The sequence below is a fragment of the Zea mays genome, chromosome 8, assembly GCF_902167145.1.
Source record: "Zea mays cultivar B73 chromosome 8, Zm-B73-REFERENCE-NAM-5.0, whole genome shotgun sequence".
Lineage (NCBI taxonomy): Eukaryota > Viridiplantae > Streptophyta > Magnoliopsida > Poales > Poaceae > Zea > Zea mays.
This window is the reverse complement of record NC_050103.1, coordinates 25136417-25208198: the sequence shown is the minus strand read 5'-3', so window position 1 is coordinate 25208198 and position 71782 is coordinate 25136417. Positions and strand designations below refer to the sequence as shown.

The 71782-nt window shown below is 47.2% G+C and overlaps 2 protein-coding genes and 1 non-coding gene across 7 annotated transcripts; 1 reads left to right on the top strand and 2 right to left on the bottom strand.

The window, feature by feature from the left end:
• Nucleotides 1-32450: 32450 nt before the first annotated feature.
• On the bottom strand, nucleotides 32451-33530 carry LOC100277379 (uncharacterized). The gene is made up of 2 exons (XM_008657550.4): nucleotides 32879-33530; nucleotides 32451-32763 (listed from the first exon to the last, which is right to left on the bottom strand). The coding sequence occupies exons 1-2, from the start codon at nucleotides 32989-32991 to the stop codon at nucleotides 32526-32528; spliced, it is 351 nt and encodes a 116-aa protein (XP_008655772.1). The 5' UTR covers nucleotides 32992-33530; the 3' UTR covers nucleotides 32451-32525.
• Nucleotides 33531-34793: 1263 nt separating this feature from the next.
• Nucleotides 34794-40596, bottom strand: LOC100274451 (uncharacterized). 5 transcript variants are annotated; one of them, XR_002263928.3, is made up of 7 exons: nucleotides 39177-40596; nucleotides 39036-39087; nucleotides 38761-38883; nucleotides 38580-38655; nucleotides 38317-38402; nucleotides 35322-37281; nucleotides 34794-35227 (listed from the first exon to the last, which is right to left on the bottom strand). XR_002263928.3 is itself a non-coding variant. In NM_001148810.1 (5 exons), the coding sequence occupies exons 1-4, from the start codon at nucleotides 39990-39992 to the stop codon at nucleotides 38594-38596; spliced, it is 1053 nt and encodes a 350-aa protein (NP_001142282.1). In that variant the 5' UTR covers nucleotides 39993-40410; the 3' UTR covers nucleotides 34801-35227; nucleotides 38580-38593. The 5 variants fall into 5 exon arrangements, 1 of the variants encoding a protein (NP_001142282.1); XR_556716.4 differs by lacking the exon at nucleotides 35322-37281; XR_002263929.3 differs by lacking the exon at nucleotides 35322-37281 and having other exon boundaries at nucleotides 38317-38399.
• Nucleotides 40597-42879: 2283 nt separating this feature from the next.
• TRNAK-CUU (transfer RNA lysine (anticodon CUU)) lies at nucleotides 42880-42952 on the top strand. Its single transcript has one exon. It is a non-coding gene; the product is annotated as a tRNA-Lys (tRNA).
• Nucleotides 42953-71782: the final 28830 nt, after the last annotated feature.

The following is a 71782-nucleotide window of genomic DNA, read 5'->3' as shown; positions in this document are numbered from 1 at the left end:
AGTATAAACACCTGGGGTGTTACAGCCCTCCCCCCTTAAAAGAATCTCGTCCCGAGATTCGGAACGAAAGACTTCTAAGAGTAGAGAAGCATGTAACCCACATCCATATCAGCGATAATCGTGAGACAGTTCTGAGCGAAGGCGAGTGCCTCAGGATGTCGTTTCTCTAGTGGACATAGCATGTATCGCCACAAGCTAATTTAAAGATGTCCATCAATAGAGACGATGTCTGCCATGAGAACACATAAGGTTCCATGTGTGCAGTTTACTTTCTTTGATGACACTGTACTATCTGAGTCTGTTGAGCGAGCGGTGAATACGCGATTTTACCCAACCAGAATCAGAGGCACCATCTTGGGTAAAAACACAGAGAAAGAGGTTTACCAACAAGTGGTTACAGTAAGTTCGTAGCACACGAGACGAGGTGGATGTCAAATAACATCACAGTTGGCCTGTGGCTAGCTAGAGAATCCAAGTCCACGAAAAATGATAGACTCAGAAAATATCAATGAAAAGATCTGTTGATGTTGACTTCGCAACCAATCCATTTTATCAAGCACTATGCATGGCTTGACTTGATCACACATGCTGGAAAAGCACACGCGAGGTGATCAAGGCATGACTAGAGCGATAATTAGGCGGTTACTAGCCGACTTAATCTCGATTCTTGTAAGTACTTCCTTAGGATGGGCTAAACCAAAGTGAGTTCAGGCAAATCGATAAAACGATCTCTAAACTCAACCTTCATTCACAAAGCAGTTACAAGTTAGTAAAACCAACTTGTTAAACTACTTTTGACATTGAGCAAGTCCTCTCAGTACCATTGGTAATCCAAGGGTTGAGAGTTCACTCATACTAACAGTTGATCATGCATTTGAGCAGAAATCCATTTGGTCTGGTCATTCATCCGTTTCTTCATGCGAGATGAACTGACTTGGTTTGGGAATGCATGGATTAAATAAGGGAGCGAATGAACAAACTCCTGCATTCCAGCAGCAGGGGAAAATCAATCTCCATTTTGAGAGCTAATCAACTATCTCCCAACACTAAAAAGCTTCAAGGCTTCACCTTTACACAAGGGACGTAAAGGGAACTTGTATGAGTAGTCACTACCAAGATCAAAAGAAAAGAGACCACATAAAAAAATGGTATGTCCTTTTTACCCAATAGAGATGATAGATGTTGCTTGGTCACTTCGACAAACAACACCGAAATCGTTTCAAGGAAGAGATCTACGGAAGGTAATATATTAGTGTAGTTCCATAATGGATCATGACCAGAGACCTTGATACCAGCATCCGACGAGTAGCACAATCCTGTGTGCGCATTCACAGGAGGCTCTCAGTTTCGCTGCGGCACCATAAGTCATTAATCGTGACACCATTACCGAACAACACCAATAATGAATATCACGTAGTAAAAATAGATTGTGCCAAGATAACACATTGATATAGTCTCATAATGGATTACAACTACTAACCATGATACCAGCGCGTGCCGAGCAGCACAACCGTGTCTGCGCACACACAGAAGGCCCTCGGTTTCGTCGCAGCATCGTTAGTTTTAGTCATAACACCATTACCAGACGTAACCAATAAGAAATCTCGCGCATCACAAATAGACTGAGCAAGGGTGACAATATACAAGAGACTCTACCTGTCAAAATGGTTATAAGTAGAGGGCCAAATAGACCATGGCCCAATGAAATGAATGACACATGGCCATAACCTAAATTTGTTGGTGAGCGAGTACGATGGGAGACTGTTAATTCAGCCCCAAACATATTTCTATGCCCATCATAGGGATTACAAGGTCAAGGATTAGTATCTGACTAGATGCGGAGTAAAAATAATCATGAGATTAAGTTGGTATGCCTTCGATAGAAATGAGGAAATCAAAGGCATCAAACTCAAGAAAATGATGAGACATGTCTTTCCTAGGTTGGGTCGATAAAGCAATGATGTGATTATCAAGAACAGGCAAGCTGGAATTAGGGATATCAGTTTGCGCCAATCGAATAAGGGCATGGTCTAAGATGAAAATATGAGTCGAGATTCTTATTTTAAGCTTAAGTACCCTTTTTGTCCAACGAAGAAATTATCTAAGCATTTATTTGTATAAGTTTGGGTCAAGGAGGGGTAACGGAAAAATCAACTTTGGTCATGGTTCACCAACTAAGAACATGGCCTAGATTTGGGTTTAGGCAAACAAGTCACTAACCTTCTATCGACACATTAAGCACAAGAGCACACACCATATAAGACCTTAATAGGTTACCTAAAGAATGGAGGACACCTATTTCATCGAAGTTCATAATTCAGCATTACACCACATTATCTACAATCAATGGTTACTGGAATAAAGATGAGAGAAGCATTTTGGGTGTATAGGTGACAAACATAATGCAACAATCAGGATGCATGCTCGTCCTATTCGTCCTCACTGATTTTGCCAACATAATGTGGCAATAACGTTCTATATCGGTGGCATTCTTACGACTCTCACGATATTTTGCTAGTCGTCAACTACACATACGTTTTCGAGGTTAGTGTACCTGCAGAAAATTCCATCATAGCCCAGTTCCCAATGATGCAAGTCACACATGACAGTGTATCACAGTTTATACTCCATATATTGCTATATGGAGGCCAGCTCATCATTAAGCGCCGAGCCACGCATAGGCGCCGTTGCCACACTTTAACCATAGGGCAACCCATTATGGTAACTTACCTTCTTACCTGAGCGTAGGTGCATCGTTACAAGTACATTACACTTCTCAGTATTCCCATGTCTGTATACCCATACACACACATGGGGTACTGAATTCCCAGAAAAGTAATTACTCCATATCGCAGCCTTCATATATACATATGTAGAACATGTATATAATCAAGCGCTTTCTATACTCTTCCCTAGACCGACGGTTGTTCGGTCATGCTCTCACATCTCACCTTACCTTGAGCGTCGATCCATTCAAGACTGAATGGCCTCAAAAATAACATTACACATGTATGCAATACCCCCGGTTGTGGGTTAGTGATTTTTAAATAAGCCACCTAATAGTCCTTAACTTAGGGCTTAACAGAGGATGTCGCTAGCATTATAGTTTTTCAAAACTGTTTTTCAAAACCAATCAATGTGTTTAGCTGAAAATAGGTTTTCTAAAACCAAAACTTTGTTTTTAAAATATGTATGTGACCGTATATACTTAATCCTGCTCCGATACCAGCCTGTGGCAGAACCTCCAAGTTATTGGGCCCACATGTACCTGTCCTTGTCCCAAAGACCTCAGACGGCTATGCATGTGCACCAGATAACTTAACAGGATCTGTCCGATTGCCCCAAGGACATCGGATAAACCACTTTTAACCAGAATCGCGGGATTAAGTAACACAAATCACACACCAATATTATTGCAGCGGAAATCTTACTACCAAATTTTACAGGTTACAAAAAATTTTATATTATTTTATCGGAGTGATTACAAAAGTATAAGTTTGAAATATATATGCTAGCTCAAGGGATCATCCTCAATAAGAAGTATAGAAGGGTTACTTAGACTTATAAGAAGGCCGAGCCCACCGGCACTTAACACCATCCACAACAACACAAAGTTAGAACCTAAAAAACAACAAGGAATAAAACCCTGAGTATGGAATTACTCAGCAAGACTTACCCGACTAAAGAAAAGACTCTCAAGGGTATGCTGGCTTTAGGGAGTCAAGGTAAGGCTTTTCAATAATCAAAGACTCTGTTTTGCAAAAATGCTTACTAAAAGTGGATCCTTAAAAATCCAGTTTTATTTGTCAAGTTAAGTAAAATTACCTGCACTAGAGTTCTTTCTACCCTAGTTCAATCACTGGTCCTGTACTAGCCAATTTCTTAACAAAAACCCATCATCTTTAGTGGAATGCTACGTGTAGGGCAGTGACCAAGTCTTCATAACCGCGAAGGTACGGCGATCCGAATCGATTATACTCAGCTGAGGATCTCCAATCACCCGACATATGTAGCACTTAACCCTTGCATATGTCAACCCGCCACCGGGGTTCTTAAGACCGAATCAGGTTCACGCAAACCGAGAGCACAGATACACCACCGTCCAGCCTCTTGCCACGGAGGGTACACGCTACTCTCGCCACCGCTCCACGCCCATTTCGTGTTATCTTATTTCGGCCTTAGTCTGCCCGAGGCAAGGCTTACCCATGACGAGGCATGTGACCAGTTAAAGGGTCCTCGATCATCAAGCCTACATCGACAAGGTCCTTAATCGACTCAAACGGAGACACTACATCGAGACCCCTTTCTCGTGCAAGTCACCCGCCCGGTCTCAATTATTTCAAACCCAAAGTTTGGTACCTGGCAAAGGTACATCTTTTCCAGATGTTGAATCCATCAAGGCCCTGATGGATCCACCATCAAATTTTATTTTCAAAAACCTCCCACCCACTTTTGCCACATCATCTTTTGTAAAAACAAAACATTTTGTTTTTCTAAAGCAAGGCTAAGCATCAAAATCTTTTGTAAAATGGGGGATCAAGGAAGGTAATCAAATTTAAGGAAGGTAATGCAGGAATTGTTTTAGCAATCAACTCCTATCACCTAATGCATCAAGCAAGTGAGAAAGATTTTAAAAAATATCAAAGGAGGTGGCAAATGCACCGGGGCTTGCCTGAGTAACACTAGGTTAGTGTTGTTAGGTGACGTCCGCTTGACGAGTATTCTTCGACCGAGCACTTGTTGATTTAACCATCTTTAGGTTGATTCATCAGCTTCAGCTTGCAGATTAGCCCGCGCTTGGGGTCGACTTGGGTCGTCTTCCGCATCGCGCGATCAATTAACGTACCTAATTGAGATGCATTATGCACATGAATGCATATAAGGAACAATAACACCAGACATTACGATACTACGCCAAAGAGAAATAACCTACCTAATGACGAGACATTGCGGACACTAGCTATCGATATATTGTTACCTACGATAATCATGCTCTTCTAACCTAGCTAAACAGTCGAGGTAGCAATCAACATCCATTCTAAGCATGAACTCGATCAACACATAAAATAACATACCTAGTCTAGAGAACACACTAAACGGCTTATAATTTTAACTTCAAAATTCTTGGGCACCTAATACTTATAAAATTTGATAGAAGAATTTTCATTAACTTTTTAAACTAATTTACCGGTTAACCTGTGTATCATATATATTAATAACACTTCATTTTTAGTACCTACAGTTCCGCAATACTGAGACCTATTGAGACCTCTTTTATCCTACGGCATCGACCAATTTACCAAAGCGACTCAGACAATCTAATAAATATTTTACCTAGTCAAACCATCCATCAATCCGCTAATACGAATAACAAATTTGCTTACCCTGACTAATTCGACGCGATAGTCGCAAGCACGACTACGGGTTCCGATTAACGTCATCCAGGGTTCTTGAAAGGGAAATGTGCCCTTGGGCCATTTCTAAGTATTTTGGTGATTGAGTGTCAACACAAGTGCTTAAATGTGAATCAATGCCCATGGATGAACAAAGTGCAAATCTAGAACAAAGGTATGTTTCTAAGTTTTAGTACATTGGTTTTGTGTACTAATATACTTGTCTAAGTGTTAGAAACAGGAAGAAGAAGAAAAGAAGAAAGTTGGCTGTGTACAGCCAAGAGGCTGTTTCGGTCTGGGGCACCGGACTGTCCGGTGGCGCACCGGACAGTGTCCGGTGTGCCAGGTTGCCTCGGCCGAAGTAGCTGCTCTCGGGAATTTGCCGACGGCGTACGGCTAAAATTCACCGGACTGTCCGGTGTGCACCGGACTGTCCGGTGAGTCAACGGTCGGCCGAGCCAACGGTCGGCCGCAGAATCTGCGCGCGACACGTGGCCAAGCCAACGGTCAGAAGGGGGCACCGGACTGTCCGGTGTGCATCGGACATGTCCGGTGCGCCAACGGCTCCCAGATCTGCAACGGTCGACTGCGCTGTTTAAGGAAAGAAATCGGGCACCGGACAGTGTCCGGTGTGCACCGGACTGTCCGGTGCGCCCGACGACAGAAGGCAAAGATGGCCTTCCAGATTTGTTCTCAACGGCTCCTAGCTGCCTTGGGGCTATAAAAGGGACCCCTAGGCGCATGGAGGAGAAAACCAAGCAACTCTTGAGCATTCTTGATCATCCACACTCAGTCTTTGCGCATCCGTTTGTCATTCTAAGTGATTCGAGCTCCGTTCTAGTGAGAACTTTGAGATAGTCTTTGAGCTCGATTCTTGGCCGTGTGTGTGCGCATTTTACTGTGGATTTGTGTGTGTTGCTTCCCTCCCTTACTCCGTATTTCTTTGTGAATCTCAAGTGTAAGGGCAAGAGACTCCAAGTTGTGGAGATTCCTCGCAAACGGGAAATTGAAAGGAAAAGCATAACACTGTGGTATTCAAGTTGATCATTGGATCACTTGAGAGGAGTTGAGTGCAACTCTCGTCCGTTGGGACGCCACAACGTGGAGTAGGCAAGTTTTGTACTTGGCCGAACCACGGGATAAATCACTGTGTCTTCTCTGTGTTGAACTCTTTGTGATTACCATATTGTGCAAGATCTTCTCTCTAGCCACTTGGCATTAACTGTGCTAACACTTAATCAAAGTTTTGTGGCTTAAGTTTTGAAGTTTACAGGATCACCTATTCACCCCCCCCCCCTCTAGGTGCTCTCAATTGGTATCGGAGCCGTTCTCTTCAAGAAAGGGACTAATCGCCCGAAGAGATGGATCCTAAGGGGAAGGGAATCGTGATCAACGACAAGGAAAAGGAGTCCTTCGTCAACGAGCCAAAAGATGACAAATCCAACGACTCTGGCTCGGGCCACAAGCGCAAAGATGGGAAGAAGAAGAAGACAAGGCGCATCAAGGAGATCGTCTACTACGACAGCGACGAATCCTCTTCTTCTCAAAAGGACGAAGACAACGACTACAGGAAGACGGTCAATTCGAATTTTTCATTTGATTATTCTCGTATTCCACATAGTTCGAATTCGCATTTGCTTTCCATTCCTCTTGGCAAACCTCCACACTTTGATGGGGAGGACTACGGATTTTGGAGTCACAAAATGCGTAGTCATTTATTCTCTCTCCATCCAAGCATATGGGAGATTGTAGAAAATGGAATGAAATTTGATAGCTCGGATAGCCCTATGTTTATTAATGAACAAATTCATAAAAATGCACAAGCTACTACTGTGTTGCTAGCCTCTTTGTGCAGGGACGAGTACAATAAGGTGAGCGGCTTGGACAATGCTAAGCAGATATGGGACACCCTCAAGATTTCTCACGAGGGGAACGACATCACCATGCTCACTAAAATGGAGTTGGTGGAGGGCGAGCTTGGAAGGTTTGCAATGATAAGGGGCGAGGAGCCAACCCAAACATACAACCGGCTCAAGACCCTTATCAACAAAATAAGGAGCTACGGAAGCACGCGATGGACGGATCACGACGTCGTCCGCCTAATGCTAAGGTCATTTACCATTCTTGATCCTCATCTCGTGAACAATATTCGTGAGAATCCCAGGTACACGAAGATGACGCCCGAGGAGGTACTCGGAAAATTCGTAAGCGGGCGGATGATGATCAAGGAGGCAAGATACGTGGACGACGCCTTGAATGGACCGATCAACGAGCATCAACCTCTTGCTCTCAAGGCAACAAGAAGCAAGGAGGCGCTACCTAGCAAGGTGGCACAAATTGAGGCGGCCGGACTTAATGATGAAGAGATGGCTCTCATCATCAAACGTTTCAAGACGGTGCTAAAAGGTCACAAGGGGCAGCCAAGCAAGACCAAGACAAAGGGGAAGCGCTCATGCTTCAAGTGCGGTAAGATTGGTCATTTTATCGCTAACTGCCCCGATAACGATAGTGACCAGGAACAGGGGAACAAGAGGGAAAAGAAGAAGAATTACAAAAAGGCCAAGGGCGAGGCACACATCGGAAAGGAGTGGGATTCAGATTGCTCCTCCGACTCCGACAATGAAGGACTCACCGCAACCGCCTTCAACAAGTCATCCCTCTTCCCCAACGAGCGTCACACATGCCTTATGGCAAGGGAGAAGAAGGTGAGTACTCGAGACTCCACTTATGCTTCTTCTAGTGATAATGAGTCTAGTGATGATGATGACATAGACTATTCATGCTTATTCAAAGGCTTAGATAGATCTAAGATAGACAAAATCAATGAATTGATTGATGCCTTGAATGATAAGAATGTGCTTTTAGAAAAGCAAGAGGATTTGTTGTATGAAGAACATGACAAATTTGTAGAAGCACAAAAATCACTTGCATTAGAGATTAAGAGAAATGAAATGCTTTCTTGTGAGTTGTCTACATGTCATGATTCAATTGCTAGTTTAAAGAGCAAAAATGATGATTTAAATGCTAAACTAGAAAAATCTAGTAAATCAACATCTTGTGTAGAACATGTTGAGATTTGCACTAGGTGTAAAGATTTCGATGTTGATGCCTGTAGTGATCATTTAGTTTCAATTTCCAAACTAACTGAGGAATTGGCTAGTCTTAATGCCCAACTTAAGACTAGCAAGAATGAATTTGATAAACTAAAATTTGCAAGGGATGCCTACACGATCGGTAGACACCCCTCAATTAAGGATGGACTTGGCTACAAAAGGGAAGCCAAGAACTTGACAAGCCATAAGGCTCCCATCTCCGCCAAGGAGAAAGGGAAGGCCCCTATGGCTACTAGTGCTAAAAAGAATCATGCCTTTTTGTATCATGATAGGAGACAAATTAGAAATGCTTATAGGAGTTATAATGCTTACGATGATTTTTCTCATGCTATGTTTGCTTCTAGTTCTTCATATGTGCATGATAAAAATGTTGGTAGAAGGAATATTGTTCATAATATGCCTAGGAGAAATGTTGTTAATATTCCTAGGAAAGTTAATGAGCCTTCTACAATATATCATGCTTTGAATGCTTCCTTTGCAATTTGTAGAAAGGATAGAAAGGTGATTGCTAGGAAGTTAGGGGCAAAATGCAAGGGTGATAAAACTTGCATTTGGGTCCCTAAGACAATTGTGACTAACCTTGTAGGACCCAACAAGAGTTGGGTATCTAAGTCCCAAGCCTAAATTTGCCTTGCAGGTTTATGCATCCGGGGGTTCAAGCTGGATTATCGACAGCGGATGCACAAACCACATGACGGGGGAGAAGAAGATGTTCACCTCCTACGTCAAGAATAAGGATTCCCAAGATTCAATTATATTCGGTGATGGGAATCAAGGCAAGGTAAAAGGGCTAGGTAAAATTGCAATCTCCAATGAGCATTCTATCTCTAATGTGTTTTTAGTGGAGAGTCTTGGATATAATTTGCTATATGTTAGTCAATTATGTAATATGGGATATAACTGTCTATTTACAAATGTAGATGTGTCTGTCTTTAGAAGAAGTGATGGTTCACTAGCTTTTAAGGGTGTATTAGACGGCAAGCTCTACTTAGTTGATTTTGCAAAAGAAGAGGCCGATCTAGATGCATGCTTAATTGCTAAGACTAGCATGGGCTGGCTGTGGCATCGCCGCTTAGCACATGTGGGGATGAAGAACCTTCACAAGCTTCTAAAGGGAGAACACGTGATAGGGTTGACTAACGTACAATTCGAAAAAGATAGACCTTGTGCAGCTTGTCAAGCAGGTAAACAGGTGGGAGGAGCGCATCACAGCAAGAATGTGATGACCACTTCAAGACCCTTGGAGCTGCTGCATATGGACCTCTTTGGACCCGTCGCCTATCTGAGCATAGGGGGAAGTAAGTATGGTCTAGTTATTGTTGATGACTTTTCCCGCTTCACTTGGGTGTTCTTTTTGCAGGATAAGTCTGAAACCCAAGGGACCCTCAAGCGCTTCCTAAGGAGAGCTCAAAATGAGTTTGAGCTCAAGGTGAAGAAGATAAGGAGCGACAACGGGTCCGAGTTCAAGAATCTTCAAGTGGAAGAATTCCTTGAGGAGGAAGGGATCAAGCACGAGTTCTCCGCTCCCTACACACCATAGCAAAATGGTGTAGTAGAGAGGAAGAACAGGACGCTAATCGATATGGCGAGGACGATGCTTGGAGAATTCAAGACCCCCGAGTGTTTCTGGTCGGAAGCCGTGAACACGGCTTGCCACGCCATCAACAGGGTCTACCTACATCGCCTCCTCAAGAAGACTTCGTATGAGCTACTAACCGGTAACAAACCCAATGTATCTTACTTTCGTGTATTTGGGAGCAAATGCTACATTCTAGTGAAGAAGGGTAGAAATTCTAAATTTGCTCCCAAAGCTGTAGAAGGGTTTTTGTTAGGTTATGACTCAAATACAAAGGCGTATAGAGTCTTCAACAAATCATCGGGTTTGGTTGAAGTCTCTAGCGACGTTGTATTTGATGAGACTAATGGCTCTCCAAGAGAGCAAGTTGTTGATTGTGATGATGTAGATGAAGAAGACGTTCCAACGGCCGCTATGCGCACCATGGCGATTGGTGAAGTGCGGCCACAGGAACAAAATGAACGAGATCAACCTTCTTCCTCAACTACGGTGCTAACCCCAACTCAAGACGATGAACAGGTTCATCAACAGGAGGCGGATGATCAAGGGGGAGCACAAGATGATCATGTAATGGAGGAAGATGCGCAACCGGCACCTCCAACCCAAGTTCGAGCAATGATTCAAAGGGATCATCCCGTCGATCAAATTCTGGGTGACATTAGCAAGGGAGTAACTACTCGATCTCGATTAGTTAATTTTTGTGAGCATTACTCCTTTGTCTCTTCTACTGAGCCTTTCAGGGTAGAGGAGGCCTTGCTAGATCCGGACTGGGTGTTGGCCATGCAGGAGGAGCTCAACAACTTCAAGAGAAATGAAGTCTGGACGCTGGTGCCTCGTCCGAAGCAAAATGTTGTGGGAACCAAGTGGGTGTTCCGCAACAAACAGGACGAGCACGGGGTGGTGACGAGAAACAAGGCTCGACTTGTGGCAAAAGGTTATGCCCAAGTCGCAGGTTTGGATTTCGAGGAGACTTTTGCTCCTGTGGCTAGGCTAGAGTCAATTCGAATCTTGCTAGCATATGCCGCTCACCATTCTTTCAGGTTGTACCAAATGGATGTGAAGAGCGCTTTCCTCAACGGGCCAATCAAGGAGGAGGTGTACGTGGAGCAACCCCCTGGCTTCGAGGATGAACGGTACCCCGACCACGTGTGTAAGCTCTCTAAGGCGCTCTATGGACTTAAGCAAGCCCCAAGAGCATGGTATGAATGCCTTAGAGACTTTTTAATTGCTAATGCTTTCAAGGTTGGGAAAGCCGATCCAACTCTTTTTACAAAGACATGTGATGGTGATTTGTTTGTGTGCCAAATTTATGTCGATGACATAATATTTGGTTCTACTAACCAAAAGTCTTGTGAAGAGTTTAGCAGGGTGATGATGCAGAAATTCGAGATGTCGATGATGGGCGAGTTGCACTACTTCCTTGGGTTCCAAGTGAAGCAACTCAAGGATGGCACCTTCATCTCCCAAACAAAGTACACGCAAGACTTGCTAAAGAGGTTTGGGATGAAGGACGCCAAGCCCGCAAAGACTCCGATGGGGACCGACGGACACACCGACCTCAACAAAGGAGGTAAGTCCGTTGATCAAAAAGCATACCGGTCAATGATAGGTTCTTTGCTTTACTTATGTGCTAGTAGACCGGATATTATGCTTAGCGTATGCATGTGTGCTAGATTTCAATCCGATCCTAAGGAGTGTCACCTAGTGGCGGTGAAGCGAATTCTTAGATATTTGGTTGCTACGCCTTGCTTCGGGCTCTGGTATCCAAAAGGGTCTACCTTTGACTTAGTTGGATACTCAGACTCCGACTATGCTGGATGTAAGGTCAATAGGAAGAGTACATCGGGGACGTGCCAATTCTTAGGAAGGTCCCTGGTGTCATGGAACTCTAAGAAACAAACCTCCGTTGCCCTATCCACCGCTGAGGCCGAGTACGTTGCCGCAGGTCAGTGTTGCGCGCAACTACTTTGGATGAGGCAAACCCTCCGGGACTTTGGCTATGATCTGAGCAAAGTCCCACTCCTATGTGACAATGAGAGTGCTATCCGCATGGCGGAGAATCCTGTTGAGCACAGCCGCACAAAGCACATAGACATCCGGCATCACTTTTTGAGAGACCACCAGCAAAAGGGAGATATCGAAGTGTTTCATGTTAGCACCGAGAACCAGCTAGCCGATATCTTCACTAAGCCTCTAGATGAGAAGACCTTTTGCAGGCTGCGTAGTGAGCTAAATGTCTTAGATTCGCGGAACTTGGATTGACTTATAGCATACATGTGTTTATGCCATTGATCATGTTCATTCTGCATTTTGTTGCTTATTGTGGTGCTCAAGTTGTACAAACACTCCCTGGACCTCACAAGTCCGTTGCAAAGTGATGCACATGTTTAGGGGGAGATGTGTTACAACTTGACCCTTTGAGACTAACCATTTGCTTGAGTTTGCTTGATTTAGTCTCGAAGGTGAATTGAAAGGGAAAGGTGAACTTGGACCATGCAAGACTTCCACTGCACTCTGATGAGAGGGTAACTTATTCCAAGTTCATCTCTATGATCTTATTGCCTTTGTACTCTTAATTGAAGATTTTGGTGAGGCAATGGGGTTGAAGGGCCAAGATTGATCCCGTTTTGGTGCTTGATGCCAAAGGGGGAGAAAATAAAGGCCAAAGCGATAAATGGATCAGCTACCACTTGAGAGATTTTGAAAATAGTAGAATAGAGCTTTTTGTTTTGTCAAGATATTGAAAATAGTGGAATAGAGCTTTTTGTTTTGTCAAAACTCTTTTATTGTGTCTCTTGTCAAAAGATGGCTTCTTGTGGGGAGTAGTGTTGATTATGGGAAATTGGGGGAGTTTTTGAAATCTTTGATCAATCTCTTTAGGAATGACTCTCTTTATGCCTCAACATGTGTGTTTGACATAGAGATAGAGATTTAAGTTTGATTTGCAAAAACAAACCAAGTGGTGGCAAAGGATGATCCATATATGCCAAAATTGAATCAAAATCAATTTGAGTTTTATTTGAAGTGATTTTGCACTTGTTCTAGTTGCTTTATGTTGTGTTGGCATAAATCACCAAAAAGGGGGAGATTGAAAGGGAAATGTGCCCTTGGGCCATTTCTAAGTATTTTGGTGATTGAGTGTCAACACAAGTGCTTAAATGTGAATCAATGCCCATGGATGAACAAAGTGCAAATCTAGAACAAAGGTATGTTTCTAAGTCTTAGTACATTGGTTTTGTGTACTAATATACTTGTCTAAGTGTTAGAAACAGGAAGAAGAAGAAAAGAAGAAAGTTGGCTGTGTACAGCCAAGAGGCTGTTTCGGTCTGGGGCACCGGACTGTCCGGTGGCGCACCGGACAGTGTCCGGTGGCGCACCGGACAGTGTCCGGTGGTGCACCGGACAGTGTCCGGTGTGCCAGGTTGCCTCGGCCGAAGTAGCTGCTCTCGGGAATTTGCCGACGGCGTACGGCTAAAATTCACCGGACTGTCCGGTGTGCACCGGACTGTCCGGTGAGTCAACGGTCGGCCGAGCCAACGGTCGGCCGCAGAATCTGCGCGCGACACGTGGCCAAGCCAACGGTCGGAAGGGGGCACCGGACATGTCCGGTGCGCCAACGACTCCCAGATCTGCAACGGTCGACTGTGCTGTTTAAGGAAGAAATCGGGCACCGGACAGTGTCCGGTGTGCACCGGACTGTCCGGTGCGCCCGACGACAGAAGGCAAAGATGGCCTTCCAGATTTGTTCTCAACGGCTCCTAGCTGCCTTGGGGCTATAAAAGGGACCCCTAGGCGCATGGAGGAGAAAACCAAGCAACTCTTGAGCATTCTTGATCATCCACACTCAGTCTTTGCGCATCCGTTTGTCATTCTAAGTGATTCGAGCTCCGTTCTAGTGAGAACTTTGAGATAGTCTTTGAGCTCGATTCTTGGCCGTGTGTGTGCGCATTTTGCTGTGGATTTGTGTGTGTTGCTTCCCTCCCTTACTCCATATTTCTTTGTGAATCTCAAGTGTAAGGGCGAGAGACTCCAAGTTGTGGAGATTCCTCGCAAACGGGAAATTGAAAGGAAAAGCATAACACTGTGGTATTTAAGTTGATCATTGGATCACTTGAGAGGAGTTGAGTGCAACTCTCGTCCGTTGGGACGCCACAACGTGGAGTAGGCAAGTTTTGTACTTGGCCGAACCACGGGATAAATCACTGTGTCTTCTCTGTGTTGAACTCTTTGTGATTACCATATTGTGCAAGATCTTCTCTCTAGCCACTTGGCATTAACTGTGCTAACACTTAATCAAAGTTTTGTGGCTTAAGTTTTGAAGTTTACAGGATCACCTATTCACCCCCCTCTAGGTGCTCTCAGTTCTTCTTTTCTTCGGTAATCAATTGCTGAAGATCTTTCCCGATTGAATAATTTTGACGAATTGAACTTAAGTCGCACAGGATGTCCGAGCTTTTTGTCGCGCATCTGATGAATATCACGTTGCTGGCTCCGTCTTCACTTGACTCTTGGAATTTCTTGATGACACGTGGGACGACGACGAGATTAAACATGAAGCGAGCTGGCGAGGACACACAGGCTTGCGACCCAGGCGAACTCGGCACGGAAACTTAACGCGCGCAGGGAAACAGTATGGCACAGTGGAACATGGACCAAGCGCCAGCCAGCAAGGAAATTTCGCACGCGCAGGGAGGAAACACCAGAGAGAGACACAGGGCACCGTGGGAACTGCGCGGCACCGAATCGGAGGAGCAGGGAGAGCTGAGGAGCTGAGCCGAGGGCGTTCGGTCAGAGGAGCGGCTGCGCGCGAGCGCAAGGAAGCTCGGCGAGCTTGGAGGAGACCGCGGCGCAGGGAGTAGGGACTAGGCGCTGGGAGAGAAGACGGCCACCAGGGGCAGCTGGGCGAGACTTGGCTGGGCAAGCGGTGCTCGGCAAGGATGGCTCCACGGCGGGGAAGAAGAATGGACTGCGTGCGCGCGTTAAAAAAAAAGAGCAGAGGAGCTTCAGCAGAGCCGCGCCATGGATACAGAGACCCGACGGCGAGCAGAGCCGCACGGTGGAGAAGGAAAGAAATTCGAGCGCGTGCAGGGAGGAGTTCGGCTGGGCACACGCTCGGCTGACAGAGAGCAGCCAGGGGCACGGCGATGGGAGCTCTCGCTGGGCGCGACATAGGGAAGATGAGCAGGGGTGGAGCTCGGCCTGACGGCTGCCATGGCAACGGGCAGAGGGACTCCGGCGTCCAGGGCAGGGTCGACGGCGGCTTGAAGAAGAGAGAGAGGGAGCGACGCGGCAAGTACCAGCAAGCAGCAGGGAAGAGAGTAGAGAGAGGGAGAGGGAGACACAGCTGCCCGCAGAGGAGCCCTGGCCGGGCGCTCGGCCATGAGCGGGAGCAGGAGACAGCTCCACGAATGGGAGGAGTGCGCTGGAAGATGAGCTTGAGGGAGAGAACGGCTGCAGAAAAAAAAACGAGTGCAAAGCACGATAGGATAAGTAGAGACGGTGGGCGGTGGAAAAAAAAAACACCACGGATGAGGATTAGAGAGAGCGAAGTGGAGGATAGAGCCGACTGATTTTTTTTTCTATTTTGTTTTTTTTTTATTTCCAGAAATCACAAGTATTTTGAAGTCCCGATTTTTAGTGCTGAATAAAGGATCGATGCACTACACGAATACACATAACATGCTTCGGATTTAGCGAACCAAATTAATCGCTAATCACTTATATCCGAAGATTCAGATCCGGGCAAGAAGCGACAGACCGAAATTAACTGATTTCGGCACTGATAATTTGTTCGGCGTGATTCGACCGAAAGTAGCCGAAACACAATCTGCGAACGTATACGCGATTTTTGTCGTCGAAACAGCGTGCTGAAGAATTAACTGGATTATAACCTCGCGCACGATTTTTCTCAGACAACGCGCGGAACAAATTATTTTGCCCCGAATAATTTTAGTCGTCGAGCACAAATTAATTTGCCCAGGATAAAAATCATAAGAATAGATAGAACTTCCGATTTCGTATTCGCGCGAGCGATGAATTTTAAATACTCACCGGACGCACCGATTTTCAGAACAAATATGTTCCGAACAACACGAAAACTTCGGAAGAGCCCAAATAAATAGAAGTAAAAATGATGTCGCACTTACGACAAACGGAACAGATGCGATTTTAAAATCGCGACAGGCGAAGATGTTTAAAATTTAACATCCATTTTATCCACTGATATTACGTGCTTAAATTCATACTCATTGTCGAGCGGAGTATAAACACCTGGGGTGTTACACCTAGGGGTCCCTTTTATAGACCCAAGGAGGCTAGGAGCCGTTGGAATTTCTTTTGGAAGGCAATACTTGCTTTCTGTTGGGTGGCGCATCGGACAATTCGGTGCACCACCGGACAGGTTCTGTAGCATGTCCGGTGTGCGATCTCCTTCCATATCGGGCTCAGCTGACCGTTGGAGCAACGGTCCTCTTGGTTCACCGAACACTGTCCAGTGCACATCGGACAGTCTGGTGCGCCAACTAACTGTTGGCCCAGGCCACGCGTCGCCCGCTGATTACGTGGCCGACCGTTGGCGCAGTCGACCGTTAGCTCACTGGACAGTCTGGTGTACCACCGGACAGTCCGGTGAATTGTAGTCGTATGCCACCACTTTTCTCGAGAGTGGCTTGTTCACCGGAGTTCAGCCTGGCACACCGGACACTGTCCGGTGCACCACCGGACAGTCCGGTGTGCCAGACTGAGCAGAGTTTTGGCTGCACCGAGCCAAGACTTTTTGCAGTTCTTTTCTCGTTGTTTCTAGCACTTAGATAGAATATGTTAGTACTCAAAAACAATTCACTAAGTCTATAAACATACCTTTTTCTTGTTTTACACTTCTTTAGCATTTGGCATGATTGAGATTGATGTTGGACTCATAAACCATCAAGTCAACTTGACTTGATCTAGATTGACATTTCTGAGCTCCAACATCCTTCAAAGGTCACATAGAATATCTCCAAATATAGGAACAACCCAAACTAAAGATCAAGGTGCACTTAGCTCTTTTGGGCTGCTTCCAGTTCTGGTTTTGACACTGGTTCTCCTTCCAGTGACCTTGTTCACTTCTTTAGCTTGATCTTGAGCCTTATGACTTACACCACATAATTGTAGATGTTACCTCATTGGTTGTAAGTCATGTCCTTATGTAGTGTTCCTTGATGCACTATAACTCTTCTTAACTCGACCAACCTTGACTTTGCAAGTCTTCTTCTTCACTCCTGGCTTTTGGGTTCCTGGTCTCCTTGACCTTCTCTCATGCATTCGGTGCCTCGAAGCTCTTCTTGCCTCCATCCTTGGCTTGATCGGTTGTCTCTGAGTTACGCACATCGAGTCCCACTTAAGCAATGTCTATCTTGCTTATGATGTCCATTATCTAGATAATCTGGTCTTTGGACCATTACACTTGTTCACTTGTGTTGAACCCTGTTAGCTTTGCATTAAGCACCTGTTCAACACTTAGCACACTTGTTAGTCCTTTAATTGAGTTGTCATACAAACACCAAAACCCACAAGAGAGCTTTCAATCTCCCCCTTTTTGGTGATTGATGGCAACACAATTAAAGCTTACACAAGAATAAGATTTAAAGCAAAATTTTTAAATTCTAAGTTTATAGAATGCTCCCCCTAAATATGTGCTTACATTAAAATCTTAACTTTGGCCTTATATGCCAAATTGCACATACTTAGGCTAATTCGAAGCATTACTACACCTTAGCACTTGTGGGATGCATTGTCAATAATTAAACTGTGATGCGTATAACACACAAATGCACAGAATCAGAGTTTAAACACTAATTAAATGGATATACCACAGGAATATCAACCTACCACTATTCACCATTAAGATACCAATTTAAAGCAATTTAAAGCACCAAAACCACAAGAAGCATATGATAAGAATTATCAATAAAACTAACACAAACTAACACATTCTTCCTTAAGTCCAAGGGAAGCATATGATAAGAATTATCAATAAAACTAACACAAACTAACACATTCTTCCTTAAGACCAAGGGAACTCAAGGAAACCCCTTTAAGATAAGCTTTCCTCTCAGGTTGAGGTAAGCTTTAATGCACAAATTCTCCCCCTTTGACATCAAACACCAAAACCATATTCGAGCAAGAACATAGGATGATGTCAAGGGACAGCAGGGTATTAAGCAGGTAAAATACACCACACTAACATTACTCCCCCTTACACATTACACATATGCACCACAAGCATTGGAGGAAAATTAAGATACAAATACGCAAAAGGTCAATACTTCCTTTTGTACCTTTACCATGTTGTGGTGTACTTTCCATCTTGAAAGTTTAATCTCTAGGGAGCTCCTCCACACTTGTGCTTGATGCTTTATCCTGACCTTTTCTTGTTGTTGACTTGCGGAGGTGCCCAAGTCCTGATTGCTCTATTTCTTGCTCATCTTCCCTTTTCCACCTTGAGACTATATAGGATCACTCAAGAAACAGTTAGTCTCAAAAGACACAAGTTATGTGTGCTCCCCCTAAAGTTGTGCATCAAGTATTTGAATGACTTGCACTTTGCACATTCTAGCGTCCTCAGAACTAGAGGGGATCACAGCATACCTTGATCTAGGCATAATATATCAATTGCATCACAAAAAGATACCAATTGAATAGATGACTCATGACTAGTGGAAACAATGCATGCCTCAAGATATATAATATTTTAAAAGCAACCTAGGCATGCTTCACACATTGATGATCATTGCAACATATATACCAATTGAAAAATGACAAGATTATGCACAAAAAGCATAATGTCTAAGCACACCATGATTAAGAAATATTTTCTTAGGTACACCAAATGAAACAACATTTTAAGGCATAAGGTGCCTAAGTCAAGATACTACCAAATGAAAGGCTAGAACATAACTATGATCACAATCAACGAAACAACAAGATATTCAAAGAAATTGCATAGTTCCATTTTCCATACCTTTGCCTTTTACCTAAATGCCATGAGAGCACCTGTTGTCACCAAATGAGGGCTCCTTTTGCTCATGCACCTCATAGCTCAAGAGGGTGCATTAGAGGCACAACACGGATTTCTTGTTTCGTTATACACAGAGTGCCAATACAAAGTAATCATGTGAACATGGACTAAACAAAATTGTCATGCTTGCACATAGGTTAATCATTAAAAACCATATAGCATGCCTTGCAAAAAGATACAGGTTTATCCATATACACAAAAAGAGTTAATCACGATAGATATATCAAATGAAAAGCTACCCATTGAATGATTCAAGAGATATAACCTAATAATCACACGGTCATGATTGAGCAAGCATGGTTATGATTGGAAAACATGGATCATTAATTGAAAGATATTCAACACAAGCAATCTCAAGCTCATGACTATTCCAAGGATAGACATAGCACGACTAACCAACTTAAAAGCACTACTAATTATAAATAATGCACTTATGATATATGGTTACCATCCTTTGGAGAGCAAATTGTAGATTCTCATCAAAGTCCTTTGCTTGATTCACCAATAATGATTAAGGACTTCTACAACTTATTTAACTCGAGATGAACATGGGATTAGTATTGCACAATAATTAAACCTTGGGTCAATAAATGGACAATAAATTTGACAGCTTAAGCATAGAGTTTGAATTAACCATATTAAGCTCTCCCAAGATCTCCAGTCCATCTCGAGGTACCTGCATGGTCTAGTTAGCACAGTTTGGTACCCATCTCGAAATGGGTCCATAACGCCCATCTAAAAGTTCCTTTGGAACCCACATAGCAGTTGTGCTAGTTCTAGGTGATCTCATTGCTGATCTAGCACAAGTGTATGATTCGGGTCTCCTAAGCGAATAGAATTGAGATAAATTTGCTTGCTTAGGAACCTTACCCTTCTTACATACCTTAGGTAGATGACCATGCTCACCACACATGTAGCCGAAACGTCGCTTAACCTGACATGACGCTTGTTGTTTGTCTTCTTTCTTAGTGAGGGCCATCTTGGAGAGTGCACGTGTTTCATTCTTCATGAGCGGACATGAAGTGATCATATGGTCCTTGCCATTGCATCCGAAACATCTCCTCATCCCTTCATCCTTGTCGTTGTATGGATAAAACGCAATGAGGTGGCCTAACTCATTGCACTTAAAGCACCTCCTTTTTCCTCTTCTCTTTTTGCTCTTGGATAACATAGAGAGATGATCAGTGCAAACAACATGACTAATTGAATTTTTACCTTTTTCCTTGTTCATGTTGATTTCTTCATTTATTGCTTTAGGAACATCCTTCTTATGGGGTTTAACACTTGCTGCGGTTTCTCCCGTCTCAAGCTTCTTCACCACGCGTCCGTGGATATCTTGAGGAGGTTGAGCAATGCGTCTTCTCCTTAGTTGCTTTGCTTTCTTGTTCCTTTCTTTATTGATGAGCAACTTTTCTTTTGAGCAACAGGGGTTAGCACATGGTGATATATTATCTAAATGCGCACAAGTGCAAGAATGAGGTTCACATGACTTTAAGTTTGCAATTACAACCTCATGAGCAACATCAAGCATGATATGTCTATCCAAAAGATTATCATGATGATAAGACAATATATCATATTTTCAGTAAGAGCAAGTTTATCATGACTTAGCAATTCTACTTGCCTTTGAAGCATGGCATTTTCCATTTTAAGCTGAGCAACACAAGATAAAGCATCATCATTATTTCTTTGCTTAATTAAAACTGAATCATACCGTTGGACCAAATCATCATGAGAGCACCTTAGCTCCTCATGTTCTTTGGTCATCTTCTCCAGGCTGTTGTTTGTTTTGATGAGAGTCTCCTCCAGCCTGAGAAGCGTCTCGCCTTGTTCCTTGTTCCTCCTTAACAGCTTAACCAAGAGCACTTTGTCTTCTTTGTTAAGATGGGTGTAGAACCGGTGAATCTCCTCTTCTTCCACATCGTCGGTCTCATTTTCCCTGTCATCATTATCAGTGGAAGCAAAACAGGAAAATGTACCTTGGTGTGATGAAGACTCATCCTCACTATCATTCTCATATTCCTCCTCATCATCGCTTTCATCTCCACTCTCATCATTAGCAACAAGACATGTATAACTAGTGGGAGATGAACCTGTCGGTGAGGTGGATCCATCGCTTGGTGTCCATTGTTCTTGTTCTTCTCCCTTAGACAAGTTAGTACTACCAACAATAGAGGGAGTAGAAGCAGTGCATATGGACTTAAAAAATTTTCAATTCAATTTTAGTCCATAGATCATGAGCATCAACAAATAAATCACTATCACTACTCATGATGGCCAAATAGGCACCTCTAGAAAGTGAGTCAACTAAGATGTTGCAAGCACGGTGATTGAGAGATAGACATCTTAGTTCATCATTAGAAGGATTTTGACTAAAATTGGAGAGAAAAATACTTCTACTAAAGATCTGTCTCAAATCAGGATCAATATGCATGAAAGCATTATAAATAGAGATAGACCAAGATTTATAATTAGAACCATCGCCTAGAAGAAGTTCTACAGTTACCTCTTGTGACGATATCGTCATCACCGGACGGCTAAGCCCACACTAGAGAGGCCTAGCTCTGATACCAATTGAAAGTTCCCTCTGCCCGGGAACAGGATCTGGATGTCGCCTAGAGGGGGGTGAATAGGCGAATAATAATAATCACTTTAAAACTTAAATTCTTACTCTACTCGAAGACCAGATCGCAGTGGAATGAAAGACCCTTCGAGTAGGTTGCAGCGGAATAGAAGATCCTATCTCAAAATGCCCTGCACTTCAAATATAATTTGTACCACAGATAAGTATTGAAGTGCAGATATAAAGAGTAGGTAAGACAGAGAATCAGCACACAACACAGAGCAGAGCACACAAACACAGGGATTTATCTCGAGGTTCGGCCAAGCCTGAAATGCTTGCCTAGTCCTCGTTGGAGTTAGCCACACCTGGGCTTGGAGTCAATTTCAACTCCTTCCTCCGTTTGCTTAGATCTGTCAGTATGACAGATAGAGCCTTCCACTATGTTGATATTGGTTACAACAACGCCGAGGCTGCTTACAGTCTTCTTGACAGCACTCCGGCAGAGTAACAATGCGCTCAAGACTATGCTCTAGCTCTTAGCCGCACTTCTCCACTCTCTAAAGGCTTATAGCTTTGCCTTCACACAAACTAGAGAGATACACACAAGAGGGAGAGAGAGAGAATTGATCCAAATGATGTATACAATTGTTGGCTGCACCTATGTTTTGTTGGAGGCGCCTAGGGGTCCCTTTTATAGACCCAAGGAGCCTAGGAGCCGTTGGAATTCCTTTTGGAAGACAATACTTGCTTTCTGTCGGGTGGCACACCGGACAGTCCGGTGCACCACCGGACAGGTTCTGTAGCATGTCCGGTGCGCGATCTCCTTCCATATCGGGCTCAGCTGACCATTGGAGCAACGGTCCTCTTGGTTCACCGGACAGTCCGGTGCGCCAACTAACTGTTGGCCCAGGCCACACGTCGCCCGCTGATTGCGCGGCCGACCGTTGGTGCAGTCGACCGTTGGCTCACCGGACAGTCCGGTGTACCACCGGACAGTCCGGTGAATTATAGCTATACGCCGCCGCTTTTCCTGAGAGTGGCCTGTTCACCGGAGTTCAGCCTGGCGCACCGGACACTGTCTGGTGCACCACCGGACAGTCCGGTGTGCCAGACTGAGCAGAGTTTTGGCTGCACCGAGCCAAGACTTTTTGCAATTCTTTTCTCGCTGTTTTGAGCACTTAGACATAATATGTTAGTACTCAAAAACAATTCACTAAGTCTAGAAACATACCTTTTTCTTGTTTTGCACTTCTTTAGCATTTGGCATGATTGAGATTGATGTTGGACTCATAAACCATCAAGTCAACTTGACTTGATCTAGATTGACATTTCTGAGCTCCAACATCCTACAAAGGTCACATAGAATATCTCCAAATATAGGAACAACCCAAACTAAAGATCAAGGTGCACTTAGCTCTTTTGGGCTGCTTCCAGTTCTGGTTTTGACACTGGTTCTCCTTCCAGTGACCTTGTTCACTTCATTAGCTTGATCTTGAGCCTTATGACTTACACCACATAATTGTAGATGTTACCTCATTGGTTGTAAGTCATGTCCTTATGTAGTGTTCCTTGATGCACCATAACTCTTCTTAACTCGACCAACCTTGACTTTGCAAGTCTTCTTCTTCACTCCTGGCTTTTGGGTTCCTGGTCTCCTTGACCTTCTCCCGTGCCTTCGGTGCCTCGAAGCTCTTCTTGCCTCCATCCTTGGCTTGATCGGTTGTCTCTGAGTTATGCACATCGAGTCTCACTTAAGCAATGTCCATCTTGCTTGTGATGTCCATTATCTAGATAATCTGGTCTTTGGACCATCACACTTGTTCACTTGTGTTGAACCCTGTTAGCTTTGCATTAAGCACCTGTTCAACACTTAGCACACTTGTTAGTCCTTTAATTGAGTTGTCATACAAACACCAAAACCCACAAGAGAGCTTTCAAGCGTTTCGATCAGTTGAGATCTAAGTTGATGGCTGCTCCAGTGCTGATTATGCCAGATCTACAGAAGAATTTTGATATATATTGTGATGCAAGTCGGCAAGGCCTGGGATGTGTACTTATGCAGGAAGGACACATCATTGCCTACTTAGTCTCGCTAGTTGCAGAAACATGAGTTGAATTACCCCACTTAAGACTTAGAACTGGCAGCCGTTGTGCATGCTCTCAAGATTTGGAGACACTATATCATGGGAACCAAGTGCCGAGTCTACACTGATCACAAGAGCTTGAAATACATCTTCACTCAGAAGGATCTCAACCTTAGGCAACGCCGATGGATGGAGCTCATCAAGGATTATGACTTGGAAATTCACTATCATCCGGGCAAGGCGAATCTGGTTGTGGATGCCTTGAGTCAGAAGGGGCAGGTCCATGCAGCTATTGTCACCCAGTTACCCGATGAGTTAGCAGAAGATTTTGAGAGGCTCAATCTGGGGATAGTTGCTCATACTGAAGGAATTACCATCGAAGTGGAACCTACCTTAGAGCAAGAAATACGAAAAGTCAGATTGGTGATGCCAAAATTTAGGAGATCAAGGATTCGATAACGAAAGGTAGAGGCCTGGATTTCACGGAGGATGAGCAGGGCACGATATGGTTTAAGAATCAGATTTGTGTTCCTGATATCGATAGTCTTCGTGAAACCATATTGAAGGAGGCACATGACTCAGTTTACTCCATCCACCCTGGTAGTACTAAGATGTACCAGGACCTAAAGCAGAAGTATTGGTGGTATGGACTAAAGAAGGATGTTGCTTCACATATTGCACTATGTTATGTTTGCCAGAGGGTGAAAGCGGAACATCAAAGACCTGCTGGTTTACTGCACCCGCTTAAGATACCTGAGTGGAAATGGGAAGAGATTGGCATGGACTTCATTGTGGGATTACCCCACACATCTGCTGGGTATGACTCTATATGGGTGATTGTGGACAGGCTAACAAAAGTAGCCCAATTTATTCCAGTGAAGACCACGTATTCAGGAGCCAAGCTAGCAGAGTTGTACATGGCACGGATTGTGTGCTTACATGGTGTGCCCAAGAAGATTGTGTCAGACCGGGGATCACAGTTTACTTCTTGGTATTGGAAGAAGTTGCACGAGTGCTTAGATACAAGATTGAATTTTAGTTCGGCCTACCATCCTCAAACTGACGGGCAGACCGAGAGAACCAACCAAGTACTGGAGGATATGTTAAGAGCTTGTGCTCTTAAACATGGTGGAAGTTGAGATAAGAGTTTATCGTATGCAGAGTTTTCTTACAATAATAGCTACCAGGCCAGTTTGAAGATGTCACCATTTGAGGCTTTGTATGGCAGAAAATGCAGGACTCCATTGTATTGGGATCAAACGGGTGAAAGGCAGTTCTTTGGGCCTGAAATTATACAAGAGGCAGAAGACCAAGTCCGCCAAATAAGGGAGAATCTGAGAACTGCACAGTCAAGGCAGAAAAGCTATGCGGATACCCAAAGAAGATTGCTAGAGTTTAAGGAGGGTGATCACGTATACTTGAAGGTGTCATCAGTCCGGGGTGTGAGAAGATTCAAAGTTAAAGGGAAGTTTTCCCCTCACTTCATTGGACCTTTTTTAATTCTAAAGCGAGTGGGAGGGTTGCATATCAACTAGAACTACCTAATCATCTTGAGGAGGTACATGATGTCTTCCATGTATCACAATTGAAGAAATGTCTTAGGGTACCTGAAGAGCAGCTACCAATGGAGGATCTTAGTGGTCAAGATAATCTAACTTATGCAGAATATCCTATCAAGATTCTTGATACCTTGACTCGAGTCACGAGGAGTAAGGTGATTAAAATGTGCAAAGTGCAATGGAGTCACCATGGAGAAGATGATGCTACTTGGGAGAGAGAAGAACTACGCATAGACTTTCGCCACCTCTTTCCTAGTCCTTCCTAAATCTCGAGGGCGAGATTCTTTGTAAGGAGGGTAGGATTTGTAATACCCAACTTTGGAATATACGGGAGAAAATAAAATCATGTGTAATGCCTACTTATTCATATGAGTTATTAGAGGACATTTGTAAACTAAGTTATACCCAAATAAAAGGTGCATCATGCTGGAGTTTTTGTGTGCTTGTGCATTTAAATATTAATAACAATAGCAACAGTACAAATCAAAACATAATGAGAAAGAAATAGAATTGAAACTCAAATGGTAATTAGGATTGGAAATGAAAATGGGAAGAAGGAGAAAGAATATAAATATAAAGGAAATTTATATATTTCCAAAATTAGTATTTTTAAAGTCACAATATAATTTGAGGATAAAATTTGCACAAGGTTTGAAGTTAAATTCGAATTCAAATTGAACTTAGAAATAGGGAAAAGAAAATGGGAGATAAAAAAGAAAAGAAAAATAGAAAACTGGGCTGGCTCAACCCCATTCCGTCCTAGCTAGCCTTTTCTTTCCCCGCAGCCCGCACTTCCGTCGACTGACACTGGGCCTCGCTCGTCAACCTCTCAACGCGTGTGCTCACTGTAATCTGGCGCCGACTCGCGGACCCCATGGGCCAGCCATTCTGCTCGCGCTCGCTCTTCCTCCCCTTCTCTGGCGCGTGGACCGGGCGTGTCAGCCCTTGCTCCCATCAACGGACGTGACGAGCATGGCGGAATGCGCGGAGCCACAGACTTCGCAAAATCCGTTGAAGCGCCGGCCATGTCCGCGTCCATATAGGGTGCCATGACCCCGGGCTCGCCTATTCCTTCTCTCTCCTGCTCTCGCGAATTACCACCGTAGAGAGATCAGGAAACGAAGCTGAGTGAGAGAGAGAGTGCCACCTCGCGGCCGTCGACGGTGGAACCCCTGCTGCGCTTGCGCCCCGTCTCTGGATTGTGGTCGAGTAGCGTCGCCAGAACCCAGCGGAGACATTCGTTCATTGGCATCGGGTTGAGAGCGTCCGGCACCGATGAATTTTGCACTGGAGCACCGTCTTCGCCGCGGATCCGCCGCGCGACGACGCTAGGAGGCATTGCTTCATAATCTGTGGTATGAACTTTCCCTTCCGTTTCGTGGACCCTCCAATTCGGTTTTCACCGGGTAGCGATGGCGAATTACGCTCGAGAACGAGCTCGGGCGAAGTATGACAATGGCGCCGTCGTCCCTGGTCCGTGCGCCGCCGGCGTTTGAACCGTGTCTGGGGCACGGCGGATTAACAGTCTGATCCAGCTTGGACGATGAGGATTAGATCAATGAGTACCCCCTCGTCTAATAGAATTGCGACCTTAGATCTGTGATCCGAGGGCTGCGAACGGGTTAGGTTACTTTGAAATCCAGGCTGCAGATCTTGAATCGTGCGGTCGGCATAGGATACTGGTTTAGTTACACCTAAGACCTAATCTGGGCCGCACACTTGTGATCAGACTGTTGTAGACTCCCGATACCGGTTCGACTCGGCCGATTGGCAAATAAGCCCCTGCGGTTGTTTATATAAAACCCTCCGTCCTCGGCGACAGTAACCTGAGTCTAGGGATTTTTATAGGATAGCCCCTGCGCTTCCTGAAATTTGACGCCCAGTCCAGAGATTGGAAAATGAGAGTAAATGATTTAGGAAATGCATTTTTAATACAAAAACAATTCCTAGAACTTGTATAAATTCCTAGAAAATTCATACTTAGTCCAAATTGATCCATTCCAATTTCTATAATTTTATAATATTTTTGTTTACCACATAGTGTCTCTGTTTTGGCATGAAAACAGTAGTAAAATTAATTTCTCACTTAATCATATATCAAGCACATAAAACCTTTGAAAATTCATAACTTAAAATCTATAACTCCAAAATTAATGATTCATGTTCCTAGGATCTTATTTTTAATGTGTAGATTATTATTTTGCATTTTTGTTTACATGTTTGGTGTGATGTTAATTTTGCTATACTATGTATGTCTGTATTGATGCGAGTAGAGGAGCCAGTGGCTGAGGATCCTGGTGCCCAGCAGATAGAGGTTGCTGAACAAGAGCTCGTTGAAGGCAAGTTGTGCCATTGACCACTTTTATCACCCAATAATGTTCTTTAATATCATTTATTCATGCATAGGTTTAATTTTGATGGGACCCAATAGGTTGCCCTAGTCTGTACATCTTTTACCTTGTTTACCCCTAAATCATTTGGGTAGTTTTGCTATTGCTTTATATGGTTTTGGGATAACATTTCATTATATCCATGTTCCAATTATCCTATTATTTTATTTACAATTCATGTTAAGATCATTATGTTAATTGGAACATGGAGCGACCACCTAGGAAAATAGTGCTACCACAAGGGTTTAATGGGACGCCCTTGGCTGATTAATTAGAAAAGCTAGTGGATGACTACCTTACCCGAAAAAGGCAAGGGCAGTAGGGGAGTGGTCAGTGTAGGGAGGTCCTTGGGTTGATTTTGCTGCGATGGCGGTCAGGCGAGGGATTCCTGCACTGGAGCTTCCTATAAACTGTAGCGGGTTTTCTGAAGCTAGTGGAACTTTGTAAAGGCCTCGTAGTGTTACCCTGCCTCGCCTCCTCGGTAGAGGTGTATGGGATTGGCTGTCTCTTGGCAGATAGGTAACATGACTTGTGGGTAAAGATGTGCAACCTCTGTAGAGTATAAAACTGGTATACTAGCCATGCTCACGGTCATGAGCAGCCCAGACCCTCACATGATTAATCTATGAAATTAAAACTCAATTTGTCATTTGCATCGCATTGGGATTATTTTATTATTACTTTTATTTATTATTACTATGGTTTGGTATTTACTTACACTTTGCCCACAGGTCCTCAGTCGGTACGGCCTTCACCGAGGGTGAGCGTACTGACGTCGACGCCCCGTGCTGACGCCGGAACGACCAAGGCCTGGGCCTGGCCGAGCCAGATTGCGCTATGCCAAGGAGACGATCGACATCGTCACGCCACTGCTTCATGGCCCCCGGCGAGGCCGTGGAACTTGGAGAGTGGCGTAGCAACTCCCTGGCTGCAGACAACGCCCCAGGAGCAACTCCTGACGGAGCTCGGGACGTTTGTGCAGGCGTGTGCTGCTGCGCAGCGTGCACAGCGGCAGTAGCAGGCGTAGGGCGGTTGGAGCTCCGTGGCATGGAAGATGCAGCTTCTTCCTCCATCAGGAAGTCCTCAGAAGCCCCGCCGCGGTGCTCGACGATCTGAACCATCGTGCCGAGCAAGAAAACAGGAAAAAACCTAAAGCCAAAGCCCCCTACCTGGTGCACCAAATGTCGGAGAGGAAATTCTCCGGCCGAGTGGCAGAATGCACCCGCCCTAAATCCTAAGATGAGGAGGGGGCCTTAGCGGTTTGCCTGTTACGTGGATTGTAGATGAACACACGAGGACACGAGGGTTTAGAGTGGTTCAGGCCGCCGGAGCGTAAAACCCTACTCCACTGTGTGTATGTAGTATTGAGAATGTCTGAGAGCTTGAGAGCTTGAGTTGGGTCTAGGGAGCTTGAACTTGTGTCCCCTTTGTAACGTCATGTGCCTTCCCTTTTATAGCTCAAGGGAGGCACATACAAGGATGCTGAGCCCCGACATGTGGGCCTAGGAGCATAATAGAAGGAATACATTATAGGAGTAACTAATGCAAGTATCGCCTAAGCAATCTCTCTGGCGCCATGATGTCCGCAGTCCGCGCAGTATTGATATGTGGCGGCAGCTTCCTTGGTAACGTGCGAGTAATGATGAGCGTAGTGCACGCGGCAGTATGGATGTGCTGCCTGCCAATGGAATGAATAGGCACGCCGCCTGCGGAATGGATAGGTCATCGCCTGCCAGCGGAATGGACAAGTCGCCGCCTGTCAGCGGAATGGATAGGTCTCATTAAATGCCGAGGCGGCACACCGCCTGCCAGTGGAATGGACTGGTGGCGCGCCTTACTCGCAATAAATGCAGAGGCCGTGTAGCCCAGAGTAGGGATGAAAACGGGACGGATACAGCCGGATACAGGGTCATCCCGTATCCTACCCTAATGTATTTATCTCGGATACGGGACCGGATACGGGTACTTAAGATTCGGGACGGATACAGGATGGGACCGGGTAATAATACGGGCGGATAAGAAACGGATAACGGATACTAATCAGGTAGGTACCAGATAGTTGTCGGGTAGTTCATACCGATGGCATTAATTGCCCAACCATCCAACAAACACATAAATTAAGCAATACATAATATTAAGTACAAGGTCTTACCAAGGTGCGTCACTTCATGCTTTACTAATTTATTTTCTAAAGCAATATCATCCATAACTGTTTCTATAATAATATTTTCAACATGGACTTGATTGCAAGAGTTAGAATCATTAATTAAATCAAAGCAAGAAGTAGAAACATCCTTTTTAAATATTTCAGAAACTTCAACTAAAGATGCCCCTAAGGTACCACCGATGTTTTCTAGCTTAGTAGTTAGCTCACTATTATGAATGCTAAGAGTTTCCATTTTCTCTAGCAAATTATCAATAGCATTTTGAGAGCTAGCCATCTTAGCCTTAAGTTTTTCATTGTTTTTAACAAGGCTATGTTGAGGATGGAGCTTTAAACTCTAATTGCTCACTTTTAGTTGTTAGCTCACAATTCAAATTTGCAAATGTTTCAATTTTTAGCAAACATTTACAATTATTTTGAGGGCTAAGCAACATATTTTTTAAAGTTTTAAGTTAAGCCTTTTGTTTAGTGTAAACATACTCAAAAAATTTAACGGCATGCACAAGTTCATTTAAGGAGGGTTTTCCCTCACCATTACACTCATCGTCGTTATCATCATTAGAGAATGGGGTACTTTTTATTTTTAATTTATTAGTAAATATATATATATTTACAATATTTTTATTTTAAATTGTTAGAAGAGCTCTGTTCAAACGGCTACGGACTAAACCTTCTACGCGCCCCATTTTTTATTATTTTCGTAATTTATTCACTGGACGCACGAGGACACTCATGCTTTAAAGGTCTAACTACTAGAGATGGAGATTTATGGGCAGGATTAAAAATCAGGCAACTATAGGGATAAGTTGAGCAATATGGGTATAATTTTGAACCTACGATATATTATATTAACAGGACGGAGGGAGTAGTGGATATCGTTATTAAAATCGAAGATGAAATACGACGGCCGGAAGCAAATTTGTACACATGGGAATGTCGCCTGTTCGGATATTACTGACTCCATGAATTCTACGTCTGCATGAAACAAGCTTCTATATGGTAGGGACGGCGGGGTGTGCGTTTAGGTTTACCTGATGCTTGATGGGCCGGCCGATCAAGCAGCCCAACAGCCAACAGGAAGTAGGCCCAAGCTAAATCTAGAAACCGGGTACCCGCCCGAATAGTACCCGTATCCTATCCGGGATTTTCAGGTACTGACCGGGTATTACTGATTCCGTATCCTACCCGTATCCGAGAGCCAATATCCGGGTAGTACCCGTATCCGTTCCGACAAATAAAATACTTGTTTCCGTATCCGAAAATCCGTCCCTTTTTCGTACCCGTATCCGGGTACCCGTCCCGTTTTCATCCCTAGCCCAGAGGGCTTACGTCAGGCTCCGCCCGCTGGCTTACGTCATGTGCAGTAGGCCACGTGGCAGCATCGGGTCTCCGCCTGGGCGGGGAGCAGTAGCGTATGCGGACAGGTCCGCACCAGACTAGGTCTAGACACGTGTCGGTACCGGACCCCTGCCTGGGTCTTGTTCAAGACCCGTGTATTCTCTGTCCTGGGACCTTGGGACCCCATTGTGGGCGGCCTGGATCCCATACCGGGGGGTTCGGATTCCATTCCAGGGGTCCGGCTTGCACACGTGGTCACGTGGAGGTCCTGGACCAACCTTTGGGGTCTGGACCATACATCCAGGGGTTCGGCGCTCTCCTGTGGAAGTCCGGACTTACTGTTGATGCTTTGGAGTATATCACCTTCTGTAGACATGTGTCGGCTTCGGATCCGCCCATGTGGTGGAGTCGGGCGCTGTTGTGGACCCAGAGTAGTCGCCTGAGACTGGGGCGAGTCATGGCCTAGTCCCACACATAGCACCTTTACCACGCGACTAAGTGATAGCCGTGTGGCCACTGCGTCTTTACACAGTAGTAAGGGGTACCCTAGTTTCAGGGTACCGACAAAGCTCACCATTGCTGTCTCACACCCCTCACATGAGAAGAACATGTGGTTCAAGAGGAGCCGCCCAGCGAGAAGTTCGACTTAATTTAGGTGGCGTCTCCCAGTCAGCTTTGTGGCGCCAGGGAAATAAGATTTAGTTTATTTTATATTTATCATTTATTTTGTAAGACTTACGCCTATGTAATAAGTACATTTATGATATTTATGACATTTATCTCTATGTGCTTGTAATTGTATGTGTTGTTCTTTTTTGACGCACATATGAGATACATCTATAATTCTTTATAGTTCGATATACAGTTTTGAACCCTGAATCTCCTAGGAGCGGAGTAGGTAGTACGGTTTAGAATGGGCATGGGCCGAGAAGGAAAGTTGAGCCTTTTGGCCTAGTGCGGAGCAGTCGCTTAAATCCAAACTACCCAAGCGACCCCCAGGCCCACTCGGCGGAATCTTCGCCCCAGCCGGCGGAGGCGGAGGCGGAACTTGCAAGTTTGGATTCTGGAACCGCTCCGCTCGCAATTTCAGACGGATTTTCATGCGGATTCCCTGCGGAACACACGCAAAAACCTACGCCATGAAGGCAGCCGTGACCAAAGTCAGTGTGCCGGGCTGCCGGCTGATCTGATCGTCGTAGCTAGCCAGGGCGCTGGCAGCACAAGTCCATGCATTCAATTCAAGAACAAGCTAGTCTGAAAAATCAATCGCAGAAACCCAAAGTAGCACTAGGACGAACGGACCAAGCGACGACGAAACGAAACAACAGTACAGTACAGTACAGCAACCTCTCCGGCTAAAGCAAGATGTATGTATGATCCGCACAGCAGAAAGCAGGGGACAGCTAGCAGGGGATCTTGGAGGTAAACCAGGTCATGACATGGAGCGGCGCCTTGACGAGCTCCACGGCCACCTCCAGCAGCACCGTCACGCAGAGGCAGCAGGGGCATAAACGAGATGGGCAGCCTGGATGCACGGACCAAACGGACTGAAGCTATCAGTTAATCTGCTTACTTTAACGGGAGAAGGGAGAAGAAGAAAATAAAGGGGAGCAAGATCGAACAAGAAGGAAACCACGCACCCGATGATCCAGATGACGGCGCCGACGAAGGAGACGAGGACGGCGAGCAGCGCGAAGGGCAGGCCCAGGAGCCACCCGAGCGGCCGGCACTCCCCGTCGCCGCCGCAGCACATCGTCCGCCCTTGACCAGCCGGCCCGCCTCCCCTTCCCTCTCCGGCTCCGCCGTCGCTTTCTAGGTTGGCCGCGCGCGAGGGAAAAAGGAAGGGAAACCGAGCGCGCGCACCAAGACGACAAGAGGTCCGGCCCGCCGGACACGGTCGATAGGTAGTATATATGGAGAAGATGGAGAGGCAGGAGGCGCGCGGTTTCGTGGTCGCTTTCCTTGCGGTGCCCAGCACGCTTTCTCGTCTGACTTTCCAAGGGATAGACGGGGCCGGGTGGGCAGTCTGGCAGACAGTGAGGCAGCCGCGGCAGGGCAGTTTCCGTCGGGGATGGCGTGGCGGACGGCAGCGATGGAGCGACAACGGAACCGTTGGCCAGCTCCCCCAAGGCCCCAACGCACTCGCCGGCCACGTCACGGGAGTCCGTGGGCGGAGTTTGACTGATGGCGCACGCGTTTGGCCGTGGCGCCCGTGCCCGTGGGCCGCCGCCGCCCGCCGGCTGCCTCCTCCTGTCTTGTCCTCCCACGTTCTCGTTGAGTTCTTCTCGTCCAGGTCCAGGTGTCCAACCAACCTCAATGATTTCGCAATCAACAAGATGCCTGACTGCCTGAGGCCTGACTCAGAATTTTAAGTTCGTTTCGGACCAAGGTTATTACACATGTTTATTTTTTAAAAAAAATACTTGTTGCAATTCGATTTTCGATTGCAAGAATAAAAAAACTAGGCAAAATCAAGAATAAGACAAAACTTGATCTAGGATGGATTTACAAAAACAATCAACAACTAGTTAGTTGCTCGTGCATCACTACTATTTTCATATTTAATATATAGTTTCTCTCTACTATACAAACCAATATGAGTTATATAAAGGAAGGTCTTGCTAGAGACCATGGTTCAAATTATTAATAATATGTTTGGTTTGAGGTCAAAGTAGGATGAATCGGGGGCGACATCGTCTCCTCGATTTTTTGGGATCACGCCGCTCCCAAAAATCACTCCAGTGTTCACCTCGCCCCCGCTTGACTCTCAACCAAACACTATAGAAAATGTGGCGGCCTCATTCCATCCCTCCTTGTACATTGAACCAAACGCACCCTAATATTTTATTTCGCTAGCCGTTGGAAACACTTGCTACATGCGCGTAGAGAGGAAAACACACGACAGGAACTAAGGGTTATTTCTATAACCAAACAACGACAAATATTTAATATATTACAATATAAAATCAAATAACAAATAACCATAGTAGTAATAATAATAATATACTTTATTTTTTTGCATGGTCTTTAAAGCAGAACTTTGACCATTTTTTTTTTTGAAAATATGCCATCATTAAATACACAATGAGCATCATGTTAAAGCATTTTTAATACAAATTCAGGTATATAACATACATACACTAAAAAATATGCATTTTTGGTTGAATTGTTAGTCAAAGTTACGTTGACTTTTTTTAAAAAAACATGCACGTCTTATTTTATGGGATAAGAGTATTATTTAGTTGCACAAAGAGTATTATCTAAAATCATCTTAAATTTTTTTAGGACGTGAAATATAGAAGAAGTGGAACGTAAAACTGAAACATAGGAGAATAGGTGGCACAAATGTATATAAGGATCATCATTCAAACCGTCAGACGCTTCTCCACCATTCAAACTGTCAGATGCTTCTCCTTCACCGTTGCAACTGCAAGGTGTACTGCTGCACTCTCAGCAGCTCAGGGCGATCGCAAAGTAAAGGGATCAGATGGACTAGCAGTTGCAAAGTTAGAACACATGAGCAGCTCAACTAGGAGAGGCGGGGCAACAAGAGAGGACGATCAATGGCAATGCAAACCTTTTACTAAAAATGAAAACTGATTCAACAAAAAAAAATTACACGGCTATAGCAATCGTACCATCTTACAACAGGGCGAGGCTCGCCAGGTTCCTGGTCTTCACCTCGCCACTTGTTTCACTGCCCCAGGTTTCAGGTCTCCTCCTATCCAATTCCAATGTGAGGTAACTTGCAGCTCGACGACTAGGCAAACACGGCACCCTACACAACTGCGGGTAGTTGTACAAATGAAATCGGAGCATGTGCTATATCGGACAACCACTTGTGTGGACAAAACGACAAACAGCATGGCACTGGGTTAGAGTTCCTATATGACCAAAATTTACAACAGTCGCCGCCCGACAATTTCACGCTAGAATCCTTCCTTAGTTGAACTAAGTTGCTATGTCCTTTCCAGTGCCCCCATCAATATCTGCACAGAAGGAAGTTCTACATGTCAGATTCATCATTCATGATCGTGTGATCATGAAACTAGTTATAATTTAATCAGTTTATTTATTCCGTACCATGATTCGCTAAAAACTTGCTTTAAAAGAAACAAAATTTTATGCAAAACGAGTAGTGAAACAACCTCACTGGACAAAAAAAAATACATAAAATAATGAGTATAAATGATAGGGGAAAAAAAAGAACAAGTATGCCATAAGCGCCTTGCAATAACACTAGGAAATAGAACAAAAACCAGTCACTTAAACAGTTTAAACTTAGTGCAGCTTGTGGTAATGTATCAAATCAAGACATCTATATATGCTACATTTGGCTTCAGATGTACATCCCATTATGTATAACAAACTAAATGACTAAAATTGCTGCACTTATTCTAATTCGCCAAGGCTCTGGAGGATATTGTCTAGGCCTCAAGGGTAGGGAAAGGGACAGAATAAGACAATCAAGTACCTCAATAAGTTTAAGAAAATATTGTGTACGAAAAAAAAGAGGACAAAATCTGCTAGATGTTTACACCTTTACGATACACTGACTAGTGTGGAATTTGCACATGGCGTGTTTTCAGGAGAAATTACTTTTTCGCAAATATCCATAAAATAACTGCAGAAAAAATATCTGAATTGGAGAACTTTCTTCCATGGTTCCATGGGCAAAAATATTAGCAAATAGTAGTACCTGAGGGGCTAGGCAGCTAGCCCAGGATGACTACATATAAATAGATGGTGAAAGAGTAAGTATCAGATACTGAAGAGTATATCGGTGCACATGAGAACAAACTCGATCTCACACCTCAAATTCAATCTGAATGGCTCAGGTGGGAGGTACAAATCTCCTCACCCCCCTTAGGCTATCTTAAGCACATTTAGATATGGTCCACTTAAAAGGTGAACAAGGGGGATGGGGGAATTTCCGCCTCTCACCTGGGCCATTCAGGCTGGATAAGAGGGATGGGATTAAGTTTGCGCACATGTGCGCCAATACACTATTGTGCACCTGATACTTCCTCAATGATGAAAATGGGAAATGATACCAAGCAAGCCTACTTGAAATCCGGAAAAGGAAGAGCAGATAAACTTCAATCAAGTGTGATAAGAATATCTCCCTCTCAGTTTTCCAAATATAGTTAGAATTTTAATTTGAATAATAAACAACCAGTGGACCAGCCAGTGTACGTCAAAAAGCAGCAGCTATACAATTGATCACTCTTCCTCGAATTCTGGGGGGTAGTAGCACCAATCAATGATACATTTATTTCTAAAGAATCTTGTATACTAATTTGGTGCTATACCTAAATCTAGAGCCGGATAGATGCAGAGATATCAATACCAAAAACCTGGCTAGCAAGAAAAATCAGGGATATAGTTCCATGTTTACAAGGATCGTCTGTTTTTCTCCATGGAAACGGATCTGGAGAAGTTGGACGCCTCCTAAATGCAGGTTCTTCATTTGGTTGGCCATCAGCAACAAGTGTTGAATTTTTTTATCGCTTGGCGAAGTGAGGCTTATCCCACCAGCCAGCCTGCCCTTTCTGTGACCAGGTGGAGGAATCCATCAACCAAATTCTTTCTGCCTGTGTGCTCTCCAGGGAGGTATGGGCATGTTTATTAAGGGAACTCGGGCTGAACGTTTTGCCGCCCAGCTCAAGCCGCTTTTGTTCTTGGTGGAGAAAGGCAACCGTTTCTATTGAAAAAGGTCTGCGGAAAGGTTTCAATTCCTTGGTCATCCTAGTCACCCAAGAATTGTGGAAGCACAGGAATGCCTGCGTGTTTGATGGAATCCGCCCTCAGGCGCAAATAGTTCTTGCCCATGTGGCTGTAGAGTCACTGGTGGTGTCTAGCCGGGGCCTCTGGAATGCAAGATCTCCTCTCATGGAGTGTGATTCTCCCGTAGCCGCAAAGGTAGCTGTGCAGGGTTTCTTTCTATAGGTGTTTTTGTAAGTGCTGTTATGAATTCAGGGAGGTCTCGCACCTCCCTTTGTACTTGGTGTTTTCTTTCTTAATGTAATGATATGCAGCTTTCCTGCGTTGTTCGGAAAAAAAACTGTCAACTCAACACAAAATGGACCAACTAGAGCCTAGATTACTAAGTACTCAGCACAAAACAAAGACAAAGATGTGCCAACAAAAAAATCTATACACAAGGTGCTAATATAGTTTCCAATAACTGTATCACTTGGCTTCTGGTCAAATTTATATGCCTGGTTCAAAATTGAAGCTTCCAGGTAAAGTTAAATTAAAGAAGTACGAATTATAAAAGATGATCAGTATCAGAACATGTACAGAAGTTCACCATTTTGAACATTTCAGTTTAGAATAGTTAGGTTCAAAACAGTTGACTAATCAAATATATTATGATGAATTGACAGAATAACATCAAACTAGCATATATGCACAGTACAATGTGTCACTTCGAATATGAGCATGTGGTGTGACACTAAATATGCAAGAAAATGAGCAGTTGACACCCAATATAAAGTTTTTTGGACTATATATGCAAGGAAAAACATAAATAACAGTGCTAAGCGCCAAAGCCATTCATGTGAAAACTTGGAGAACCATTTACAATTTATTTAGGCAATATCTCTAACCCTTATCCTAAAAAAATGTTTCTGTAACCAAGAGATATACTTTCTAATAAGGTGGGGAAACTACTGTGTCATTTTAAGACCACAGTAGTAAAAGCCTTATCACATTAAACCATGTGAATGGTGACTCTAGTGATCTAGTCGAACCATAGTTCATTTTCATTCAGTAGATCAATGTCACAGATTATAGCAATTATAAGCACTAGTTGATTTTTACTACCTTCGTTTTCGAATATTTGTCGCCCACTAGTTCATTTTTGAACTAAACCGCGACAAATAAAAAAGAACGGATGGAGTATTTACAAGCCAATAACAGAGTCTATTCTTTCATGTGCCCTAGTCAGAACAACCAAGAAAGTCACCACCAAGCCTACACATTGGTCTTCTAAATTTAATTTTTTTTAAAAAAAACTTATGCAGATAGACAAGGGATAAAACATTAAAATTCATGGGTGAGCAAAGTATAATACTTGAGCAAGAAGATGAATTTGGCCTGCTCATGTAAACTTAACAACCAGAAACATTAGCATCCTCTCTGTAAGTCAGACGAAGCCTTCTAGAAAAAACAAAAAAGCAAGGGACTAATTAAGCTGGTTCCATAAAGGACATGAATTTTTTTTCTATGCGCATTTGGTAGTTATAGTGGTTTGCAGATCCAAAAAAAGTTTTGAAGAATTTACCAAAAATGTTGGACATTAAATGCAAATGATTGCTGCATTAATGCAAAATATACCTGGCCTATAGATGCTACGTTCTGGGCGATTGTGCAGCATCAGAACCATCTGCTGATGAACTATCTGTGTCTGTATCTGCACATGTTTATTAAGGTAAATTCATGTGTTCTCCAAATACTTCCAAATTAAACGATTATACAAAGCCCAAAAAAATTCTTGTTACAATATCTTAAAACTTACCACTAGAGGACGACCCTGAGTCACTGCTAGAGCTTCCAGAACTACTTGATCTACCAGGATTCTCTCCCTCCTGATCTTCCAAATGACCAGGTGATGATTCACCCACATATCTCCCATTGTCATCTGTAGTTGAGTAAAGTTAGTTGCTTTTTCGCAGTGATAATGGATTGTAATCAAAAGTGACTGTTGCATTACAAGAATGACTATAATGAGACATTTGTTCTTTTCTCCTATAGCAATCACAACAATGGTCTAAAGACACACAACTGACCCACCTGCTGCAATTTCCTTAGGTGGCTCGACATCAACTGATTCTGGTTCTGGAATCTGTAACGGAAAGCCCACAGTAAGAAGCGCGCATGCAATAGTCCATAAAATTTAGTGACGACACTGAATACTACCAACCATAATCATACCGGCTCTTGTACTGCAGGGATTCGATCCTGATCTGCCTCGTCCTGCCTCACACGTTCTACCTTCTCTGGCTCCTGATCAGGATCAGCTTCATCTGGCCTTACCGCAGAAAGCTCAGCCTTCCGCTTATTCTTAGTTATACTCTTCCTATAGTTTGTCACGAATCTATCAAGCTCCCATAACGTCTCAACATCAAAGCTATCGATATCAACCTCAATCTCATCGTCATGCTGGTTGAGCGACGAGTTCCTCTTCTTTATGATCTGGACAACATTGTCTAGCTTCTCCGGTGGCAAATCCTGGAGGTTATTGCTAAGCCGCTGCTTCTCCCAGAATGTCATATCCCTCTTATTGGGCTCCCTTGCCTTGGGCTTCTTTGAAACCGGGGGTCTGCCATTGTGCGTCTTTGGGGTAGCCTCCATCCCGGCAGCATGAACTGTCGAATCCGACCTCTCTAATGCCCTAGAATTATCTATCTCCTTGGGCTTCCTGGGTGCTGCTGAGGATGGTGTCGGAGGCTGTGGCGATAGCTGAGCTAGCTCAGCCTCAATCTCCAACCACTTCTCCTCGAACATGTTCAGCAGCTGCTCGGCCATGAAGTGCACGTCCTGCCCCTTGGGGTTGTACGTCATGGCGTTCCGGAACGTGAGACGCACATCGCCTGCAAACTCCCGTGGCGACCTGTACTGTCCAGCCGCTAGCTTTGACTTGACCGTGCCGAGGTCCATGGGCTTGGTGATGATCGTATGGTAGTCGTGCAGTCCAAGCGCGCTCGCGTCTACCGGAGTGTTGAACACCCAGCTGTGCTTGTGCTTCATCAGCCTCTGGAGCAGCGCGGAGCAGGTCTTGAACACGGGCGCGTAGAGCTTGCGCCGCGCCTCCGCCGAGAGGTGCGGCTGCGGGTACGGGGCTCCCCCGGGCTTCCTGGACTTGTGCTTGGACCCCGGCGGGTGCGGCGGGAGCGGCGTGGAGGGGTCGGTGGCGGAGAGCGCCGAGGAAGGTGCGGGAGCCGGGAGGGAGCTCAGGCGCTTGGCCGCGGCGCGCACCTGGGAGAGCTCGGAGGAGAGGCGGCGCCGCAGCTCCCGGCGGGAGGCGGTAGTGGAGGGCAGCGGGAAGGTGACGGTGGGGAGGAGCCGGCCGTTGTGGGCGTCGAAGGAGGGGACGCTGGGAGCCTTGGAGCTGGCGTGAGATTTGCGGGAGTAGGGTTTGCCGGACGGCGAGGGAGTCCCAGAGGCCATTCTGGGCGGGTCAACGGCTGCGGCGGATCGAGGTCGGCGGCGGATCGGAGGCGGGGATTTGGTGATTTCGGCGGAGGCGGCGGAACACGGAGGGGGTGGGTCGGTGGGGGGGTGGGTACTGGGTAGGGAGGGCAAGGCAACGCAACGCAGGCAGACGCGAAACCGGCTAGTACTGTGCAAGTGCGGAGGCGGGGAGCGGAGCCATTTTTTCCCCTTTTCCTTGCTCTGTTTTGGCCTCCTCTTTTGTTCCTCTCCTTTCCATTGTTGGTAAAAAAATATTTTGGTCTTGGTTCCTTTTATTTAAACCTAGTAACATTCGACCCTCCCGGATAAGAATGCTGATAGCATACGTTGAAGCTTTGGCTAGCAATTTGTATAGATTTATGTCATTTTAGGAAGTAATTAAAGATTTTTTAGTTTTAACTGGATCTAGTCGCACATAACACACCGCCTTATCAGTATACTCCTATGTAATAACTTTTTTTAATGTCAGGTACTCAAAGCTTAGTTGTCATGAATCGTCAAATGATACATATTTACAGCAGCAGCGGATCTAAACAAAACAATCATTGGTGTCATCTCCATTAAATTATAAAATCATCAACTCATTTAAGTGCTAACAAATATACATTCTAATAGAGATTACTAAAATTCATTGGTGTCACAGGACACCACAAAAAGGCCTAGATCCGCCCCTGATATACAGTGAGGCTACAAAAGCGAAAGGGCTTGGCGATGTTCAGTGTCTCTATTGGTCTCCCAAAATGCATCCATGTTAATATATGTACATTGGATTAGGGATGTCTAAATCTAGATGTGATGTTTTTGGAAATTCTATTGTGTATAAACCATGCCCCAGGACGCTACTGCCAGCCTCCTCACAAACAAGTGTTTGGAAACAACATCGAAAACTGTAGTATTTTAGTATAAGTGTGCAATAAACTAGTGAAGCGATGAAAACTTTATGTTAAAGTGGAGTTTTAAATACTCAAAAAAACATCATGGTATTCACAATACTAATGTTTTGAAAACAAAGTATTTTGTAACACAAACAAACACCTCATTATATAAAATAGTTAAGAAAATGAGAATACTTTGAAGAAAAAAAAATAGAGTCGTCAAACTAGCTCTGTTAAACTAGCTCTTAGAGTACGAATTTATATAAACTCCCTCCCATTTTTTATATAACGCTGGTTAGTTTAAAATTAAATTGACCAGCGTCATGTATAAACGAGCCGAGGTAGTATTATAAGTGCAGATAGAAGTGAAGCGACCTGGCGGTCGCAGTCCTGCTCTCGGATCTCGCGACGGAAGTCGTCGTCGGTCGGTTCAGTCAGCGAGCGAGAGGCTGTGCAGCGTGGCGTGGGCAAAGCGATCCGACATGCGGCCGCGGGCGGTGCTCTCCGGCGACTCCATCACCGAGCAGTCCTTCGCGTCCGGCGGACGAGGGCGCCGCGCTCACCGACCGCCAGGTACATCGATCGCCGGCATATATGCCATGGCTGCTTCAGGTCATGGCATGCCTTTTCACTTCGTTTTCCTTTTCGCTGCGACGCATATATGGCATGGCTATTTCAGGTCATGGCATGCAAGTAGTATAAGGTACTGCATGCAGCCTGCCATAGAAAGTTGAGTTGCCTGGTTTCAGCAAGTCAGAGAAAAACACCACTCTCTCTATCTACGCACTAGCTCCAGCTAGAGCGTCTAAAGCCTCATGTACTCTAAATATAGAGGACCAAACGATTCTCTACGCTATCCAGCAGCGTCCTCTAAACTGTCCTCTAAATTTAAAATTGTCCTCTAAATTTAGAGGACACTGCTGGATTCTCTATATATAGAGTTTCTCTAAACGGTCCTCTGTCCATTTGAATACTTTAAATAACCGGTTTAGCAAAACTAAAATATGTACAATACATTTAATAATATGACAAATACGTATATACAAAAATAAAAAAAAATGTCTCTAATATAGGTATTTGCGTATAGAGGACGTGATTTAGATGACGTTGTTGGAGAGAAAGGAAATATAGAGGATAAAATCTTTTAGAGGAGACTATAAAGGACGGATATAGAGGATGGATATAGAGGACGTTGTTGGATAGCTTCGTAGAGAGAATGTATCAGCAGCAGGTAGCTGCAGGCAAAGTTTTTTTATCAGTTTATGAGACGAGGGAATTGCCTTGTGAGTGACCAACTGCAAGATTCAGACGCGCCTCGGTCTGAATTTTTTGCATTTTGGCTCTTCCTTAGGAAAAAAAATCACGTTTGTACCCTAGAAAATTTTAATGTCGTTTTTGAATCCTTTGCTCGGCGTCATAGTCTATGGCGCCGAGGTAACACAGCTCGGCGCCATAGGCTATGGCGCCGAGATACGTGTTGCGCTGGCACAAACGGACGTCGTGGCGCTAACGTGGCACCGAGCTCGGCGTCATGGATCTATGACGCCGAGCTTGGTTGTGTACACAAAGCCCGTCTAGCTCAGTCGGTAGAGCGCAAAGCTCTTAACCTTGTGGTCGTGGGTTCGAGCCCCACGGTGGGCGTTTAATATTTTTTTGTCTTTGTCACTGATTTGTTTTTTGTTGTCCAGATTTTTCATTTATGTCGCTGATTTGTTCGTCCAGATTTATTTCTCATCCATATTTTTTTGTTTATGTGACTGATTTGTTTATTTGTCCATATATTTTTTTTGTTTATCCAGCGAGCACAGCGGTTTTGTGCCACAGTGGCCGCGAGCCGTCAACTTCCTCCCTTGTTTGCTCAGCTAACCTACACCTAGGAAAATCAAACTGAACCGCAAATGGACTATGTCGGTACCCTAAATCAGGGGTACCCTCTTCTACAGCATGAAGACGTCGCACCCATGTGACGTCTCCAGGCCACGCGGAGGACGCCGCCTAACCCCACCACATGGGGAGGCCAAAGGGTGCCACGTGGCAAGGGGAGACAACACATCCCATTAAGTCCGGACTCCCACAAGAAAGACACCGGACCATATAAGCCCGGAGCCCCGGGTAGGTCCGAACCTCAGCAGGGTCTCGGAACGAGGAGGACCCTAGTACGAGCAGGGGTCCGGCGCTGACACGTGTCCGGGCCTTGCCCTCCACTACCCGCTCAGGCGGAGACCCGCTGCTTGTGGCCCATGACATAAACTATCGGGCCGAACCTCACGTGAAGTCGTGCAGCCCCTTCATTTATTGAGGAGAAGACGCGCCGCATGTCACTGCGCTGACGGGCGACGTGCCCTCTCAGCATTTAATGTGTCCCGTCCCATCCGCTGGCAGGCGGTGTCAAGGTCACCCAGCAGGCGGCGCGCCTGCTGGGTCTGCTGGCAAACAGTACGACCGTGCCAAGCAGCACACTGTACGCATCATCCCTTCTACAAGAAGCTTCCCCTACACGCCAAGGATACGCAGATCTCGGACGCCGGGACACAAGAAGATTGTCTCGGCAATAGACATTAGTATGCTCCAAGCACTATATTCTTTATGTCCCTGGGCCCACATGTCGGGGCCCAGTTCCTTTGTGCATGCCCCCCTTCAGCTATAAAAGGGGAGGCATGCGACGTTACACACACACGCAATCTCAGGTCACACCTTAGACTCGCAAACTCATACAAGCTCACAAGCAATACATCTCACAGTGGAGTAGGGTATTACGCTCCGGCGGCCCGAACCACTCTAAATCCTTGTGTGTTCTCGAGTTCTTCCCATTCATTCCAACGATCAAGCAAAACGCCTAAGCCCCTCCTCATCTCAGGATTTAGGGCGGGTGCACTCTGCCACCCGGCCGAAGATTTACTCTCTGACATTTGGCGCGCCAGGTAGGGGCCTAGGCATTAGGTTTTTGCCTGATCTCTTGCCCAAGCATGATGGTGCAGATCATTGAGCACCACGCCGAGACTTCGGTTGACTTTGCGGTGGAGGGAGAAGCTGCTTCCTTGTGGATGACCACCAGCCAGAGGTGCGTTATGAAAATCCTTGAAGCCGAATGATGGTGGAAGGATGCCAACTCCCATGGGGTTGCACCCCTCCAACAGCAGCAAGAAGACAAGATCGGCGACACCACCATGAGTGCGCGCTCTTCGATGGTGAAGTCACCGGAAGAGACGACCTTGACGAGGATCCCTCCAGAGAACACCGGCGCACCCCATCTGGAGGACCGGAAGGCGAAAGGGCGCGGTGGTCGCAAGAAGAGCGAGGCATGTCTATTGCTCGGGAGATCGACCCTTTTTTAAAGGCAGATCCCCCCACTCGCGCCCCTGAAGCGTCACGGGTGAAGTCTCCCCGGCGTGCACCAAGGATCCCACCTTATGACATAGGGGCCAGGCCTCGCATGTCATACCGACCAACCCTAAGAAGGAACGTGTAACCGCCCTGCGGTTACGTGCCCCTTCATTTTCGGGGCAACCAGCGGTCAGGAAGGCGAACCGCCGCGCAGGGGGCATGCAACCGCCCCGCGGTTAAGCGCCCCTTCATCTTCGTCGTATCCAGCGGTCAAAGAGGCTAACCGCCGCGCAAGAAGCGTACAACCGTCCCACGGCTGTGTGCCCCCTCAGCTCCGCCTCAACTGGTGGTCCAACTCAGGGGCCCAGCCCTATATGTCATGTAACCGGCGCGCCGGTTACCGTGTGCGAAGAAACCGCACCGCCGCTTGCGCCAATGCCACGTCTTCTCGGGGCTGTCACGGAAGTCTGAAAAGGTAAATTTTTCAGAACCAGTGCAGCGACTCGAGGCAGCCCCATGCATGGCCCAACAGTACCATTAAGTACGACGGTCACGGGCCAGTCAGCCGTGGGAATAGGCACAGCAGTTGGCAAGACCATAGGCGGGCCGGCAGTAATTGCAGCAACATGCGCGCGGGAGCAGTGGTCCAACTGTTAATCAGACTCTGGTCCCACCTGCAGGCTCGCATCCTCCCCTGAGGCGGGCCTGGGAGCCACTGTTGGTACCCTAAATCAGGGGTACCCTCTTCTACAGCATGAAGACACCGCACCCATGCGACATCTCCAGGCCACGCGGAGGACGGCGCCTAACCCCACCACATGGGGAGGCCAAAGGGCGTCATGTGGCAAGGGAAGACAACACATCCCAGTAAGTCCGGACCCCCACAAGAAAGACACCGGACCATATAAGTCTGGAGCCCCCGGGTAGGTCCAAACCTCAGCAGGGTCCCAGAACGAGGAGGACCCTGGTATGAGCAGGGGTCCGGCGCTGACACGTGTCCGGGCCTTGCCCTCCACTACCCGCTCAGGCGGAGACCCGCTGCTTGTGGCCCATGACATAAGCTACTGGGTCGAACCTGACGTGAAGTTGTGCAGCCCCTGCATTTATTGAGGAGAAGACGCGCCGCCTGTCACTGTGCTGATGGGCAACGTGCCCTCTCAGCATTTAATGCGTCTCGTCCCATCCGCTGGCAGGCGGTGTCAAGGTCACCCAGCAGGCGGCGTGCCTGCTGGGTCTGCTGGCAAACAGTACGACCATGCCAAGCAGCACGTTGTACTCATCATCCCTTCTACAAGAAGCTTCCCCTGCACGCCAAGGATACGCAGATCTCGGGCGCCAGGACACAAGAAGATTGTCTCGGCAACAGACATTAGTAGGCTCCAAGCACTATATTCTTTATGTCCCTGGGCCCACATGTCGGGGCCTAGTTCCTTTGTGCATGCCCCCTTCAGCTATAAAAGGGGAGGCATGCGACGTTACACATAGGGATGAAAACGGTTGGAAACGGTCGGTAAACGCTAAAATCATTTTCGTTTTCATATTTTTTTTATCAGAAATGAAATCGGAAACGGTAATTTCGGAAACGGAAACGATATCGGTTTTTTGAAAATATCGGAAACGAAAGTTCGGTACGGAAAATACACCGGTACCGGTCGAAATCTAAAACATGATCGGTAAATATATCAATATAAAAAAATGATATAAGAAATCCACAATATAACAAAAATGACATAGATTACAAGTTCACAATTCATAATATATATAGTGTGTGTATATATAGATTATATTTTATATATATATATATATTATATATAGTGTATGTATATAGTATATTTACATATTTATTATATATATATATGTAACACACGCACGTAACCGTCGTAGGGGAAATCCTTGCACCAGAGGGAGTGCGCTGCCTGGCCAGTGGGTCCCCTCACGCATGTCGTGCAAGACTCAAGTACGACCAACAGTCACATTAGTACCACCTTGGAAATTTTGAATGAGCAACACGAGACGAATGCTATAAAATGAGAGCACGTCGTCCAATTGGTGCACTAAGGCTTGCCTGCTTGACCTAGTTGGCTTCATGGGCTGATGGACTTTTTATTTCGGTAAAATTCCGAGAAAAAAATCGGTAAAATCCGATTAAAATCGGTAACCGGACAAAACGGTCGGTAAAATGACATACCAATTTCAATATCGTTTCCGATACAAAAATTTCGATACCGATTCCGTTTCCGAATAATACTGTTACCGTTGAAATCGATCGAAAAAATCGAAAACGGTTTTCGGAATTCTGAAAAATTCCGCAACCGTTTTCATCCCTAGTTACACACACACGCAATCTCAGGTCACACCTTAGACTCGTAAACTCATACAAGCTCACAAGCAATACATCTCACAGTGGAGTAGGGTATTACGCTCCGGCGGCCCGAACCACTCTAAATCCTTGTGTGTTCTCGAGTTCTTCCCGTTCATTCCAACAATCAAGCAAAACGCCTAAGCCCCTCCTCATCTCAGGATTTAGGGCGGGTGCACTCCGCCACCCGGCCGGAGATTTACTCTCCGACACACTATTGTCGGGTACCGTAATTAGGAGTACCCCCAACACTCCTAAACACGGCTGGTAAGCACCATCATCACAAGCTGCAGAGACTGATGGGCACGGTTCGGGTCAAGACCTCGTCTACCAAGGGACGCAATCTCGCCTCGCCCGACCCCGGCCTCGGGCGGGAACAGTAATCCCGGACGAATTCACGCCTCGCCCGAGGGCCTCCTCAGGCAGTGGGCGCACCCTCGGCTCGCCCGAAGCTCAGCTCTGGCAGGCTTCGTCGAGAAGCAACCTTGGCCAAATCGCCTCACCAACCAACCGTATCGCATGCACATTCAATGCGAGGATCGCCTGACACCTTATCCTGACACGCGCGCCTCAGTCGGCAAGGTCGAAGTGACCGCAGTCACTTCGCCCTTTCACTGACCGATCTGACAGGAAAACAGCACCGCTCAACCCGCTCTGACTATTGTGCCAGCCACCCAGGCAAGGCTGACAACAGCAAGTTCAGCCTCGGGCGCAACAGGAAGCTCCGCCTCGCCCGACCTTGGGCCTCGGCCTCGGGAGGAGGTCTCCGCCTCGCTCGACCCCAAGACTCGGCCTCAGCCTTAGCCTCGGCCTCGGGAGGAATCGCGTCCTCGCCCGACCCTGGCCTCGGCCTCAGGAGAAGTCTCCGCCTCGCCCGACCTTGGGCCCAGACCGACCACGCCATAGGGGATACATCATTACCCTACCCCTAGCTAGCTCAGTCTACGAGGGAACAAGACCGGCGTCCCATCTGGCTCGTCCCGGTAACAGGTAAAGATGGCTCCCCGCGTGCGTCCATGACGACGGTGGTTCTCAACCCCCTACGGAAGCAAGGAGACGTCAGCAGGATCCCAACAGCACCGTCAGCTGTGCTTCTACAGGGCTCTAGCACTTCTCCGACGGCCACGTTATCGCGTACATAGGGCTCAGACACCTCTCTGCCAGACACGTTAGCGAATAAGCTACACCCCCCATTGTACATCTGGACCCTCTCCTTGCATCTATAAAAGGGAGGTCCAGGGCCTTCCCGCGAGAGGGTCGCGCGGGGGAAGGACGAGCTAACGAACAGGCTCACTCCCTCTCTTTCGCGAACGCTTGTAACCCCTACTACGAGCACACACCCCTGGTGCGAGATAATACGAGCCGTGTTTTCCCCTTGTGTTCCATCTCGCGCCAACCCATCTGGGCAGGGGCACGTAACGACAAATTTACTGGTCGGTCCAGGGACCCCCGGGTCCGAAACGCCGACAACTATAATGTTTAAAATTTCTTTTCGAAATGCAATTTGAAGATTAGTATAGGAATAATAATTATGTTTCTCTTTTCAATCAAAAAGTGACATGCAAAATAATAGCATGATTAGATCTATGCATCATTCTCTTGATGGGACTCAGCATTGAATGGAAAGGTTAATTAAATCCGCGGATAGTTTAGTAGTATGTAAATTAAATATAAAAGTGAGGGACTGTACCCCTACACACAGACACAAGCTCACAAAGTATTTTGTCCATTTGAAAAACTTAAATTTGTTTGAAAATGTCATGGTTAATGGAGGGAATGGAATTAGGTATCACTTAGTGGAGTAATTTATGCAGTAATTTCTAAAATATATCATCCATGAGACAAGTATATAATGGAGTATACTTTTATTTAGTGCAGAGGAAAAAAGATGAATATGTGTGCTTCTTTTTATGAGGTCATGATTGAAGTAAGAGTGTTCTCATTTGATTTTTATTGTGGTTAGCTGAGCAAACAAGGGGAAAGTTGACGGCTTGCGGCCACTGTGGCACACAGCCGCTGTGCTCGCCGAATAAACAAAAAAATCTGGACGAATAAACAAATCAGTCACAAAAAAATCTGGATGAGAAATAAATTTGGACGGACAAATCAGCGACATAAACAAAAAATCTGGACAACAAAAAAAAACAAATCAGTGACAAAGACAAAAGTATTAAACACCCACCATGGGTGGGTCTCGAACCCACAACTACAAGGTTAAGAGTCTTACACTCTACCAACTAAGCTATACGGGCTTTGTGTACATAACTGAGCTTGGCGCCAAGATCTATGGCGCCGAGCTCGGTCCCACGTCGGCGCCACGACGTCCGTTCGTGCCAGCGCAGTACGTACCTCGGCGCCATAGCCTATGGCGCCGAGCTGTGTTACCTCGGCGTTATAGGCTATGGCGCCGAGCAAAGGATTCAAAAATGACATTAAAATTTTCTAAGGTCTAAACATGATTTTTTTTTTCTGAGAAATGGCCAAAATGCAAAAAAAAAAAAAAAAATCGGCGCCTCGGCTTTGTCGCTGTTGGGCCTTTTGATTACCGGCCTGGCTTCATTAAACTTTTCCTTTATATTGTAAGAGAAGCCACCTTAATTGGGCTCGTCATCGGCAAAGCGCAGAGGAATTTTTTTTTATTTGAATAAACGAGAAATAATACATCCTTGATTCGTACCCCACTGATGTGTCGAGCGTGGCACGCGGAACAGTGAGTGGCCAGAAAAGTAAAAAGGAGCCAGCAGAGCACCATGCATATATAAGCTATGCTAGATTAAAACAAGAGGCCTTCTTAATTTAATTAATCTGCCATTGGACACGTATGTACGACAACGGACAACCTCTCTCGTGCATGCCGTGGGGTGTCTCTCCTTCAAACATTTTCCCGTCGCCGTCGTACACTCGTACGTGCCCAAGCCCAATCATCCACACACACATGGAACGCGCGTACGTACACACACGGCCTTTATTCGAGAATTCCTCCGTCTGCACTCTGCACTGTACGGCACGTGTCTATCTCGTTCTCGTCGTCGCCATCAGTTAGTAGCTAACTACCTTCTCTGTCTTAAATACATGTCTTGACGTTTTTTTCCCACTTCTAGACATTCTGTTGGACCGTTCGTCCTTTTCCATCGCTCTACTCGCTCTTCTGTCGCGCGCCTGCACTGCACATGCAATGCCACACTCGACAGCACGCATACGCATATAGGCATCGCTGTCGCCGTGCCACGTACGTTGAGTGGGAGAACGATACAGGCGCAGTACATGTTCAAATGGGCGTGCGGCACGCCTGCACGCGGGTTACACGGGCCAGGTCGAGCTGGCACGTGGACCATTTTTTCTGTCCAGGCACGGTATGCTGGTTTTCGTCTAGATACATATCCTCAAATAAGGTTGTTTCAAGATTTTTTATTTCCTTCTCCATGATATGCTGCTTGTGTTAGTCATTCAACTCTCAATCTTTGATATAGGAGATCATCACCGTGTCTGTTGTCAACCATCGTCGCCGCTCCTCAAGCACCCTGCTGGCTAGACTGAAGCACCCTACTGGCTAGACTGAAAGTAGATTCGTAAGATATTGTAGAAACAGGGACAGTTATAACATTTTTAGCTAATATGGAAATAATATGATAAGTTTGATTGTGGCGTTGCCACCAAATAAGAATGTTGAAATCGGGCCCAAACTATCAAGGTAAGAAGTTAACTCAAAAAAATCAATAGATGTACCAGATGTACCAGTTATACCAGTATTGTTGTAAGTCTCATCATCACTATATATATACCATCACATGCCTCTACAGCCTTACTAGAACCACTATCTGACTGTGGTTGAGGAGTCAAGCAAACCCCTCCAAATTTAGCTCATAAATTTGATACATATTAGTTAACTTGCTTCTAATACATGAAGGGTATCTACTATAACCAGTCCCATTAAGAGAAGATAATATTTGAAGAACTTTATGAAAGCCCCTCATATTTGCTCTAGGACCAAGAATGAAAGCAAATGCATAAAGAATGGGTATTTTCCTCCAATATTTTAGAAATTTTGTTTTTATAGGCACAACAACATTTCTTAAAAGTTCATAGTTCTCATATGCATTTAGATGTCTAACAATTTCCAAAAATACGGTGCAACGTCAAGGGTGATGTAGGGTAATATATCCCAGATAGTGCAACAGTTGAGTCTTAGAATAGCTGAAGGAGAGGCAACAATTTCTCTGCAACAACCCAATGATTATCACTCAACAAAAAAGACACGTCATCTTTGCAAGGATAATTAGTTCTAATCCACACAGAGAAAGTGCTATAATAAGGAACTAAATATCTAACCATCGGGAATGTTGAAATTCCATCTAACATCCATATCTACTCCAAATTTACGTGGTCTAACACCCACACTCATGCAGTGTTGTCTATAAGAAGCAATTCGTTGGTTTGAAGAGTTTAAGAATGTTATAGCAATCATAAAGTCTTCAAGACATGGTTGGAAACGTTTCAAACAGCTTTTAACAATCAGATTAATAACATGGCCAGCACAACACTGATGCAAGAAAATATTACTCAAATCACTCATTCCTACTAGGTGCATGTATCGAATGGCCAATATAACCAGCAAAGACAGGTTTCAGAACATCCATAGCATTTTTGTTAGATGAGGTATCAATGTTTGTCAGTTCTACTATGACAGGTAACTTTATGCCTATGTTTTTCGTGCTTTTTCTTTCTTTCTTTGTACCTCGTAGCAATGACTTTGCCCTCATTCTATTTTACCTTTATGCAGACTTAAGGTCAATGATCTTGAGATTCAAACTATATCATGACCCAAGATGAGGATGCTTTTGAGTGGAAAGAAAGCGTTCATTTCTCTAGGCGAGGGACAGAGCTTAATGCCCACTGATTGGGCTTGGTCTTCGGTGAGAAGGGGATGACGTCGGGTGTTTCGAAAGGTGTGGACGTGTGGTGCGTGCATGCATTCTTCGTGCCTGAAAAAAAAAGAAGCTATTCTTCCGGTCAAAGAGCAGGCCTCCTGCGTTGCCAACGCCACCCAATGTGTCACTTCAACCACTTGTATGTTTTTTCCTTTTGGTTTTTGAACAAGAGATGCACTGTACGATATGGCTTCGTGACAAATACTCGGTCTGTGTCAAACTACAATTCTTTCTCTTTCTTTTTAAACAGGAATCAGGATGCACCCGGCCTGTTTCAAATTATGCAAATTGCCTCTCGCGCTGCTGATGTTTGAATTGAACTCCCACGCATGCTGTAACGGGAAGATCGGTCCCATGCATGCTGCATTCATAACAAACAAGGGAATAGCGAGCAAGCATACAAAGAACATAAATATCCATCTCATGCCACGTCTCCATCTCCACGATCATCCATCCATCCATCCATCCGAGTGCCGAAACGAGCCACCCTGTGTCTGTGATGCATCTGTCCAACCCTGTCCAGCAACCTCCATCAGCTAAATCCCAAATCCTAGTCTGTCTTGCTGCCTCCCTCCCCTCCTCGTGCCTCCTGCGCAGCTGCCGTCAGAGGAGCGCCCACACTCCCCGAGGGAAAACAGAAAGCGAGAAAGCTTCGAGGTTTGCCTCCCCCGTCCGGCCGTCCCCCCACCCCTGCTAAAATGTGATACTACTGCCATCCATCTGAATCCGCTTGCTTCAGTGTTAGCACACTGTTATGTGGGGCCTTTGATAGGTGGCAAATGAACATGTTTGGCTATAAAAGGAGACCGGTTCAAGCTATTGAGGGGCATCAAAGAATCAATTTACAAACTGAAGTCTTCATTTCCCATTACTCTCATATGCTTCCTCTCCTTCTCTCTCATGTTAGTTCTTCTATCTCTATAGTATCTTCTGATGTACTCTGATTTGCTAGAATAATATACAGAGTGTTCCTCTAGCTGTGCATCCCCATCTCTCGTCTCCCTCCCTTCTGCATGCTCTTCCTGCTACTAATTCTAGAAGCCTCTAGCGAGTGCTAACATTTGGTATCAGATTAGGTTGTACTGAATCCCTCTCTGTTGTGCCATGGCACCCCGATCGTCCACGATGGATCATCCAGATCCTACCGTCCGCAAGCTGCTCGATGCAATGGCGTTGATGGAGAATCGCTTGACTGAGGCGCTGGCGGCCCGTGGTGGCGAGCAGACTCCTACCTCCTCCTTCGCCTCGTTGTTTGACTCGTTCGAGGGCACCACAACTTCCTCCACCACAACGCTACAATACGTCGACGACGTGTTCAGCTCTTCGGTGGGCGCGGCGTACGCCGCAAGCCCCTGTGCGCGACCGCGTTCTCCATCCTACGACGACGACAAACCAGTCTTCGATGCATGGCCTCTCTTCGACGAGGAACCTGTCGACAGGGCTACCACTCAGGCTCTCTTCTCCGACGATGTCGACCACTGCTTCGGCGACGAGCTCGACACCGACCGGACCATGGAGTTCCGCTTCCCCACCTCCGAGTTCGACATCAAGCAGGTCGTGGCTGTGGTCAGCAACACCAAGGACTCGCTGGAGTTCGCCAGCGCGCGACGGGTCGAGATCCGCACGCGCGTGACCGTGGCGTGCGAGGACTGGGTGGTGGATCACAACGTGGATGCCGCGACGGTGGCTGGCATGGCGCACCTCACACACGACTACTTCACGCTTCCACCCGAGGACAAGCCTCCGCTCGGCCCCTACATCGACACAGCTCCATCTCCAGCTTCCTTTATCCCGCAGTTGGTGGAGACCGAGGAAGAGGATGAGGTTTTCCACACCTCGCCCAGCACGTGTTCGACGATGGTCCCCAACCGCGATGCCACCACCAGCATGCTCGCCATGGTCGAGGCCACCTGGAGCGACGAGTACGCGCTCGTGGACCTGCAGTCCATCTGCAACTACTCCACGTCCAAAGCCAAGCCCAAGCTCAATAGCCTTGACGAGGTCGACCCGGAGCTGCTCAAGACCTTCATCCCGCTCACCGAGCAGAAGTGCCTCTCCAATGTCGCCATCGACGCCGTCCTCGACTCCACCTCCATCGCCATCACCCACCACTTGAACCTCTGCACCGTCACCAGCGTCAGCCTTGGCATGGACGACGAGACCAATGAGGTTTTCGCCAAAATTTCTCTCAGCACAGACCCCCACCATGGGCCCACCGCCGATTCTCGTCCCGACCACACCAGCAACAGCCTGCCGCAGGAGTCCAGCAACTTCACCAAGGAGCTCATGCAGAGCAACACCAACAACAACGGTGGATTCTCTGTACCGTGCTACTGCGCCAACGACATCGTCACGGAGCTCACCGATGTGACTCGTGTCGGCTCCATGGTGACGAAGGCAAGACAGCTGGTATCTACCTCAACTGATGCTCAGGTGATGTTTGATGAAATGCAGCAAAGACGATATGTGTGGGACAATTTCGTTCTCAGGATACCGTTCGCTGATGGCAAAAACTATGAGCCGCACAAGTCCTGGAAGGATAACCTTGATGCTACAGGCAAGGCTCAACAATTGATTTACATCACTGGCTGGTTGGTGGACACTGAGATCACCTTTGTCAGGGACGCCAAGTCAAAACCGGGTGGTGATGTTACCCTCGGGGAGTTATTCAAGAGGAGTATGCTAACAGAGGCCAAGTTCATTGTTGGCCCTGACATCATCTTGCAGCGGAGGGAGCTTGGCGATGGCTGCGGTCGCGGACACATACGTACATACCGCAATGCAGGCTCTGATGGGTGCACAGAGGTGAATACTTGCTCGTCGCCACTTTACGGTTGCTGCTATAACGAGGAGTTGGTGAGAGATTCTTGCTCCGCTGTTTATGGGAGGTATCAGATCACGGAGGACCGCACAGAGGGGCTTGATGATTGTGTTACAGAAGCGTTCTGGTTCCAACCTAACACATTTGTTAGTGCTGACGACCAGTTAGTGAATTTCACGAATGGACGGGATGACTAGTTGGATCTTAGTGTGCTGACAGAAGGTGTCCAGGTGTGTCGGCGTTTCGAGACCGGGGGGTCCCTAAGCCGACGAGTGAGTGTGCCGCGTGCCCCAGCCCAGATGGGTCGAGCGCGTGGGCGAGCGCGAAGGGGGGAAAGGAGCGAGGAGGCCGGAGTCCGGCGAGAGAGAGGTGGGAATCCCGCTGTAAAGCCCTAAAATTTGTATAAGGTAAAAAAAAAATAATACATGTATTTATATAAAAGTGCTTTGGGAATTATTCGATTTCCTTTTCTTTGTGCATACTCCGTTAGTGGTATTAAATTATTATTCAAACTAAACAAATAAATGAATAAAGAAATGTGCACATCATGTCGATGATTTTGTTGTGATGCATTTTGTTTGAATAAAGGAATCAAGACTTAATTTGACCTCAATGATAAATGAAAATATAAAACAGAAATGAGGAAGGAAATGTTCATGGAACCCTATTCCCCCCATAAATGAATAACAAAAGGGAATAAAAAAGCAGTAAACAACAGGGATTATATTATTTTGGCACTCACAAATCTGAAATCCAAAGATGAGAATTGAATTTGATTATCTCAAACCAAGCAGAAAATTTATAAAAGAAAAAGAGAAAAGATTTCTCCTGCGCTTGGGCCGAATCCCACGGCCAGGCCCAAAACCCCACTCCTCCTGGCCAGCCACTGTGCCCTGCCGTTCTCACCGTGCCGTGGGCCCCACAAGCCAGCGGCCTCAGCTAGAGTCTGTGCGCGCCTACGCTGTCCTCAGCACTTCTCGCCTAGGTGTCTTGCGTGTGGGCCCAGCCTGTCAGGGTCATCCCCTTCGCCGCGCCGTCGCCACAACTCGCACGCCCGGCGGGATCGGAGCCAGTCCTTGCGCGGAGTCCGCCCGGGAATCTTGCGCCGTGAATGGTTCTCCCTGCTTGTGCCGTCTGACCGGCGGGCCTTCCTAGCCAGCCCCCCCTCGGTCGCCCAGCTATGGCGGCACCACCAAACCCCGCGCGATGCGCGGATGCCGTTGTGGTTGCGCGGATTTGCGAGCTAGAAAGTCTGGGTCGGAATTCCGTCGCCCATGGTATAAAAATTGATGGCCGCCACCCCTGCCCAACATCAGAGAGTCATCAAAAGCTTCGTCGTGCGCAGAGAGAGAAAGGAAGCCGTCGCGGTGGGCCATCGACCGCATTGCAACCAAGCTCACCAATCCCCATCCCGATCTCGGGTAAGTGCTCTAGTCTTTCCGTTACACCCATAGGAACATATGTCACTGATAGAGAGGGCGGATGGATTGGCAGGTAGCCGGGAATTCTTCACCGGAGTATCACCCGGCCGCGGAACCGCGCCGTGCCGTGGTCGGAGCTCCCCATGGTCCAAATAGTCGGTAAGCTAGTCCTATCATGCTCGCCTTGGCCCCTGCTAAGTGTAGCGCTCGTCGGATTAATGTTTGCGGTGCTAACGCGGGGTTGCCGGCCATGGGCGCGCCGCCGGGTACTGCCCAGTCGCCACTCTGCCGGCCGAGGAAGACGAGTGGGAAGGGAGGAGAATTGGTGCCGTAGAGAGGCTGATGTACGACCAGGATTAGAGATGGAGGGAGAAAGACGCCATCCATCCGATCTGCGATGGACGTGGACGATTAGATCTGGGGGTAGGTGAATGAGAACCGTATATGTTTTGATGACCGGCCCAGATCAATTGTAGCTTACCGCTTTGGGGTAAACAAATCAGAGCAGTAGATCTGCGGATGTGTGGGTGAGCGTGAGCGCTAGTGTCGATAGATCCCGACCCTTGGATGGTGATCTGACGGTCCGTATCTGATACCGGTTCGATGAAATATGGATCTAATCCATGGCGTCCAGTATTGATCGGATGGCTCAGGTTTAACGATACCCATTCGCCGCGTGCACTTTCTAAAAGAGACCCTAGGTTTTCATATATTCAACCCGCCATCCCTAGTAACTGGGTGCTGAGTCTAGAAGGTTTTGCGCAGAGACTCCTGGGATTCTGTTTATTGCGCGCGCAGTTCAAACAATTAATAAAGCAAAGAAATCAATTTAGAGAATGATTTTTGTACCAAAGTAATTGCAGAAATTTGTAAAATTCCTAGAAAATCCATATTAACTTCAAATTGGACCATTCCAGTTCCTATAATTTTGTAATATTATTCTCTACCAAATAGTACCACTGTTTTTACATGAAATACACATTTATATTTATTTCCCACTTAATCCTATATTAAATGCATTAAACCTTAGAAAATCCATAACTTAAAATCTATAACTCCAAATTTAATGATTCCAGTTCCTATGATCTTATTTTAATGTCTAGATTATTACTGTGTATTTTATTTATATGCTTGGTGTAATGCTAATTTTGCCTATACAATGTTTGTTTGTATTGCTACGACTAGAGCGAGGACACGTGTCATCTGAAAAGCAAGTTGGTATCTGGATTCTCAAGTGCCAGGCAAGTTGTGCCCTTGATCACTTCTTTTTACCCAGCCATGTTCTGATTAATCATAATGATCTGCATAGGTTAATTTTGATGGGACCCAATAGGTTACCCTAGTTTGATTATCTTTATACCTTGTTACCACTGAACTTTTTGGGTAGTACTTGCTAGTGCTTTATGTGGTTTTGGGTATGAAGATACATTACTCATGATTATACTTTTGTTATCCGTTGTTATTTATCGTTCATGATAAGATCATTATGTTAATTGGAACATGGAGCGACCACCCGGGAAAACAGTGCTACCACAAGGGTATAATGGGACGCCCTTGGCTGATTAATTAGGAAAGCTAGTGGAGGACTACCTTACCCGAAAGGGGCAAGGGCAGTAGGGGAGTGGTCAGTGTAGGGAGGCCCTCGGGAGGATTTTGCTGCGATGGCGGTCCTGCAAGGGATTCCTGCATTGGAGCTTCCTATAAACTGTAGCGGGTTTTCTGAAGCTAGTGGAACTTTGTAAAGGCCTCGTAGTGTTACCCTGCCTCGCCTCCTCGGTAGAGGTGTATGGGAAGTCGCGATCCCTTGGCAGATGGGTAACATGACTTGTGGGTAAAGATGCGCAACCTCTGCAGAGTGTAAAACTGGTATACTAGCCGTGCTCACGGTCATGAGCAGCTCGGACCCTCACATGATTAATCTATGGAACTTAAATTCAATTTGTCATATGCATTGCATCGCAGGTGATGTTGTTACTTCTGTTCTACTATTTAATTGGGTTGGTATTTACTTATACTTAGTAATGGCTAATAAAATTTTGACCAACTTTAAAAGCAATGCTCAGCTTCAGCCATCCTCTTTGGTAAGCCTGACACTTCACATGAGCTCCCACCTTTGGCGAGTTCATACACATTATTCCCCACAACTTGTTGAGCGATGAACGTATGTGAGCTCACTCTTGCTGTCTCACCCCCCCACAGGTCAAGAACAGGTACCGCAGGATGAGGCGCATGGAGGATGCTGTGACGAGTTCGTGAGAGGTCTAGGTCGTCGTCTCCCAGTCAACTTTGGGTTGCTGGACCGTTGTCTCCTTATAATGTAATTATCTATTTATTTTGTATAGAACTCCTGTTATGTAGTAAAGATGTGACGTTCGATCCTGTGCCATGATTCATCATATGTGTGAGACTTGGTCCCAGCACACCTGGTGATTATGTTCGCGCCCGGGTCTTGGTGCCCCGAAACCCGGGTGTGACAGAAGTGGTATCAGAGGAATGTTGACTGTAGAACGAAACCTAGATAGAACTGGACAACCAGTATCTACTTACCTTTACTACTCTGATTCTTTCTAAACTTTTCTTAATCTTTTCTCATCTATTTCCGCTTTACTCTGATTATTCTTATCTTTTCTTTCTAAAGACAAATGTGGATTTCACACTTTGAAATCCTCTCTCCAAGATGACCTTTAGGAATAGGAAACCTACTCATAGGAACAAAAAAAAAATCAAAACTATTTTTGTAAATATTCGTATGCTTGGATGTTTGTTCTTGTGATACATGTCTGATTTGGATCTTTGATTGAGTGTGGTGAGTTGTGGAGTAATGTCCACAACTACATCTGCATATATATAGTATAAATATAAATAAATAAAATTCATAAGATAACTAGATAAACTAGATTATCCCTCATTAAAATATATCTATCATCATAGATCCTATCTTATCTTTATGGATCCATCTTATCCTAAGAAGCATACTTATCCACCCTAGTTTAACAACCATGATCTAATGCAAATTAATTAGATCTTATCTAGTCAAACTAGTCATACCAATCTAATCTAGATCCCATCTAATCTAATATGATCTAATCTAATGTGGTCTACTTAAACAGATTAGTGATACTGGTAGAAGAGATTAAACCCTACTAGTCAGGTATTAACTTAACCTCGCACATTAGACCAACTCAACCATAGGCATAAGATTTAACCTAGCCAATAGAGTCTTGATGGATTGCATAATCTATCTATCTCCACCTAACCTCAAACAAACTTTTGACCTACATCAATCTCAGCCATATCTATCTTAACCATACTTCGGTAACTCCGATGATATACACTAACCTCGAATCAATGAGACCAGGACTAGAGAAGAGAAGATCGACCTCGACAAGGAAGGATAAAACAATCAAAGTGAATCTCGAGATGAATCAAGACTTAAACATTGCTGGTGAAGTCTTTTCCTTGTCATAATCATTCTTACCTCAACCTGTCCAACTTATACCCTACATAATAGGTAACTAGATACCTAGTCTCTCCTAATCAACCCCTATTGACTATAAAAAAATGAGACTCTGAATTTTTGAACCAACTATAGACTAAAAGCTGAATTACAAACCAATTCTTCTGTATCCCTTTTCTTACAAATCTCGAGGGCGAGATTATTTTTAAGGGGGGTAGGATTTGTAAAGCCCTAAAATTTGTATAAGGTAAAAAAAAAATAATACATGTATTTATATAAAAGTGCTTTGGGAATTATTCGATTTCCTTTTCTTTGTGCATACTCCGTTAGTGGTATTAAATTATTATTCAAACTAAACAAATAAATGAATAAAGAAATGTGCACATCATGTCGATGATTTTGTTGTGATGCATTTTGTTTGAATAAAGGAATCAAGACTTAATTTGACCTCAATGATAAATGAAAATATAAAACAGAAATGAGGAAGGAAATGTTCATGGAACCCTATTCCCCCCATAAATGAATAACAAAAGGGAATAAAAAAACAGTAAACAACAGGGATTATATTATTTTGGCACTCACAAATCTGAAATCCAAAGATGAGAATTGAATTTGATTATCTCAAACCAAGCAGAAAATTTATAAAAGAAAAAGAGAAAAGATTTCTCCTGCGCTTGGGCCGAATCCCACGGCCAGGCCCAAAACCCCACTCCTCCTGGCCAGCCACTGTGCCCTGCCGTTCTCACCATGCCGTGGGCCCCACAAGCCAGCGGCCTCAGCTAGAGTCTGTGCGCGCCTACGCTGTCCTCAGCACTTCTCGCCTAGGTGTCTTGCGTGTGGGCCCAGCCTGTCAGGGTCATCCCCTTCGCCGCGCCGTCGCCACAACTCGCACGCCCGGCGGGATCGGAGCCAGTCCTTGCGCGGAGTCCGCCCGGGAATCTTGCGCCGTAAAATGGTTCTCCCTGCTTGTGCCGTCTGACCGGCGGGCCTTCCTAGCCAGCCCCCCCCTCGGTCGCCCAGCTATGGCGGCACCACCAAACCCCGCGCGATGCGCGGATGCCGTTGTGGTTGCGCGGATTTGCGAGCTAGAAAGTCTGGGTCGGAATTCCGTCGCCCATGGTATATAAATTGATGGCCGCCACCCCTGCCCAACATCAGAGAGTCATCAAAAGCTTTGTCGTGCGCAGAGAGAGAAAGGAAGCCGTCGCGGTGGGCCATCGACCGCATTGCAACCAAGCTCACCAATCCCCATCCCGATCTCGGGTAAGTGCTCTAGTCTTTCCGTTACACCCATAGGAACATATGTCACCGATAGAGAGGGCGGATGGATTGGCAGGTAGCCGGGAATTCTTCACCGGAGTATCACCCGGCCGCGGAACCGCGCCGTGCCGTGGTCGGAGCTCCCCATGGTCCAAATAGTCGGTAAGCTAGTCCTATCATGCTCGCCTTGGCCCCTGCTAAGTGTAGCGCTCGTCGGATTAATGTTTGCGGTGCTAACGCGGGGTTGCCGGCCATGGGCGCGCCGCCGGGTACTGCCCAGTCGCCGCTCTGCCGGCCGAGGAAGACGAGTGGGAAGGGAGGAGAATTGGTGCCGTAGAGAGGCTGATGTACGACCAGGATTAGAGATGGAGGGAGAAAGACGCCATCCATCCGATCTGCGATGGACGTGGACGATTAGATCTGGGGGTAGGTGAATGAGAACCGTATATGTTTTGATGAGCGGCCCAGATCAATTGTAGCTTACCGCTTTGGGGTAAACAAATCAGAGCCGTAGATCTGCGGATGTGTGGGTGAGCGTGAGCGCTAGTGTCGATAGATCCCGACCCTTGGATGGTGATCTGACGGTCCGTATCTGCTACCGGTTCGATGAAATATGGATCTAATCCATGGCGTCCAGTATTGATCGGATGGCTCAGGTTTAACGATACCCGTTCGCCGCGTGCACTTTCTAAAAGAGACCCTAGGTTTTCATATATTCAACCCGCCATCCCTAGTAACAGGGTGCTGAGTCTAGAAGGTTTTGCGCAGAGACTCCCGGGATTCTGTTTATTGCGCGCGCAGTTCAAACAATTAATAAAGCAAAGAAATCAATTTAGAGAATGATTTTTGTACCAAAGTAATTGCAGAAATTTGTAAAATTCCTAGAAAATCCATATTAACTTCAAATTGGACCATTCCAGTTCCTATAATTTTGTAATATTATTCTCTACCAAATAGTACCACTGTTTTTACATGAAATACACATTTATATTTATTTCCCACTTAATCCTATATTAAATGCATAAAACCTTAGAAAATCCATAACTTAAAATCTATAACTCCAAATTTAATGATTCCAGTTCCTATGATCTTATTTTAATGTCTAGATTATTACTGTGTATTTTATTTATATGCTTGGTGTAATGTTAATTTTGCCTATACAATGTTTGTTTGTATTGCTACGACTAGAGCGAGGACACGTGTCATCTGAAAAGCAAGTTGGTACCTGGATTCTCAAGTGCCAGGCAAGTTGTGCCCTTGATCACTTCTTTTTACCCAGCCATGTTCTGATTAATCATAATGATCTGCATAGGTTAATTTTGATGGGACCCAATAGGTTACCCTAGTTTGATTATCTTTATACCTTGTTACCACTGAACTTTTTGGGTAGTACTTGCTAGTGCTTTATGTGGTTTTGGGTATGAAGATACATTACTCATGATTATACTTTTGTTATCCGTTGTTATTTATCGTTCATGATAAGATCATTATGTTAATTGGAACATGGAGCGACCATCCGGGAAAACAGTGCTACCACAAGGGTATAATGGGACGCCCTTGGCTGATTAATTAGGAAAGCTAGTGGAGGACTACCTTACCCGAAAGGGGCAAGGGCAGTAGGGGAGTGGTCAGTGTAGGGAGGCCCTCGGGAGGATTTTGCTGCGATGGCGGTCCTGCAAGGGATTCCTGCATTGGAGCTTCCTATAAACTGTAGCGGGTTTTCTGAAGCTAGTGGAACTTTGTAAAGGCCTCGTAGTGTTACCCTGCCTCGCCTCCTCGGTAGAGGTGTATGGGAAGTCGCGATCCCTTGGCAGATGGGTAACATGACTTGTGGGTAAAGATGCGCAACCTCTGCAGAGTGTAAAACTGGTATACTAGCCGTGCTCACGGTCATGAGCAGCTCGGACCCTCACATGATTAATCTATGGAACTTAAATTCAATTTGTCATATGCATTGCATCGCAGGTGATGTTGTTACTTCTGTTCTACTATTTAATTGGGTTGGTATTTACTTATACTTAGTAATGGCTAATAAAATTTTGACCAACTTTAAAAGCAATGCTCAGCTTCAGCCATCCTCTTTGGTAAGCCTGACACTTCACATGAGCTCCCACCTTTGGCGAGTTCATACACATTATTCCCACAACTTGTTGAGCGATGAACGTATGTGAGCTCACTCTTGCTGTCTCACCCCCCCCCCCACAGGTCAAGAACAGGTACCGCAGGATGAGGCGCATGGAGGATGCTGTGACGAGTTCGTGAGAGGTCTAGGTCGTCGTCTCCCAGTCAACTTTGGGTTGCTGGACCGTTGTCTCCTTATAATGTAATTATCTATTTATTTTGTATAGAACTCCTGTTATGTAGTAAAGATGTGACGTTCGATCCTGTGCCATGATTCATCATATGTGTGAGACTTGGTCCCAGCACACCTGGTGATTATGTTCGCGCCCAGGTCTTGGTGCCCCGAAACCCGGGTGTGACACCCGCGGCCTTCGTGTTCATCCCGCGCCCAGGTCGGGTGCGCTTGTAGTAGGGGGTTACAAGCGTCCACGCGGGTGAGGGAAGCGAGCGGCCCCAAGAGAGCGCCTGTCCCCGTCCTCGCTCCCGCGCGGCCAACCCTCTCTAAGAAGGCCCTGGTCCTTCCTTTTATAGGCGTAAGGAGAGGATCCAGGTGTACAATGGGGGTGTAGCAGAGTGCTACGTGTCTAGCGGGGGGAGAGCTAGTGCCCTAAGTACATGCCAATGTGGCAGCCGGAGAGATCTTGGCACCCTGCTGGCGTGATGTCGTGGCTGTCGGAGGAGCGACGGAGCCTGGCGGAGGGACAGCTGTTGGAACGGTTGTGTCCTTGCTGACGTCGCCCTGCTTCCGTAAGAGAGCTGAGAGCCGCCGTCATCACGGGGCTAGCGGGGCGCCATCATTGCCTATCTGGCGGAGCTAGCCAGATGGGACACCGGTCTTGTTCTCTGCGGCCCGAGTCGGCTCGGGGTAGGGTGATGATGGCGCTTCCTGTCGACGTGGCTGGCCTGTGCCCTAGGTTGGGCAACGTGGAGGCTCCTCCGAAGCCGGGGTCGAGTCTGTCTTCCATGGCCGAGGCCGAGTCCGAGCCCCTGGGTCGGGCGAGGCGGAGGTCGTCAGCAGAGGCCGAGTCCGAGCCCCTGGGTCGAGCGAGGCGGAGGTCGTCAGCAGAGGCCGAGTCCGAGCCCCTGGGTCGGGCGAGGCGGAGGTCGTCCGCAAAGGTCGAGTCCGAGCCCCTGGGGTTGGGCGAAGCGGAGTTCGTCGTCTTCCGGGGCCTTAGCCCGAGTCCGAGCCCTGGGTCGGGCGGAGCGGAGTTCGCCGTCTTCCGGGGCTTAGCCCGAGTCCGAGCCCTGGGTCGGGCGGAGCGGAGTTCGCCGTCTTCCGGGGCTTTAGCCCGAGTCCGAGCCCTGGGTCGGGCGAAGCGGAGTTCGCCGTCTTCCGGGGCTTAGCCCGAGTCCGAGCCCTGGGTCGGGCGGAGCGGAGTTCGCCGTCTTCCGGGGCCTTAGCCCGAGTCCGAGCCCTGGGTCGGGTGAAGCGGAGTTCGTCGTCTTCCGGGGCTTAGCCCGAGTCCGAGCCCTGGGTCGGGCGGAGCGGAGTTCGCCGTCTTCCGGGGCTTAGCCCGAGTCCGAGCCCTGGGTCGGGCGGAGCGGAGTTCGCCGTCTTCCGGGGCTTTAGCCCGAGTCCGAGCCCTGGGTCGAGCGGAGCGGAGTTCGCTGTCTTCCGGGGCTGAGCCCGAGTCCGAGCCCTGGGTCGGGCGGAGCGGAGTTCGCCGTCTTCCGGGGCTCAGCCCGAGTCCGAGCCCTGGGTCGGGCGGAGCTTCCTATGGTGCCTTTGGCAGGGCCTGGCTTCCTTTGCGTTAAATGCTCCTGCGACTTGGCCGGTCGGTGCGGCGATTCAGTCAGGGTTGCTTCTTAATGAAGGCAAGGCCTCGGGCAAGCCGGAGATGTGTCCGCCGTTGAAGGGGGGCCTCGGGCGAGACGGAAACCCCTTCGGGGTCGGCTGCCCTTGCCCGAGGCTAGGCTCGGGCGAGGCGTGATCGAGTCGCTCGTATGGACTGATCCCTGACTTAATCGCACCCATCAGGCCTCTGTAGCTTTATGCTGATGGGGGTTACCAGCTGAGAATTAGGCGTCTTGAGGGTACCCCTAATTATGGTCCCCGACAGTAGCCCCCGAGCCTCGAAGGGAGTGTTAGCACTCGCTTGGAGGCTTTCGTCGCACTTTTTTGCAAGGGGACCAGCCTTTCTCGGTTGCATTTGGTTCCGGTGGGTGCGCGCGAGCGCACCCGCCGGGTGTAGCCCCCGAGGCCTCGGAGGAGTGGTTTCACTCCTTCGAGGTCTTAATGCCTTGTGTAATGCTTCGGCTGGTCTGGTTGTTCCCTCATGCGAGCTGGCCGTAGCCCGGGTGTACGGTCGGGGCCCAAGTTCTCGGGCTGGTATGTTGACGCTGTCAACGGTTCGGCCGGAGCCGGGTTTGCGAGAGCAGCCCCAAGCCTCTGCACAGGGCGAGAGGGCGATCAGGGACAGACTCGGCTTTTTTACATACGCCCCTATGTCGCCTTTCCGCAAGGAGGGGGGGAGAGCGCCATGTTACCCTCGATGGGCACCGAACATGGTGTCTCCGGTGAGCTGCAAGCGGGTAATCCGAGTGGACGTCCGTGCCCCGTTCGTTAGGGGTCGGCTAGGGGCCCAGAGGCACGCCCAAAAGTACCTGCGGGTGATCTGCCGGACCCGATCCCCTGGCGACGGGGTCCGAGGGCTCGATGCCTCCCTCCGATGGGATTCCGTTACAAGATCGCTCCCGCTGGTCTCGGAAATGTCCTAGGGTACCTCGGGAGCGCAGCCCGAGCCTCGGTTATGTATCGAATGTACCCCTGGTCATCCCTCGCTCGGCGTCTGGGGCGACTGTGAACCCTTCGGGGGCCAGCCTTCGAACCCCTGATCAGTAATGGGCACGGAGCCCGAGTAGCCTGAGGCGGCCGTGGAACCCTTCGGGGGGCCGGCCTTCGAACCTCTGACCAGTAGTGGGTGTAGGGCCCAAGCGATCTGAGGCGGCTGTTGAACCCTTCGGGGGGCCAGCCTTCGAACCCCTAATCAGTAAGGAGGCTCGGAGCCTGGTTCCTTCACGGGGAAGGATCCCTTTCAGGGTATCCCCCTTTCCCGGTCCCTGTTGCAAGAGATAGAGAAAGAGGAAAAAGGGAAAAAGGATACGAAACCGAACGATGCGGCGTACCTTTTTTGGTGCGGTTGTTTCGGCGAAGGCGAAGCGTCGCCCGTTGCTCCTGCCAGAAGCGCCACCTGTCCAGCCGCGGAGTTAATGCGACGGGGCGAGTAGTTGGCAGGGCAGCCGTTGCGCGTGCGCGAGCCGTTCGAGGGACGGATCACGGGCGCGTTGTCTTCACGCCGTGAGAGGGGGCTCTCTCGCTGCCCCCGGATGGGACGTGAGCTTGGCTGTCGACGTGCCCGCTGCTCCCGCGCGTCTGCCACCGTCATCACTGCCGGCCCTCCTTTGGCCGCGTTGGCCGCCGTGTCAGGCTGGCGCCGCTGGGTCGCCTCGAGTCGCAGTATTGGTTCCACAATCGAGGAGGCACGGTGGTGGCGCAGGCGATGCAGTTGCTTGCATGCAGCATCCGGCGCGCCGGTTGCGCGACGCGTGGGCCTGGGCTTCCATGCGGGCGTGTCGGGAGTCGGAGAAGTGCGTCCACTTGGCGCGGTTGCATGCCGCCTGCATGGCTGCCCGCCTCTCTCGCCCGTTGGTCTGGGCAAAGGTGGAGGATCACTTGTAACCGCTGGGCGGTTGCGTGCACCACGCGCGGCAGTTTGGCTTCTTCTGCTCGGAGCCGGTCTGCATGACATGCAGGACCCAGCCCCCGCACCGCAGGGGAGGGCTTTGAAGCGTGTTGGAGAAGACTCAGCCCGTGATGGTTGGGAGCGCAAGCAGGGAGAGTTGCCTTTAAAAGGAGGGCGACCCCTTTCGTAAGGCGACCATGTCTTCTTCCTCCCTCATGCGCCGCATCTTTCCACCTTCCAAGCCCCCGGATGGGGGATGCCCGCCGTCTTTTCGCCTCATCGTTGGTGGAACGCAACTCCGTGGGAGTTGGTACCTTTCAGCCATCGTTCGGCTTCAAGGATTTTCATCAGCCAGCCCGGCTGCACCCCTCCACCGGCGGTCACCCAGGATGGTGACCTCCGGCTTGATGGTGGGGGAAAATGAACCGGGCTGCAGCCTCTGCCCCTCCCTCAGCCTCAAGGATTTTCATCACCAGGGCTGGGGAGGGGAGTATGCCGAGTTGAGGTCGGCCCCCGCGTGGGTGGCAGCCCGCTCCTTCACTCAGTGACTGGAGGGAGGAGCGGTTGTCGTCCGCGGCGCTGGCATCTGCAGCGTGCCTGGCTTTCGGACGCGAGCGGCTTCGGAGCCGCTCGCGGCGCCGACGTCTGCCACGGCAGCTGGAAGAGGTTCTTCCGCCGGCGTGATAGCCAAGGTTGGCCACGGACTGACCCCCAACTCTACGGCCTTCTGCCCGTCCTTGCCTCTCGAGTTTTAGGGCTTGGGCGGGGGCCTCCTGGCAGCAGCATCCGCCCTGAGGTCATCACTGCTGCTGTTCGGCCCCCCGGGGCAGAAGTCTTCATCGTCGCCGCTGCTGGGGCGGGCGACGACGAGCCGCTCGTCGGTCTTCTGTCGCTCCGCAGGCCTACCCCCATGGAGTGGGGTTGTTCGTACCCGCGGAGGAGGGAACCGGAGTTCCGTTTTGTAATGGCACTTCGAATGCCAGGGTTTTTGTTCATTACGGCTTTCGGAGCCTGAACATGTATGTAACGTCGGCACGGAGCCGTGTTTTTCTTCATCTTTGAGCGCTAAGACTCGTCTGTTGATTATCTGAGCCGCTTCACCAAGCATGAGTCGCCCCGTGTCAAGGTGACGAGTGAGGTATCCGTATCCCGGAGGCGTAGGAGTTCCTCGGCTCGGTCGGCCTTGCTGTCCGAGGCTCCTCTAGCTCAGTTAAAGGGACCCCTCGGCCGCTCTTCGATGAGCCGAGGCCAGGGGTAGCGATATCAGTATGAACAGAGGCGGAGTCGGCTCGAAAATGAAACCTGGTCGGCCGGAGCCTAGCCGGGTTATCTGTCAGCGGGACCGATGTCGGAGTTGATCGGCCGAGGCCTCGGACCGGGCTGGCGCCCTTGGGAGATGGATTGGCCGAGGCCCCGGGGGTAACCGGCCGAGCTGCCTGCTCGGGCCGGATTCCCGGAGGAGTCCCTGGCAGCGATTGCCCGAGCGTGGTGATGACGTCGTCCTTCGGAGCGGAGAACCTCGAACCGCGTCGCCGTCCGAGGCTAGGTCGGGCCTCGCCGGAGGTGTCGTTGATGCCAAGGGTGTTGCTGCCCTCTTCCATCGTCAAGACCCGAGCCTGCAGGGTCAGAGTGTCTTGTAGCGTGTGCCTTCTGCAGCCGCCGAGGCCAGGACACACACCCTCGCTGCATTGTAAAGTTGCGTCTCCTTTCCTCTCGTTTCGAGTATCTGGACTTTTTGTCGGTAACAGGGATGTTTGTGCGAGCGAGAGTTGCCTCTCACGGAAGGTGATGAGTGAGGTATCCGTATCCCAGAGGCATGGGAGTCCCTCGGCTCGGTCGGCCTTGCCGCTTACGCGTACTTTCACCCGTCCATGAGGCCCTGTCACCGACTCAGTCGAGAAGGCTCGAAGGATTGCTTCGGCAGAAGGGCTTCCGAACGTAAAGACTTGTTCGATCCGCGGAGCCACTTTATCCGAACGCGAGTTACTTATCGCAGAAGGTGATGAGTGAGGTATCCGTATCCCAGAGGCGTAGGAGTCCCTCGGCTCGGTCAGCCTTGGCTGCTTACGTGTACTCCGTCGTTTCCAGGACCCACTTTTCGAAGTAGTCAAAAAGCACGGAAGATATTCTGGCAGAAGAGATCTCTTTTCGAAGAAAATTTCGACGCAGAGGGGGTTTCCCCCCTTTTTAGCCCCCGAGGGAGGGTCGGGCTTTGCCGAGGCGAGGCCGACCCTTCCTTGTTGACTAAACTTTGCGTGGGTGCGAGGTATATGCACAACTTGAAAACATCTTAAGGGTAAAAGCGACGTAGCTGTTGGATGTTCCAAGCGTTGTCGTAGACCTCGCCTTGGCTGTTGGCCAGCTTGTACGTTCCGGGCTTCAGAACTTTGGCGATGACGAATGGCCCCTCCCAGGGGGCGTGAGCTTGTGCCTCCCTCGGGCGTCTTGCCGCAGCCGAAGCACCAGGTCGCCCACCTGGAGGTCTCGGGGTCGGACCCCTCGGGCGTGGTATCGTCGCAGGGACTGCTGATACCGCGCCGAGTGTAGTAAGGCCCTGTCCCGAGCCTCTTCCAGCTGGTCCAGCGAGTCTTCTCGCCTAGCTTGGTTGTTTTGATCGTCGTAGGCCCTCGTCCTCGGGGAGCCGTATTCCAGGTCAGTGGGCAAGATGGCCTCGGCCCCGTAGACCAGGAAGAACGGCGTGAAACCCGTGGCCCGGCTCGGCGTTGTCCTCAGGCTCCAGACCACCGAGGGGAGTTCCTTCATCCATCGCTTGCCGAACTTGTTGAGGTCGTTGTAAATCCGAGGCTTGAGCCCCTGTAGAATCATGCCGTTGGCACGCTCTACTTGTCCATTCGACATGGGATGGGCTACGGCGGCTGATAGTCGCCTAGAGGGGGGGTGAATAGGGCGAAACTGAAATTTACAAATATAACCACAACTACAAGCCGGGTTAGCGTTAGAAATATAAACGAGTCCGAGAGAGAGGGCGCAAAAACAAATCCCAAGCGAATAAGCAAGTGAGACACGGAGATTTGTTTTACCGAGGTTCGGTTCTTGCAAACCTACTCCCCGTTGAGGAGGCCACAAAGGCCGGGTCTCTTTCAACCCTTCCCTCTCTCAAACGGTCCCTCGGACCGAGTGAGCTTCTCTTCTCAAATCAAAGCCGGGAACAAAACTTCCCCGCAAGGGCCACCACACAATTGGTGCCTCTTGCCTTGATTACAATGGAGTTGTGATCTCAAGAACAAGTGAGAAAGAAAAGAAGCAATCCAAGCGCAAGAGCTCAAATGAACACGGCAAATCACTCTCACTAGTCACTAGGGCTTTGTGTGGAATTGGAGAGGATTTGATCTCTTTAGTGTGTCTAGAATTGAATGCTAGAGCTCTTGTAGTAGTTGGGAAGTGGAAAACTTGGATGCAATGAATGGTGGGGTGGTTGGGGTATTTATAGCCCCAACCACCAAACTTGACCGTTGGCTGGAGGCGTCTGCTCGATGGCGCACCGGACAGTCCGGTGCACACCGGACAGTCCGGTGCCCCTGCCACGTCATCACTGCCGTTGGATTCTGACCGTTGGAGCTTCTGACTTGTGGGCCCGCCTGGGTGTCCGGTGCACACCGGACATGTACTGTTTGATGTCCGGTGCACCGGTATGGGCATGTCTGACGTCTGCGCGCGCTGTGCGCGCATTAAATGCACCGCAGGGAGCCGTTGGCGCCGAAAAGAGTCGTTGCTCCGCTGGTACACCGGACAGTCCGGTGCACACCGGACAGTCCGGTGAATTTTAGCGGAGCGGCTGCCACGCGAACCCGAGGCTGGCGAGTTCCGGAGACCGCGCTTCCTTGGAGCACCGGACATGTCCGGTGCACACCGGACAGTCCGGTGAATTATAGCGCGCCGGCTTCCGAGAAATCCCGAGAGTGAAGAGTTTGAGTCTGAGTCCCCTGGTGCACCGGACAGGTACTGTTCATTGTCCGGTGGCACACCGGACAGTCCGGTGCGCCAGACCAGGGGTGCCCTCGGTTGCCCCTTTGCTCCTTTATTGAATCCAACACTTGGTCTTTTTATTGGCTGAGTGTGAATCTTTTACACCTGTATAATCTATACACTTGGGCAAACTAGTTAGTCCAAAGATTTGTGTTGGGCAATTCAATCACCAAAATTATTTAGGAACTAGGTGTAAGCCTAATTCCCTTTCAATCTCCCCCTTTTTGGTGATTGATGCCAACACAAACCAAAGCAAACAGAGATGTGCATAATTGAACTAGTTTGCATAATGTAAGTGTAAAGGTTGCTTGGAATTGAGCCAATATAACTACTTACAAGATATGCATGGAATGTTTCTTTCTTATTTAGTATTTTGGACCACTCTTGCACCACATGTTTTGTTTTTGCAAAATTTTTGGAAATTCATTTCAAAGATCTTTTGCAAATAGTCAAAGGTAAATGAATAAGAGTTTGCAAAGCATTTTCAAGATTTGAAATTTTCTCCCCCTGTTTCAAATGCTTTTCCTTTGACTAAACAAAACCCCCCCTAAAAGAGATCCACCTCTTAGTGTTCAAGAGGTTTTGATATACCATTTTTGAAATACTACTTTCTCCCCCTTTTGAACACAATAGGATACCAAATGATAAATACTTTTGGAAAGCACTTAAGTTTTTGAATTTGGTGGTGGTGGTGCGGTCCTTTTGCTTTGGGCTCATTTCTCCCCCTTTTTGGCATGAATCGCCAAAAACGGAATCATTAGAGCCCTCGAAGTAATTTCTTCCCCTTTGGTCATAAGTGAACGAGTTAAGATTATACCAAAGACGAAATCCGGTCCTTTTGCTTTGGGCTCATTTCTCCCCCAAAGACAAGGTCCTTTACTTGGAGCAATGGCGAAGGATGAGTTACGGAGTGGAAGCCTTTGTCTTCGCCGAAGACTCCAATTCCCTTTCAATATACCTGTGACTTGGTTTGAAATAGACTTGAAAACACATTAGTCATAGCATATAAAAGGGATATGATCAAAGGTATTCAAATGAGTTATGTGTGCAAGCTAGCAAAAGAAATTTCTAGAATCAAGAATATTGAGCTCATGCCTAAGTTTGGTAAAA

Coding starts and splice junctions, on each gene's coding strand:
- LOC100277379 (XM_008657550.4), bottom strand. CDS start 32,991: ATGTGCTGCGGCGGCGACGGGGAGTGCCGGCCGCTCGGGTGGCTCCTG. Junction 32,764..32,878: donor GCCGTCATCTGGATCATCGG/GTGCGTGGTTTC, acceptor CCGTGCATCCAG/GCTGCCCATCTCGTTTATGC.
- LOC100274451 (NM_001148810.1), bottom strand. CDS start 39,992: ATGAAGCACAAGCACAGCTGGGTGTTCAACACTCCGGTAGACGCGAGC. Junction 39,088..39,176: donor TCCCTGCAGTACAAGAGCCG/GTATGATTATGG, acceptor TTTCCGTTACAG/ATTCCAGAACCAGAATCAGT. Junction 38,884..39,035: donor ACCTAAGGAAATTGCAGCAG/GTGGGTCAGTTG, acceptor ACTCAACTACAG/ATGACAATGGGAGATATGTG.